The sequence below is a fragment of the Myodes glareolus genome, chromosome 22, assembly GCF_982192425.1.
Source record: "Myodes glareolus chromosome 22, mMyoGla1.1, whole genome shotgun sequence".
In the NCBI taxonomy this organism is placed as follows: Eukaryota; Metazoa; Chordata; class Mammalia; order Rodentia; family Cricetidae; genus Myodes; species Myodes glareolus.
Genome location: NC_142047.1, coordinates 14,059,952 through 14,132,040, shown reverse-complemented (window position 1 = coordinate 14,132,040; position 72,089 = coordinate 14,059,952). Strand labels below are relative to the sequence as shown.

The window sequence follows — 72,089 nt, the reverse complement described above, 5'->3', positions numbered from 1 at the left end:
TGGATTCTAACCATAATTAAAGGTCTTTGAGCCTATTATGCGTGATCCTAGAGAAGCTAAATAAGAAGATGAACCTGATGAAGATTATTTAGCTATCCACCAGGAGGTAGGAAATAGACAAGAGTCCCAGGTAACCTCGGGTGCATGGGGGGGTAGGAGGGTTGATGGAAGGGGAGAGGGTTAGAGAGAAGGGAGTAGGGGAGGAAAGGGGAAAGCTCGGTGGCCTGGGATGGGGGGGGGAGCAAGGAAGGATGAATATGGGATCAGGGAAGAATATATTTCAACTAAGGGTGTCATTTTAGGGTTTACAGGAGACTTAATTATATATGGGATCCCAGGTCCAAGGAGAGATCCCCCAGATTGTTCTCTGGACAGAGGAGAGGGTGCCTGAATCGGCCGTGGCCCATAACCATACTGATGTATATTTTGCTTATCACCATAGATCCTTCATCTGGCGAAGGACGGCGATACAGTCGGAGACCCACATTGGAGCACCGGACTGAGCCCCCCGAGGTCCAAATGAGGAGCAGAAGGAGGAAGAACATGAAAAACGAAATCAGTACTGCGAGGGATGCTATCACCCACTGATACAAGAGAACGGATCTAATGAGAGTTTACCAAGGCCAGTTGGACTGGGACTGAACGAGGAGGTGATCTAACCAGATTCTCGGAATTTGGCCGGATTCTCTGACTGTGGCTGGCCAGAAGTCTTTCTGAAAAGCCATTGACTAGGATACTGGGACCTGTTTCCTCTGCATATACTGGATTTTGGGGATCCAGTCTGTTTGGACACTCACCTTCCTGGACCTGGAGGGAGGGGGAAGGAACTGGAACTTCCCACAGGGCAGGAAACCCTGACTGCCCTAAGGGACGAAGAGGGAGAAGGAGAGGGAGTGGGGGGAGTGGGAGGGTGTTGGGAAGAGGGGCGGAAATGGAAACTTTTATAATTTAATAAAATTTACAAAAAAAATAAAAAATAAAAAAAAAAGAAACAAATCTTTACAGGGTAAAACCATTGTCCCAGAGCACCTCCCCTTCTTTTTTCAAAACAAGAACTCTGTAATTGAGTCTTGCTTGTTTAACTTTTTTCCTGAACATTATCCATACAACTTGTAACCAACTATCTAAACAAAGAAATACATCAATAATCTGTTTTTTGGGGAATGTGGGTGTAATTTTCCAAGCTACTTCCTGATGATTGGGAGTGCTGATAATCTTCCTCCATTTTTCTGTAAGAAGGCTTGCAGCCTTTGCCATAGTGTTGGGTTTTTTGCTGTAATGAACCCTGTTCCAGATGATGCAATATGTCATCATAATCAGGTTTTGAACAACCAAGTTCTATTTTACTGTGTTCCATTTTCTACCTCTTTGGAGGCTCAGCTAGCTCCTCAGACTTTTCCTCATTTCCTCCCTCCTTCTGGCCTTTTATCTTTCTACATGTCCCAGGATGTTTGGGAGACACGGTACCAAGCTGCCTGTGAGGGCGGTAGGTTGAAGAAGTGCTTGGTTTCCCTTTGGTCAGGAACAGGCTGTCTGCCCTGCTACATCCTTCTACTTTGCATGTTGAGTTAGTCTGGCTCTTGGTGGATCCTCTTGGGATATTGCTCTATTGGTATCTGATAAACCACTTAGTTGACCAAGAGACATTTTATCATCTCTATACATGCTGGCACAAACTTGGAGACTTTAGTGTAAAGGGCTAAGGGGTCCTCTTTAGCATTGGAGGTTCACTTTTGGTGTTGGAGTCAAGACGAGAGTGAAGACAGATGGATGTGACAGGACCAAAGTGTCCTTTCACCTCAAAGAATTGATCAGTTAATTTGCCTCTGTGAGGAGTCAGTTTGCCAATTCCCTTGTAGAAATTCTGTGAATCTTAGGTTTGTGCTGTGGGACAATGGTTTTACCCTTTAAAGATTTGTTTCCAGCTAGGAGTATTTGTAAAGTGTCACAGACATTTCAGAATACTTCATAGCCTCAAATAAGATCTGTTTACTCTTTGAATGCTAAGGAAGTCCTTATGATGCTAAATATGTATTTATAATTCAGGTCAATGTAACAAAAGTTATATTCATTTGTGAAGAGGGAACCACTTTCATTGAGGAATTTCCTTCCCCAGATGAGCCTGTGATCAAGTCTGTGGGTCAATTCCTTTATTGATGTGAGAAATAACAGCCCACTGTGCAAGACTAACCCATGGCAGGTTGGTCCTGGGGTGCATAAGAGGGCTAAATGAAAAGTAAGTACTGCTGATTAGGTAGAAACAGTTTTTCCTGGAAATGAACTTCTGGAATGGTTGTCCAATATCCAATGTGTATGGTTAATCTAAAAACAAATATATACAAGCGACAGTAAATAGACACAGTTGGTTTTGTTTACCTACTTTTTCATATATATATATATTTATAAGTTTCTAGATATGTATATTGGCAGCAATAATAAAAGAAGTTATGAATATTTGGGTGGATTGGAATGGTTGCTGGGAAGGTGGCATCAAAAATGTTAATATATTTTATTGAAAATAAAATTACTGTTAAAAAAGAGAGAACACACTACCTGAGTGAGCCATGTGGAGCAAGAGACCATTCAGCATATCCTCACAGTCTTTGCTTCAGCTCCTGCTTTCGTCTCCTTGCCTTGGTTTCCCTGGATGATGGACTGTCCCTGGTCTTTCAAATAAAAGCTCTCCTTTCCATGTTGCCTTTGGTCAGCATCTCATCACAGCAAGAGAAACAAAGTAATACAACTTTCTTTTCTATGAATCCTGTCGCTGACACACAGCAGTAAACACTACATCATGCGCAAAACGTGAGTTATTGCAACATCCAGGGAAGGCAGAATAGGCCAATTTTCCATCCTCTATGTATATGCACAGCATATCAGAATCATCAAGGTGAAAGCCAAGCCATATTTCCTTTGGGACAATCACTTCTCATATGCTTCCTTGTTCCTAGAACCCTGAGCACTATGCCAATATGAACCATTGCAATTAAGTCATAACAAAACTACACTCTGGCTTACCTGTAGTGATGCAGACATCTAATACCAGCAATCTAGAGTGGAGGCAAGAGTGTCACTATGAGGGGTCAGTCTGAGATGTTTATGAACACTTTGTCTTAAAACTAAGATGCTGCTTCTTCCAAACCCCAAACCATCTTTCCCTCTGTTGTGGGGACTCCACAGGAAGTCCATTCACAAAGGAATGAGTTCCCTTGGAATTGATTACACAGCATCTATGTATTTCCTGCAGAAATTGACCCCGTCAATCTGTTACGGCTCTACGTTCATATACTTGGCTTACTGACTCAACTATAAAGTTTAAAACATTTTTGTTCATTTTCAAGGAAACAAATATAGTGACTGACAGTTGATGATGCATGTAAAACTAGTTCTCATTGGACATTAAATACATTATTCACTGTTTATGGAGGACTTAGATACTGTTGATGGTACACCAAACTACACTAAGTATAGTATTATCTAGTATATTAAGTATATCTAGTGTACTTAGATATTGTGAACAGTATGGTTGATATGCATTGAAATTTTAGTCAATTTCCTATAACCCCTCTCAGGAAGAAGACCTTCTTCACCATTACTTATGGATTCTTGAATAATGAACTGATTTAGTATTTGCCTGAATTTCAGCAGTAGATATTTGTTATGGTCTGAAAAATGATTGCTAATTGTTTTAAAATCTGTCAAAGTAAAATATGAACTTAAAAGCAATAATATATCAATACGAATGAATGAACTTTAACCAAATCTAGAAAATTTTTTTAATTACCTAGTTTTGTTGTTAGGTAGAGTCAGAAATATTGGGTCAAAATTTATTTGTACTGTTTCTTATTTTTTTAATTGATTTTTATTGAGCTCTACATTTTTCTCTAATCCCTTCCCTGTATCTCTTCTTTCCACTTCAACCCTCCCACAAGGTCCCCATGCTCCCAATTTACTCAGGTGATCTTGTCTTTTTCTACTTCCCATGTAGATTAGATCTATATAAGTCTCTCTTAGTGTCCATATTGTTGTCTACGTTCTCTGGGATTCTGGTTTGTAGGCTGGTTTTCTTTGTTTTATGTTTAAAACCAGCTATGAGTGAGTACATGTGATAATTGTCTTTCTGTGTCTTAGTTACCTTACTTAGAATAATGTTTTCTAGCTCCATCCATTGTCCTGCAAAATTCAAGATGTCGTTATTTTTTTCTGCTGTGTAGTACTCCATTGTGTAAATGTACCACATTTTCCTTATCCATTCTTCAGTCAAGGGGCATTTAGGCTGTTTCCAGGTTCTGGCTTTGAAAACAAAGCTTCTGTGAACATAGTTTAGCATATGTTCTTGTGGCATGATTGAGCATCCTTTGGATATATAGCCAAAAGTGGTATTACTGGGTCTTGAGGAAGCTTGTTTCCTAATTTTCTGAGAAATCGCCACACTGACATCCAAAGGGGTTGTACCAGCTTGCATTCTCACCAGCAATGCAGGAGTGTTCCCTTTTCCCCACAACCTCTCCAGGATAAGTTGTCATCAGTGTTTTTTTATCTTGGCCTTTCTTACAGGTGTAAGATGGAATCTCAGAGTTGTTGTGATTTGCATTTCTCTGATGACTAAGAATGTTGAACATTTCCTTAAGTGTCTTTCAGCCATTTTAGATTCCTCTGTTGAGAGTTCTCTGTTTAGGTCTGTACTCCATTTTTTTTAATTGGATTATGTATTCTTTTAGTCACAAATTTCTAGAGTTCTTTGTATATTTTGGAGATCAAACCTTTGTCTGATGTTGGGTTAGTTAAGATCTTTTTCCATTCTGTAGGTTGTCATTTTATTGACAGTGTCCTATGCTTTAAAGATACTTTTTAGTTTTAGGGCGTCCCATTTATTAATTATTTCTCTCAGTGTCTGTGGTGCTGGGGTTATATTTAGGAAGTGGTCTCCAGTGCCAATGCATTCAAGTGTATTTCCCACTTTCTCTTCTATAAGGTTCAGTGTGGCTGGCTTTATGTTGAGGTCTTTGATCCATTTGGACTTGAATTTTATGCATGGTGACAGATATGGGTCTATTTTCATCCTACTACATGTTGATATCCAGTTATGTCAGCACCACTTGTTAAATATTCTTTCTTTTTTCCATTTAATATTTTTTGCTTCTTTGTCAAAAATCAGGTGTTCAAAGATGTGCGGATTAATATCCGGATCTTCTATTCGGTTCCATTGGTCTTCCTGTCTGTTCTTATGCCAATACCAGGCTGTTTTCAGTACTGTAGCTCTGTAGTAAAGTTTGAAGTCAGGGATTTTGATGCCTCCAGAAGTTCTTTTATTATACAGGATTGTTTTGGCTATCCTGATTTTTTGCTTTTCCATAGGAAGTTGAGAACCATTCTTTTGAGATCTGTGAAAAATTTTACTGGGATTTTGATGGACATTGCCTTGAATCTGTAGATTGCTTTTGGTGAGATTGCCATTTTTATTATGTTAATTTTGCCTACCCAGGAGCATGGGAGATCTTTCCACTTTCTGGTATCTTCTTCAGTTTCTTTCTTCAAAGATTTAAAAGTTCTTGTCATACAAGTCTTCCACTTGCTTGGTTAGAGTTACCCTGAGATATTTTATGCTATTTGTGGCTATTGTGAAAGCTGTTGATTCTATGATTTCTTCCTCAGACCTTTTATCATCTATGTACAGGAGGGCTACTGATTTTTTTGAGTTAATCTTGTATCCTGCCATATTACTGAAAGTGTTTATGAGCTGTAGAAGTTCCTTGGTAGAATTTTTGGGATCGCTTATGTAAACTATCATATCATCAGCAAACAGAGTTTGACTTCTTTTTCAATTTATATCCCCTTGATCTCCCTTCGGTGTATTATTGCTCTAGCTAGAACCTCAAGAACTATATTGAATAGATATGGAGAGAGTGAACAACCTTGTCTTGTTCCTGATTTCAGTGGAATCACTGGATGTTTCTCTCCATTTAGTTTGATGTTGGCTGTTGGCTTGCTGTATAATGTCTTTATTATGTTTAGGTATGTTCCTTGTATCCCTGCTCTCTCCAAAACCTTTATCATGAAGGGATATTGTATTTTATCAAAAACTTTTTTAGAATCTCATGAGATGATCATGTGGTTTTTATTTTTTAGCTTGTTTATATAGTGGATTACCTTGACAGATTTTCATATGTTGAACCATTCCTGCATCTCTGGGATGAAGGTGACTTGTTCATGGTGGATGATGGTTCTGATGTGTTATTGGATTCAATTTGCCAGTATTTTATTTAGTATTTTTGCATCAATGTTCATAAGTGAGATTGGTCTGTAATTTTCTTTCTTAGTTATGTCTTTCTGTGGCTTGGGTATCAGGGTAATTGTAGTCTCATAAAAAGAGTTTGGCAATGTTCCTTCTGTTTCTATTGTGTGGAATAATTTGAGGAGTATTGGTATTAGTTCTTCTTTGAAAGTCTTCTGAGCTGAAACCATCTGGTCCTGTTTTTTTGTTTGTTTGTTTGTTTTTTTTGGTTGGGAGAATTTTGTTGACTGTTTCTATTTCTTCAGCAGTTATATGTCTGTTTAATTTGCTTATCTGGTCTTGATTTAATCTTGGTAAGTGGTATTTACCCAGTAAGATGTCCATTTCCTTTAAGTTTTTCAATTTTGTGGAGTACAGGTTTTCTAAATATGACCTGATGATTCTCTGTATTTCCTCCGTGTCTGTTGTTATGTCCCCCTTTTCATTTCTGATTTTGTTAATTTGGATATTCTCTCTCTGCCTTTTGGTTAGTTTGGATAAAGGTTTGTCTATTTTGTTGATTTTCTTGAAGAATCAACTCTGTCTCATTTATCTTTGTATTATTTTCTTTGTTTCTATTTTGTTGATTTTAGCTCTCATTTTGATGATTTCCTGCTGTCTAGTTCTCTTAGGTCAGTTTGGTTTTTTTTCTTCTAAAGTTTTCAAATGGTCTGTTAATTCACTAGTGTGGGATTTTCCCAGCTTCTTTATGTGGGCATTTAGTGCTATGAACTTACCTCTTAACACTGCTTTCATTGTGTCCCATAAATTTGGGTATGTTGTGTGGTCATTTTTGTTGAATTTTAGGAAGTCTTTAATTTCTCCCTTTATTTCTTCTTTTACCCATTGATGATTCAGGTGAGCATTGTTTAATTTCCATGTTTGTGAGTTTTCTAGAATTAGTATTGCTGTTGACTTCTTGTTTTATACCATGGTGATCTGATAAGGTACATTGGGTTATTCCAATTTTTTTTTGTATTTGTTGAGGTTTGTTTTGTTACCGAGTATGTGGTCAGTTTTTGAGAAGGTTCCATGAGGTGCTGAGAAAACCATGAGGTGCTGAGAAGAAGGTATATTCTTTTCTGTTTGGATGGAATATTCTATAGATGTTTGTTAAGTCCATTTGAGTTATAACATCTGTTAGTTCTTTTATTTCTCTGTTCATTTTTTGTCTGACTGCCCTGTCCAGTGGTGAGAGGGGAGTGTTGAAGTCTCTCACTATTAGTGTGTGGAGTTTAATGTATGATTTAAGCTTTAGAAGTGTTTCTTTGACATATGAGGGTGCCCTTGTATCTGGGGCATAGATATTCAGTATTGAAATTTCCTCTTGATGTAACTAATATGAAATGACCTTCTTTGTCTCTTTTGACTGATTTTAGCTTGAAGTATATTTTGCTAGATATTAGGATAGCTACAGCTGCTTATTTCTTAGGTCCATTTGATTGGTATATTTGTTCCCAACCCTTTACTCTGATACAATGTCTGTCTTTGAGTTTGAGATGTGTTTCTTGTATGCAGAAGAAGGTTGGATTCTGTTTTCGTATCCAATCTGTTAGCCTGTGCCTTTTTATTGGTGGGTTGAGTACATTTTCTAATGACCAGTGATTGCTATCTTTTGTTAATATAGTTTCCATTGTTGGTGATTTTAATTTGTACATTTTCCCCTTCATTTGGGATTTGCTGCTATAAGACCATCAATTGTCTGTGTTTTTGTTGGTGTAGCCAACTTCCTTGGGTTGGAGTTTTCCTTCTAGTATTTTGTGTAGGGCTGGATTTGTGGCTAGATTGGAGAAATCTAGATTTGTCATGGAATATTTTGTTTTGTCCTTCTATGGTGATTGACAGTTTTGCTGGGTATAGTAGTCCGGGCTGGCATCCATGGTCTCTTAATGTCTGTATAACGCTTGACCCGCTTGACCACGACCTTCTGGCTTTCATTGTCTCCAATGAGAAGTCAGGTATAATTCTGATAGGTCTACCTTTATATGTTACTTGACCTTTTTCCTTTGCAGCTCTCAATATTCTTTCTTTACTCTATATGTTTAGTGTTTTAATTATTATGTAACAAGAGAACTTTTTATTTGGATCCAGACTATTTGGTGTTCTGTAAGCTTCTTGAATCTTCATAGACATATCTTTCCTTAGGTTGAGGAAGCTTTCTTCTATGATTTTGTTAAATGTTTTCTGTGCTTTCGAGTTGAACTTCTCCTTCTATACCTATTATTTTTACGTTTGACCTTGTCATGGTGTCCCATATTTCCTGGATTATTTTGTGTTAAACTCTTGTTAGATTTAATGTTTTCTTTAACTGATGAGTCTATTTCCTCCATTGTATCTTCAGCGCTTGAGATTCTCTCTTCCATCTCTTGTATTCTGTTGTTCAAGCTTGTGTTTGTGGTTTCTGATTGTTTTCTCATGATTTCTGCTTTTATAATTCTCTCAGAATATGTTTTCTTTATTGCCTCTATTACGTTTTCAAGTCCTGAATAGTTTCCTTCATAGGTTTGATTTCTCTTTATTGGTTTTCTTTAAGTGATTTGTTGATGTCTTTCAATTTTTTGTTTCTTTGTTCCTCCATTTCTTTAAGTGAATTTCTCATTTCCTCTTTTAGAGTTTCAAACATCTCTTGAAGTTATTTTTTAGGTTATTTTCTTCTGCTTCATCCATATTTGGTTGTTCAGGTCTTGCTGTTGTAGGGGCTTTAGGTTTTACTGGTGTTGTGTTGTAGTATGTGATCTTACCTTTTCTACTCATCTTTTCCTCTAAGAGGTGTTGTTGGGGCTGTCTCAGATTCTGTTGAATAATCTTCTAGGTGCCAGTGAATTCAAATCTCAGATGGTTGTTCCTCGTGGTACAGTCAGTGTCACAGTTCTAGTTACCCCGTTGGTTACTCCTGTTCCCAGAGATAGCTCAGTGCTCCTGTGCTTTGCTCTGCTCCCTTGTAGTTTGTTGCCTCAGGCCTACTTTGGCCTAGGTTGCCAGCTTTGCCCTGTTTCTCTAAATCCTGGTCTGGAACCCCTCCTGCAGAAGTCCCTGGGTTGGAGTTGGACCTGGAAAGGTTTCTAGCTCTGGTCCTACTGCCTCGGAGGTTCAGGCTTGGGTAGGCCAGGAATTGCAGAGGACCAGCTTACTCCCTCAGAGGTCCCAGGTTCCTCCCTATTCTCTTTGATGTCCCAGACCAATGCCTGCACCCACAGAGGTCCTGGCTCAGGCCTACTCCATCTGAGGACCCAGACTCATGCCTGGTCCTGCTGAAATTTCTGGTTCCTGCCTATTCCTTCGAAGATCCGAGATTCACTCACATCCAGACTGGCAGAAGTCCTGGCTCGGGCCTAGTCCCTGAGAGGTCCTAGACTCACGCCCAGACCCACCTGAGTCCCAGCTTAGGTCTACTCCCTTGAAGGTCCCAGATTCACATCTGGATCCTCTGCAGTCTCTGGCTCTGGCTTATTCGCTCAGCGGTTACTCTCCTGTACCTGTTGTGGAGATCGCTGATGCTGAATCTGGTTGTTGGCTCAATCCTGATCTGCCCATGTCCCAGGACTGGGTTGTCTTCTGGGGCTGGATTTGCTCCTGGCTTCTGCTCCTGGTGGAGCTTGTTTGCTCTCTGTCCTAGGTAGCTGATCCTGTCCCACTCCAGTTCCAGTGGAGATCACTGACTCTGAGTCAGAGGGCTGGTTCAATCCTGGTCTGCCAGTGTCCTGGGACTGAGTTGGCTGTTTCTTATTATTTTATCAAGTTTATTTTAGCACACAAAGTATCGCTTCATTTAGTCATTCTAACAATGGACCTAGACTCATATATAAGTTTAATTTGTGTATACTCATTTATTGTGTGCCCCCTCTCTTTCTCTGTGAGTGTGTGTGTGTGCATGCACATGTGTGTGTAAGGGTACATATAATAGCCCACAAATGGAGGTCAGATGAAGACTCACAAGGGTGGATTCTCTACTTTTACCTAGGTCTGTGGAGATCAAAGTCATGGCATCAAGCTTGACAGCAGCAATAGACATGAGTGAGGGAATGGGGAGGGAACTGGGAAAAGCAAAAGTGTGGCCTTAGAGCCTGGCCTGAGGGAAGGTGTCTGATTGCAGGGGCTTTTGAAGCTGTGCCTGGGTAAGACTGGAGTGGCAGGCTGAACCCTGAGTGATGCTCTGTGCCTGGAAGCTGGTCAGCAGTGGGGTTCAAAGCTGAGGCATGACTCGGTTCAGGTTCTTATGATGAAACGTTTTTCATCAGCCTCCTTGCCCAACTTTAAGCTCAGTTCCCTGGCCTTTTCTTACCATGTTGGGAAACCACAGGCTGCCCAATTTCAGAAAACTTGGGTGACGCTGCCAGTGGTAAGTTAGTGTAAGGAGGAAAAGCATGCAAGAGAAATGTAAAATGTACCAACTAGCATTTACATTCTCTCTTACATAGTTACAATTGTTTATTGAAGATATCGTAATACGTTTTTATCCTTTGTTAATATTTTATTTTTTATTTCCAATAGATAACCTCTGTACAAAATATCTTCTTGGGTTAATCATGTGATTCATTGGTAAATATCAGGTACACTGTGAAAGCCTCATATTATTCAAACACATGTGTCACCTGGCTTTTCTTCAGTCTGTGTAATCAACACTTGAAGCTCATAGGCAATATGTACCCGCTGTCCTTAATTTCCAAACATGTTTGGGAAATGCTGAACACAGAAGTGCTAAGCAAGTTTCTTCACTACAGGCCATTCTCAGAGATTTTACTATGCTAGTGTTCACTGTGAGTGTGCAACGAGTGGATACAGAAAACAGTTGATCAAATATGATCCCCAGGTGGGGTGTATTGTATGCCAGTGTGTGCAAAGCTCTGGGATAAATCCTGGGCACTAAAAAGATTGATTGTCCAAGGAAGCACGTTTGCTTTGTCATGAAGGTCCCTTTTTTCTAGAGATGCTCATTTTTCTCAAGTTCCAGTGAGGGCTAGAAATACACAGTGAATTAGAAGCATCTTCATTTAGCTTATGAAAACAAGAAGGATTGTACAATACAGAGTATGGACGATATCACATGGGAGAGGAGCAAACAGTGCAATGCTTGGCTGACATCTCATCAGCTCATTAATACTCACATGCAAGTGTCCATTCTTGGATTATCACTGTACTAAGATCAAGGGTCTAGACCTGGATTTGAATACATGCAGGGCTAGCAGAATTGGGGTATTTGGTGGTTATGTCTCCATGTTTCCACTCTTGTTCTCAATTTGATATATTTGTAGGTTTGAATGTTTTCATACTTTTCTTGGTCCAGTAAGACTCTTAGTGGCCAAAGAACTAACATTTTATACGTCTATACATCATACAATTATAACATACTAGTTACAAACATTACTATTAACAGGAGAAAATGGATGTAAAGAGCAGTCTTGGTCCAAGCACTTTGGAAGTTGAGGCAAATTACATGAGGCTTTCCTGCCTAGAGTAATCTGTGGCACAGCTTAACCCTCTGGTTCTTCAGCTCCATCTTCAAGGCCACCCTTCCATTATCACTGCATTATCAGACTGTTGCCTTCCCTCATTATTCTACCATCCTCCTTGTAAGTCTCCAAGTCACAGAAGACTCACAGCACTTTTGAAGACTGAAGATTGACTATATGGGTCCCATCATATTCCTAAGGAATTATTAAAATATTCAAGTTATAGTGTGAACTGGGATCAAGATGTAGCTGGCTGAACTCTTGCCTATTGTGTTAAAGACCCTGGGTTCCATTGGTAGCACAGCAAACTGGACAAAATAAAGAAAAAGAAAAAATAAAGTTGTGGAAAATATGTAGCTTTCCAGGTTCAGTGGAACATTGCTTTAATACCAACACTTGTGAGGCATGGGTAGATCTTGGTGATTTTGGGGCCAACTAGGCTGCACAGTAAGGCCTTGCTTTTAAAAAATCATATATATGCAAATGCACACTTCTTCGAGATGAGTCAGTCATAAAGTAAGAAAGTTAATTCACCAATAATTCAGTGTGAAGCTTCTGATGCTATGAAACAGTAGCAGTATTATCACAGCTGCCCAGTGTTACTTAATGAAAACCATTTACGATGTCATCCATGATCTCATCTGACAGGTATGCTGCCTTGTTACAGGAAAGTGATGGAGATTTGCAATAGGAGGAAGCCCACGAGCATCCCATCAGGAGGATGATGGTGGAAGGATGATAGTACAGATGGGTACCACTCAAAGACTAGAGTTCTGTTCTTTGTCCTGGGAGCTTGCACTGCAGTATCAGTCCAGTTTGCTTTAGCCCATGCTCATTTGTATCAAGACTTTCTGAATAAAGGACTCAATGTTATGACTTAAGTTCTCCTCCAGCAGACTGGGGACAAGCAGCCTGCTGACCAGTTTTGGTCTACTGACGATGTCTGAGTAGTGCTGGTGAAAGACCCCCGAGGGATGTCTTCCTTACGAGAGAGGCCCCGAACCCACGAATCAGACGAAACCACACTTACAGATGCAAACAGCAAGAGGTTTATTCGAATACACAGGTACCTGGGGCAACAAGGTCTCTCGGAAGACTTGCGCGCCCCCAGGTTGGAGTGAGGGGTTCTTATAGGAGAGCAAAAGTGCGGGTACAGAAGCGAAAAGCGTGGTTACAGGGATTCATTCCATTGGTCAATTCAAATAAGGCTAAGAATGCGCGCTGAGTGGCAAATTCTTGACCTTTCACCTAAATACCAAGGAGGGGGTTGTCCAGGGGCTTCCTGTTTTTCCTGCTTTCCTAGCTGGAGACCTGATGGCCGATGGCCAGCTGTAATTACCCTGACTCACATCCTGTCACAGGACAAAAGGCCTCCCCCCTTGACTCTAATGCCTTACATTCCAACATCCAGGGTGGTATTCTTTTCTTTTTTCCTTTTCACTGGGAGCCATGATATATTATTGAGAAGAAAAAATAATACAGGGAACATTGATATTCCATAACCTGAAAACGATCCCATCTAATCAATAAATATGTCATAATTACTGTTCTATTATTGTGATGAAAGGCCATGACTAAGGAAACTTTTAAAGTATGTGCTTACGGTTTCAGAGGATTTGTTTCACTATGGATTGGGAAATGGTGGGTCACAGGCAGGCAGGTGAGCATTACACTGGAATAGTAAATTAAAGCTCACATGGCATCTGCATGTGGCAGGATGTAGGGCCCCGTCTACCCTTGCTCCTTGGGGTGAATAATTGAGGATGGTTTCTGGCCAGCCGGCTAAGCATCCTGTTTGCTTCTGTGCTCCCTCTGCCCTAGCCTGGTGATTAGCTGTAGGGTATTGTTTCATCTTTGGTATGGTAATTTCCCACCTGCCCAGGAGGAAATCCTTGCAGGAACCAGATTCCCCCCTGCCTGGGAGATAATCCTTTTGCAGCAGCCAAAGTATATTAGTTTTGCAAAAAGCTGAATAAAGTGGCATTCGGCTGATCTCCTTTCGAATGACCCAGGTCTCTTGTGTGTTTCTTTCAATCTCCAGGCCTTGGTCCAACTCGTGATCAGTACAGAGGCGCGCAAACTGTACCGAAAGGGTAACACAGAATCGGGTGTTACAGCTGGGAGAGAGAGTAGGAGAGAGACTGGGCCTGGCATAAGTTTTTGGAATATCAAAGCCCACCTCCATTTGCACACTTCAATCAACAAGTCCACACAGTAAGAGAAAAGACACAAGGAAGTACTTTAGCTACAAAAACAGACCATCAGGGTGTCTAGCTATGAAAAATGACTACATTTCCCTTCCTCCCATAAATGAAGGTATGGCCTTGTAACTCATCAGTTCCACATGAGTTACTTCCATAGAATTTATATGTTCTGCGAACACTTGGATCTCAAAACCTTGTATCTGTTTTTCTCTTGCCAGAAGATGAACCTAATCAAGACTCGGTTTCAGACAGGTAGCCATGTCCACTCCTCTAGGCTCTGGTAGCACTGTTAATTGGAAAAAGCCTAAACCATTTACTGGAGCAAAGAGATCCTATTTGCCATGACTAAACACCTATGTTGCTGAACTTTCTTTGGACTGCAACTCTCTCCAAAAATGACATGGAGACTTTTTATTACTAATAAAAGCTTGGCCTTAGCCTAGGCTTGTTTCTAATTAGCTCTTAAGACTAAAATTAACCCATTTATATTAATCTACTTTCTGTCAGTTGGCTCTTTACCTCTCTTCCATACTGTGCATCTGACATCTTCTACCTCTTTCTGGCAAATCTCTGCCCCTCATATTCTTCTCTAGCATTCCTTTCCTTCCCCGAAAGCCACGCCTATCTTCTCCTATCTTAGCTATTTCCCATTTGTCTCTTTGTTAAACCAATTAGAAAGTACCTTAGGAGTGTGAGGTACAACCTAGACATCTTCACACAGTGTGATCAAATATCCCACAACACAGTTAGATGAGCAAGAACAAATTTCTGTTGAGGCATGTAATGGTACCTTTCTAATCTCAACACTGCAGAGGCTGAGGGAGGAAGAAAGCTGCAAGTCCAAGACCAGCATGGGCTACCACCATGTGAGTTCTAAGCCATCCCAAGCTACAATGAGAGTGTTCAAAACAGCAATGTAAATTACATTGAAAATGGTAGTAATAACATCAACATCTATATTTTAGGTCTCACTTTATTATTATTATTATTATTATTATTATTATTATTATTATTATTATTATTACTACTATCACTACTACTAATCTCATTTATGTTTTAGATTTTAGTTTTTGTTTTTGAGGAGGGTTTTCATTCATATTTTTGATACAGGGTCTCTCTATGTGGGTCCTTGATCTTAATATGTAGAATATCCTGGCCATAGAATTCTGTCTGCCTCTATCGCCTCAGTGATAATTTAAAGTTATGCACCAACATGTCCAGCTTTCTTTCTCCTCATTATAATAGTGTAGCCCGTGTGTAACTAATATATCGGTAAATTCCATATGTGTTCATAATTTGTGTAGTATTCTCAACTGGTAAGAACTTAAGCATCATATATTAACAGTCACTTCCAGCATTTGGCATGCTAGTGTTATTTAGTGCAGCAAAACTACAAACAGATCAAACTTAATATGAAAAGAATAAGTACCTTGCTCTATCTTAATGCACTGGAATACTATATACCAGAGAATAATTGATGTAGCAATGAAGCTATTATTACTGCTATTCATTAAGTATTAATAATACATTTTATATATTACATTGTATTTATTATATTTAATATAATATTGTACTTCTATTTTACCCTATTTTTATTATGTAAATATTATGTAGGATTATTAATCAGAAAACAAAGTCATGTGCAAACATGGCCACCCAGTATCAGAGAAAACACTTTCAGTGTTGTACCTTGGACTTGAATAAAAATTTATGACCCAGAATAAAGTCTAGCACATGAAGAGTCTATGAATATAGAGAAAAGAGTCAGTGGTTAAGAGTATTCATTATTCTCACAGAGGTCCTTGATTAGATTCCTAGAATCAACATTGCCCTACCTACAGCTCATATTCAAAAAGATCCAGTGCCGTCTTATGGCAGTCACTTCAAGCAAGGAACACACAGACAGGCAAAACAAACATCAGTACACATAAAAGAAAATAAAGATATCTATATTTTGTTTCTGAAAAGAGAGTGTTTATTGCACTTTTGATAAATTGTTCCTTCAGGTCCATTTTACAGAACCCACACTGGATGACCTGTGACTCCAGTTCCAGGTTATCTGACTCCCTCTTATGGCTTATGTTGGCACCATCATCCATGTGGTGCACATACACTCAATGCAAGCACACACATAGATAGATAGATAGATAGATAGATAGATAGATAGATAGATAGATAGATAGATAGATAGATGGATGGATGGATGGATGGATGGATGGATGGATGGATGGATGGATGGATGGATGGGTGGGTGGGTGGGTGGGTGGGTGGGTGGGTGGGTGGGTGGGTGGGTGGGTGGGTAGATAGATAGATAGATAGATAGATAGATAGATAGATAGATAATAAATATTTCTATAAAGAGTTTGGTATCTGACCTTTGTGTACATAGAATTTCTGTTTCTAACTCCTGGTGCAGGACAATTGTCTATATTTTGTCAATTATGTTTTAAGTAAATGCTGATTGGCCAGTAGCCAGGCAAGAAATAGAGGTGGGGCAATATGAACAGGAGAATTCTGGGAAGGAGGAAGCCCATCCCTCCCCAGTACTGTCTAAACACTGAAGAAGCAAGAAGTGACTACACCACTGAAAAAGGTATTGAGCCATGTGGCTAATGCAGATAAGAATAAAGGGCTAATATACATTATAAGAGTTAATAAGAAGCCTGAGCTAGTGGGCCAATTAGTTTATAGTTAATGTAGACCTATGTGTGATTTCTTTGGGACTTAATGACTGTGGGAATTGAGCAGGACAGAAACCACAGTCAACAAATGGCACCCATGTGGACAACGGCATCCACATAAAACCTGAGAGAGCTTGGGAAATTCTAGCTTGGGTAATTCTAGACAGAAAAGAATAGAGTCCTCCCACTGCTGCTGGCTCTTTGTCTCCTGGGTTCAGGAAAGACCAGCTAACCCTGATGCACTGCTGAGGAGCTCTTCCCAGAGAGATCCTTCATCTGGCAATGGATGGAGATAGAGACGGGGACCCACGTTGGAACACTGGACTTAACTCCCTAGGTCCAAGCGAGAAGCAGAAGGAAGAAGAACGTGAGCAGGGAGGGCAAGACCAGAGGGAACCTTCATCCGGCGATGGATGGCGATGGCAGACGGAGACCCACATTGGAGCACCGGACTGAGCCCCCCAAGGTCCAAAGAAGGAGCAGAAGGAGGAAGAACATGAAAAAGGAAATCAGAACCGCAAGGGGAGCGATCACCCACTGATACAAGGGAACTGATCTAATGAGAGTTCACCAAGGCCAGTTGACTGAGACTGAAGGAGCGCTTGTTCCAACCAGATTCTCTGGAGGAGGCTGGATTCCCTGAATGTGGCTGACCCGAAATCTTTCTAAAAAGCCATTGACAATGACTCTGGGACTTGTTTCCTCTGCATATTCTGGATTTTTGGGGATCCAGTCTGTTTGGATACTCACCTTCCTGGACCTGGAGGGAGCGGGGAGGAACTTGAACTACCCACAGGGCAGGAAACCCGGACTGCTCTTAGGGATGGAGAGGGAAGAGGAGAGGGAGTGGGGGGAGTGGGAGGGTGTTGGGAGGAGGGGCGAAAATGGAAACTTTTATATTTTAATAAACTTTAAAAAAAAAGAATAAAGAATAGAGTTAAGCCTGGCTTCTTGGTATCAGCAATTTCTCGAATCTGCTCTGCTTGCTAGAGGCAAGCGCTCTCATTTAAGAGCGGCTTCCTGACTCAGCTTTAGCTGCAAAATCCTGCAGCTCTTTAAGAGTTTCTGCCACAGAATACTTAAATGGTGCTGATAAAAGCTGACCACATGCTTTTTGGTTTTCAGCAATAGCAGGAGAAAAGCTGCACTGTTTCCCTGCACTGCTTCCCTTGCTGGCAAACTTTCAGAATAAGGGAGGCAACATCAGCGATGTCTAAGTGCAGAGAGCTGATGGAGTCTGTAACAAAAATCAAATCAAAACAAAACAAAAACATAGCAAAGAGTATAGGAGAATGAATACAACTGTATTTTTTTTCAACAAAGCACACAATTTTAATTAGCTATACAAATGGCCCAATCTAGATCCTGCTTGTGGTGCACGCCTTTATTTCCAGTACTCAGAAAGCAGAAAGAGGTGGATCTCTGTGAGCTGAAGACCAACCTGGTCTACAGAGTGAGTTCCAGGACAGCCAGGGCTATACAAGGAAATCCTGTCTCAAAAGAAAACAAAACAAATTTTGAAAAATCGATTTAAAAAAAAAAAGACCCACTCTGTAGTTTCTCATGAAATCTCAACACACATTGATAATTTCTGCTCATATTTCACCCAGAACACACACAAAGTAGCCTAGAAGAAAGGTAACATGGCAAGAGTTTATGGTGTGCTGGGGGCAATTAGGGTTGAGTTCAGAATTAGGGTTACAGATGTGGGTCAACAATAGGGGCTCAGATTGCAAAGTTGAGGTGCTGCCTGTACCCAGACATCCCTAGGAGCAGTGGAGTGGGAAATACCTCTCTCTGTCTGTGTCAAATAGTGCATGTGGGAGGAGGGAGGGGACCTAGGAGACTTTTGAGAAAGTCCTGGGTAAGGAGAAGACTCAGGCAAGGGGACCACAGGAGTGACTACACTTCATTAACAATGACATCACAATGCAGAACCTTGCAAGCAGGCAGCCAAAGGTTCAGAGACAGCCCAGCAGGCTCACTTGTCTTGAGACAGTAGAGAAAGCAGGATGCTGTCATGCTGTTTGGGGATTATTGGAGACTCAGTTCAAACATGTTTCAAACATGTTCGCACGAGCATGTTTGAAACACCTTCTGTGTGCAGGTGAACTAATAATCCAAGAGCAGACAGAACTTCCAGGCTCTGGACTTTGATTCTGCTCCAGGAATCAGCAGGCCCCCTAGAAGGCTTTTAGGTGGGGACCTGGGACTCTACAGGTGACATCCCTCCTGGTCTCCTCCAGGTATGGAAACTTCCGCCGTGACTGCGAAGAGGATGAGGAAGTGAGGAAGGAAGTGGGCTTGACAACAAGAGAGAGAGAGGTCCTGGCTCTGTAGAGCGGGCGAGTGGGCTCATTTGGGTTCTAAGGGTAAGGGGTGGCCGAGGCTTGGGTCTCACACTCCTGGTTTCTATACCATACCGAGGTCTAAGCATTGCCTGGGGGATAACAAGAACTGCATGGGCAGGGTCCTTAGAAGTGGGGATATGAGGAAAGTCCTGTGAAACTCTCCCCTCATCTCAGTCCTTGTCGGGAAGGCTTGGTCAGCTGTGCTCCATTAGAGTCAAGCAAGGGGTGTGTGGATCTCCCTGCTCCCATGGAACTCATAGCCCTGCCCATTGTACTCATATGTGTAAGGGCTGGATGTCTTCTACCTGCAGTCTCACATGAACGGAGTCTGTAAAGGGTGGCAAAGGAAAGTCCAGGCCAGAATCAGGCTTCCTGGTGAAAGATGGAGCCAGAGTGTGCCAATCCAAAACAGTAGGAGTGGTGGACTGGCTGTGACAAAATAGTACAGGAAATTCAAGATGGTGAAAGCATTTGTTGAAATTGGAGATTTACTTCTAGCCCTAGAAAGAGCTGGATTAGAGGGCAAGGTCTCAGATTTGAGGCTGTTTCCAACAACTATGGAAGACTGCAGGGCACCATGTCCCTGGGGAGAGCAGAGGCCCTGGACAGACATGCTTACCTCTTCCAGTGCACAAATCATGTCATGGATAGGCATGGCTCTGAGCCCTAGGGTCTAGAGACTGCTTTGGTTGGACGGGTCCTGGAGCAGATAGGACTAGCAGCCCTTCCCTCCTCCCCTCGGCTGCTGAGTGCCTCTGCACTCACCATTGCAGGTCTCAGGCAAAAGGACTTTGACTTTTCTCCCTCAAGGAATCTAAGCCCACACACTTATAAGTTCTTGTATAAAGTCACACACGTGCACCAGGTGACCACTCCTGGTCCCCCCGCCCGCAACTTTGTTTGACTAGGGGGCAAAGGTGGTGTGCGGGAACTTCTGCTTTTAAGGGGTTCTGCTGAGACTCTGCGGTCTTCCCGCAGCTGCTTCTTAATATGGGGACACAAAGATGGTCACCTTCCGGATGGTATGACATCTAGATCATCCCGAGTAGCTCATAGCATTTATGAGAGGACCTCAAGTCCTAGGGATGGAGGCTTGGTTTAATGCTATGCTCTTAGTTCTGGAATCTTGATTGTTTGCAGGCTCTGTTGGAGGTAACCCTGAGCTGGGCGTTGCGGTGCGTTGTGTCATCCTAGAACTTGGGAGGCTACAGCAGAAGGATCAGGAGCTCAAGGCCTTGTGATCAGTTCAAGGCCAGTTTAGGCTGCTTGAGACCCTTCATCCAAGTAAGTGTTTACCCACTGTGAAGCCACATCATCCCTGCAAACAAGTATCCCTGTTATGTATGATCAGGGCTTGCCTCCTAATTTCCCCATTCTCAACTATCCTGGTTTAGGAAAGTTATCCCCTGCTCTGCTCTGACATTAGAACTGGACAACCCCAGCCTGGGTGTAGGTTTCTTTCTGTTTGAGACAAGGGCTGGTTATATTGCCCAGGATGCCTCAAATTATCCTCTAAACATAATCTTCATCATCACATTCCTCTTGTCCTTGAAGGTACCAGGGAGGCACGTGGTCCACAGATATACATTCACACAAAAAACTCATAGACATAAAAAGCAAAAAATTAAATTAAAAAAGAAATTGGAGGACAAATGAATAAAGCTCGAAGAGTCAGGCATGGTGGCCCACATCTTTATTCCCAGCACTGGGGATGCCAAGGCAGACTGATGTCTGTGAGTTTGAGGTCAGTCTGGTCCACACAGTGCATTACAGGAGCTATGGTGAAAGATCCTATGTCAAACAAAACAAAACAAACAAACGAGTTAAAAGAACAAACATGTACCTTTATTTTTTATGAGCTGTAGTTTCCAGGAAGGCTGAGGAGATGGTTAGAGCAACATCTCTGTGTCCTCCTGCTTCAGCCTCTGAAATGCTGACTAGAGGTATGCCTCCAACCCCACCCCTGCTGTGGGTGTACAGCCAAGGGGATCAGATCCAGGACCTCTGGCATGCTAGGTCAGTCTCTGTGAACTGAGCAAATCCCTCAGCTCTATCATAGCTCTAAATTCTTTAATATACTCAATGATGTCAAATAACGATGTTTTGTGAGGAAGTTATTTTGATGCATGGGCATTGTTCATGACATACCCAAACTCCAGAATTTTAACTAATTTGCAAATAATTTGAATTTAAGTTTTGACACAGTAGTCTCCCATAAGTAGGTTATATTATTCTTATTGATTTAAAGCTGATTTTTTGTATTCACATTCTTAATAATTTTAAAATAGAAAATTCATGGTAAAGCAAATAGTCAAATAGTAGGTGTAATAGTTTAAGAGTTTCAATTCTTTTGGTTAAAGGATGAAACTAAAATATGGGAACTTTTTAATGCAACAAGAAAGTATAAACAAAATTATAAAGCATGCTAGGGTCCCACTCCTGGATGCCAGAGCAAAGGGCAGGTTATATGTGCATATGGTAAGCAATGCTAAAAGCATTCCAGGAGAAAGTACAAAAATGAGATCTCTATGACCTGACAGAATATAGAGACAAATACTGTTACTTCTGTTACTGGGAGCATTGCCCAGGAAGCAATGGGAAGGTGTTTATGTTTGTAGACAGGCTCCTCAGCAAATCTAGGGGTCCCATTCAATGTCTTGTCCTTGTAGTTTTTCCACCTTAGTATCTGGCCATTGCAAATGACTACTGCCCTATTGGCACAAGGAGATACCACAGCGCAGATAGCTCCTGTAGAAGGAAATGAGACGATGTAATGGAGCCCTGCCTTCCTCCTTTAGCTCCCTTGATCAGTCTTCTGATTCTGTTGATCATTCAGAAGATGAAAAGTTCTCTGCTAACCATCCATTTCTCTGCATCCCTACAGTTGGTGTTTCTGCACTAACCCTAGGACTCAGCTCAAAAGCAAGAGGATCTTGAGCCATACCTATCTGTGGCACTTTGAAGTACCAGTACATTTCTAACCCTTTAGGCTCAGAGTTGATGATAATTTTTCTAAGAGGGGAATATGGGGAGAATAGGAGACTATTCTGTATTAGGTACTTACTGATTTTAAACAAGCCATCTCCACGTACAGAGCTACATCTCCATGTATGATGGGATTGTTGAGAGGGATAGCTGAAATAGAGCAACTGATCCCCCATGACTTGTTTAAACCTGCTGAATTCCTTCATTTCAGGATTTGGTGACATGAAAAGGTGGGCTTTCAATCTGATCTCAGATATTATAGAAAAGCTGGCCTTTGACAATGTTAGCAGAGAATGTCAATAGACTCCACCCACAGTTCAAACAACTAAAGGCATTTGAGATTACATAGGAGCCTGCAGCAACATTGGTCTCCAAGCCTGCTTGCTCTGATACAGGACAGCCTTTGTGTTCTTGGGCCTCCTTGCTTTATGCCTATTGTCTGTCTTTGCTTCTGCCTTACCAAGCATGAACACCCTTGCTTTTGTTTCTACTTTTTAATTGTAAAGACACAGATGTCATCACTTTCTGGGTTCTTAGATGTTTCTTTTGAAAGCCCGTTGGGTACAGATAATATTTAAAAAGTATACAGGCACATGCCATTTTAGTTCTCTGAAAAGCTGACTCTCAGATGGGAGTAGCCCAACTACTTCAGACCCTAGCACGCTTGTCTCAGGTTTCTTTCCAAACGCCATGACTCAGGCTGTCCCTCTGACTCAGTGACAGGAACAGATGGAGAGATAGACAGACAGACAGACAGACAGACAGACAGAGAGGTGAGCATAAAAAGAGATAACGGGAAGAATTAATACATGGCTACCGTGTTAGGAGAAAATGAAGGAACTTTAAACAAAACACGAGCTGCTACTAATTATTTACTGGTAAAACACGGTGCTGATTTGGAGCGAGTAGATGTTATATACTGTGGTTGTTGAAATTTAATTTGCTCCCATAAGCTCAGAGGGAGAGGCATTATCAGGAGGTATGTCATTGTTGGAGTAGGTGTGGCCTTGTTGGAGGAAGTGCATCACAGTGTGGTAGGCTTTGAGGTCTCATATGTGCTCAAGCCTCATCCAGTGCATCAGTTCACTTCCTCTTCCCTGCCAATGAAGATGCAGGATTCTCAACTACAGCACCATGTCTACTTGCTCGCATCATGTCCCACCATGGTGATAATGGACTAAACCTCTAAAACTGTAAGCCACCCCATCAAATGTCTTCCTTTATAGGAGTTGCTCTGGTCATGGTTTCTCTTCACAGCAATAGAGACCCTAAGACATATACTGACATCTCTCTAGCAATGGATGTGATCAGTAGGGTGTTGACACCTTCTCCACACTGTGGGCAGATTCTGATGCAGTTCAGGTTCAGGTTCAGTGAGTTCATCTTCATATCTTCATCTGTTTTTGACTTTTCCTGGGAAGACACAAAACAAACATCCATTCACCCTGGGCAGTGCACCAACAACAGACCAAAGTCCAACGTGATGAATAAATGAGATTACATATTAGGATAACTTACAGAAGCCTGAGCAATGAGTGACTTGCATAAGCATGGACAACTCAAAGGCAGATGTGCCACTGGCAAGACCATACCAGTATAGGGGATAGCTTACAAAAGCTACAGCCCCAGATTTTTCTGAGTAACCCACAACCAGCTTATCAGATCAGTTTCCTCCAGACATCTCAACTGCTCAACCTCCTCTAATTAGTGTTTGATACTGCCTATATCACCTTGGGAGAAATGGACCTGGTGAATCTAATAAGTTTCAGGGACTTCTTGACACTTGTGAGTTTATTTTCTGAGTACTAAGGAGCCTCCCTCCAAGATGGAAATGTTTCAATTTAGAGGATATTGATAAAAAATACTCCAACCTTCCTACAGCTCTTACATTCTTTCAAGCCACCTCTTCCAGAACATTCCCTGAGGCTTAGATGGATGACATAGATGTCTGATTATTTTCCTCCATCTGAGATTGAGCATTGGATCAGAATGTCACAATAGTCACTTAGTCTCAGGAGTTCAGGTGGTTATGAGGCTTTGTGGTACACCACTGTAAAGAGGAAGTTTCCTCCCATGGCGGATTGGAGTTGACAGAAGCAGTGACCTATGGGCAAAGCACAAATACGCAGGAGACAGTTTGATAAGGTCACATCCACTCAACAAAACAATAGCAGCTGTCTGCCCACTGAGACCTGTGACTCCTTACCCATGGGCTTTACCCCTCCCTGGCTTACAGTAGCAGACACGAGTTCCTGCCTGCGGGGTAGCCCTAAAATCCAATCAGAAAGCTGTTGGTTGTATTCACAGTAGTCATGCCACCTGGGCACTAGCAGGCACCTTGCCCAGCACACAGCCGAGTAGCCAGCATGGAGCCTCCGGGCACTATCCAGATCCATCACACCTTTATCTTCCTGAGTCCTGCAACCAAACCATGTGCCATCTTCAGCAACTGGGTTTCACCACAAAGTTCTGGTGTACACGTTATGGCAGCGACAGCAGCCCTTGCTGTCTGGGGGACCTCTGGGACCTTCCTGATCATAGCTCTGACGGTGGACACTTTATCCAGCCACATTAAGTCTTAAAAGGTGTGCCTGCTAATTAAAGACTTTAACTTTTATCTTAATTGTGCTTCTGGGTCCTTTTCAATATCCGTTAGGACATGCGAATGTGTAGACAGAATCCCTGAAGGCTCACCATCATCCATTCCAAACAAATGCATTTGATCTCAGGCAACGTCAACAGTAATGGGAAGACCTCATTGCTTCCACCAGTTGTTCCATCATAAGAGCCACGGCAGGCACAGCAGCACAGACGTCAGCAACTACGTCTTTTAACTCATTAAGCCAGGGTGGTTCTCCAGGAGCTATTTGGCTGAACAGGTTGTTGAAGGACTTGAAGTTAGTCAAACAGTCTTTACATTTTCTAAGTGCTTGATGGTTTCTGTAAGTTCATCAGAGCCCCCAAGCAGTCTGCACTGTCGTTACCCCACTCTACTAGGAGTAGACAACTTTTCAGGTTCCTATTCCCTCAACCATACATGACTCCTCCATCCTTTGTGCGCTCAGGGAAAACAGTGCTATGCATGGTGTGCCCCAGCAATACAGCCACCTTCAGAATGTTCCCATGCCACATTAGGTATTAGCTGAATACCTTAATTTCCATACCCCATTGACAACTCCATTTGAAAGCAAACATTCAACTTACATAAACTGACACATTCTCTCATAAATTTCTCACATATGAAAAGCTGGATGTTTCACTCACAATGTTCACATATTAGTGGCTTACAGGCGTGTGACACATGTCCACAAGCTTAGCATTCAGCATGAATGATGAGGGTGTAGCCTACATATAACAGGCTTTCCAACACTATCCTGCTGTTGAAATTTCTCCCTATATAACTTTGGTTAGCCCCCTTGGGGCAATGCTTCTGCCTGCCCAAGGAATGCTGTAGGCAAGGTGTTCCGTGCCCTCCTTAGCAATGCACCTCAGTGCTTTAAGGGCAATATGCAAACAGTCTCCGTCTGGCCAGGGGATCCCTGGCTCCTGAGCACATCTGGTGACAGTGATGAGAAATACCATGTAAGCTTATCAGGGTTTTCCATCCCTGCTTTGACTCTGAGCTATCCATATTAAAACTGTCACAAATGCCCGTTAAGTCACTCTTAAGAAACATAGCCTTGAGGCCCCTTGGTTCTGCTGAATCTCAAGTTCAGCTATGGTTGTCTGGCTCGGGTCACTGATGGATACCAACATGTGGGCTTGAAACTGGGCTATGACTGGAATATGGAATTTATTGAGGAACATCACTGAGGTATGAGTTTTTTTTTTAATTTTACAAGGAGCCTACTCAAGTATGTCAGGGTAAACACGTGTCAATCCAAAAGCAAACGGGGAGAGCTCATTCACTTATTATTCACAATGATAAAAGCATCAGGGGTTAAAGCATCACACAAATAATATGCCTCTCCAGTGAGGAGAAATCACTATACATTCAAGAGATTTATTTAAGGAAAAGCTCTATAATATTGTTTGTTTAGCTAGGCTAATGCCTAAGGAGAGTTGGACATGAACAAAGGAATTTACTAGTGTGCAAATACTTCAGGATTATGTATTCCACAAACACTGTCATCCGTAAATCTGCTTTGGTTCCAAGCCATACTTCAATATAAAGAGAGACAAAGACTGCAAGTTTCAATACTTAGGTAGACAGGAGATTTACACAGCATGGATCTTATATATTTCCCAGAATTAAATTATTTTAAGCATGCCAGTGTTGTTCTTTAAGTCTCTCTCTCTCTCTCTCTCTCTCTCTCTCTCTCTCTCTCTTTCTTCCTTTTTTCTTTTTTTGATTTTTCAAGACACGGTTTCTCTGTAGCTTTGGAGCCTGTCCTGGATCTAACTCTTATAGACCAGGCTGGCCTCAAACTCACAGAGATCCACCTGCCCCTGCCTCCTAAGTGCTAGGATTAAAGGCATGCACCACCATGGCCTGGCTTAAGTTGTTACCAAGGGTCATCTTGTCTACCTGGAAGAATTATGCTTTTCTGATAAGAGAACAGGAGACTCAGTGGCACAGTTGTGACCCTATACTGTCTCCCAGAGCTGCCCTTCGGAAGTATATCTTTGGGAATGGTAATCAGGGTCTAATGGCTGAATTTAAGTCAGTGCTGTTTCTTTAGTCTTGGGAATAGAGTCTAATGGCTGCTCAGCCCTGCTAAACAAACATTTACACCCTAGCATCCTATAGTTCCCTTATTTCTAACAGGCCTAGTTGGCAAACTAATCTTCAGAGTATTTGGGGGGCAGTTTTCCCCTAGCTAAATTCTACCTGTATGACTTACTGTCTCCTAAGCACATCTATTAACATGTCATTTCTAGCATCAATTTTACTACTTTTCTTTCTTCCTCTTTGACTTTTTTCTCTTTCTTTCTTTTTTCTTTTTGTTTTGTTTTGTTTTTCAAGACAGAGTTTCTCTGTATAGCCCTGGCTGGCTATCCTAGAAATTACTCTGTAGACCAGGCTGAACTTGAAGAACTCAGAACTCAGAGATCTGCCTGCCTCCGTCTCCTGAGTGCTGGAACTAAAGGTGTACACCATCACTAGGCAAGTTTCTTTTTCATCAAAAGTACAGAAACAAGATTTCTGTGACCTTCATTGTATAGACAAATACTGTTATTGGTTTCCAGCACAGGGAACATTGTCTAGAAAGCACTAGGAAGATATTTATGCTATTTAAAACAGGCTAATCGGCAAGGAGTGGTGAGCCCCTTAAATGTCTGGTCTCCTTCTAATCTTTGGACGGAAGTATTCATCCATTACAAATGATCCTTGTACAAGGAGACAACATGGGACAGCGAACCTCTTCAGATAGAGAGAGAAAAAATGTACATGAGCCCCATCCTAATCCCTTGGCTCTTCCTACTTTCTGGTCTTCTGACTCTTTTAATGATTCAGAAACGAAAATCTGAATAGCTGTTCCTCTGCGTCCCTGTGCTCCTTCATCAACCCAAGGAATTGGCGAACTCAAAGGTAAGGGGTGTTTGGAGGCACACCTAACCTCCTCTCTTCTGGCCCTGGTGACTTCTAGTCCTTTTATACCGAGAGTTGATAATTTTCTTCAGGAGGAATACATGCAGAATAGGAGCCTAAACCCTATAAAATACTTAGGAATTCTAAACAAGCCACATCCTATTACAGACTTACATATTCAAGTATGATAGGATTGTTGAGAGGGATAGCTGAAACAGAGCAATGGATCTCCCATGACTGGGGCAAGCTGGCCAGGTATAGTAGTTTGAATGTAACTGGCACCCCAAATGTCATAGGGAGTGGCACTATTAGAAAGTGTGGCTTTGTTGGAGTGTGTATGTTTGTATGACCTTGTAGAAGGAAGTGTGTCACTGTGGGGACAGGCTTTGAGGTTTTCTATGCTCAGGACACCTCCTACTGTCTCAGTTCATTTCCTGTTGCCTTTGGATCAATATGCAGCCAGCACCACATCTGCCTGCAAGCGGCCATGCTCACTGCCATGATGATAATGGACTGAAACACAGAACTGTAAGCCACCCCCTCAATTAAAGTTTTAAATGTTTTCCTTTATAAGAGCTGCCATAATCATGGTGCTTCTTCAGAGCAATAGAACTAACTACGACAGCAGGACTTGTTTGAACGTGCTGAATCCCTTCATTTCAGGACTTGGCAGCATGAAGAGACTGTTTCTCAATCTGATCTTAGAAAGATGTTATTAGAAATGCTGGCCTTTGACAATGCTAGCAGAGAATGTCAACAGACTCTACCCACAGTTCCAACAGCCAAAGGCAATTGAGAAAATTACATAGGAACCTGTGATGACATTTGGTCTTCAAGCCTGCTTCCACTAAGATCAGATATTTGTGTTCTTGGGACTTTTTGCACTATGCCTATGGTTTGCCTTTGTGCTGTGGGATATTTTTACTCTGTGTGAAGATGTGTTGTTGTGATTGGTTTAATAAAAAGCTGAACAGTCAATAGCTAGGCAGAGGGGTTAGAACCACATGGCAATCAGTAGATCAATAGAATCAGGTTAATTTAAGTTAGAAGAGCTAGTTCTGAGCAAGTCAAGGCTGAGGCCAAGCATTCATAACCAAGTCTAAGTCTCGGTATCATTATTTTGGAGAAGGTGGACCAAATAAAGGGTGATGAGAAAGTTAACCACACCTTAGTTTATGCCTTACCAAGTCTGGATACATCTGCTTCTGTTCCTTCTTTCATTCATAAAGACACTGGTGGTACTACTTCCTAAGTTCTTTAGGTGTCTGGTGTTACCAGCTCATTGAATAGCTGCATCTGAGACAGGATCTGGCCTGCACACTCAAGACCCAAGCATAATTATCTCAAAGTGGACTTCCTAGTCCCTGTCCTGGGTCAGGCTGACCCCCTGATTCTGTGACAGGGAGAAAAACAAACAAACAAACAAATACCTAAGGAAGATACTGTGTGCTTAAAAACAGCTAATGATATATGTTCATAGTCAAGGAAAAAAAAATCCTGCCTAAAATTCTCTCATTAATAACTTCAGCTGTAGCCTAGCAGTGGTGGTGCATTCCTTTATTCCCAGCTCTCAGAAGGCAGAATCAGGTGAATCTCTGTGAGTTCAAGGCCAGTTTGGTCTACAGAGCAAGTTCTAGGACAGTCAGGGCTACACAGAGGAAAGAAATGAAAACAAACAAAATCCAGCTATGCCTGCTTAAAATAGCCACAGTTGTGTACACAAAAAGTTAATAGTTGTGTTGGTTTGAATAAGAATGGCCCCAAAAGGCTCCTATGTTTGAATATGTGGTCTCTACTCAATTGAACTATTTGGGAAGGATTAAGAGGTGGGACCTTGTTGGAGAAGCTATGTCACTGGGGATGGACTTTGAAGTTTCAAAAGCTCACATTATTCCCAGTTAGTGCTCTCTCTGTGCCTCTTACTTGCAGATAAGAATGTAAGCTCTCAGCTTCCGGCTTCAGCACCATGTCTGCCTGCTATCCAGAATAAAAGTGTCACACAATGTCAGTGAAGGCACTCCTGAGCAGTTCAGCTTTGAGCTCCCTGGTTCTGTTTCATCTTGAATTGCATGGGCACTGGTTGCTGGCAGGTCTCACCAGCAGAAACATGAATACTACAATAGATCTGACTACAATGTAAGTACCAAACAATGGGGCTTTAGATAGATACTGTACTTAAAAATAAATCACTAGCAATGGCGTGGGGGAGGCATCAAGACAGTGTTTTTCTGTGTAGCCCTGGTTGTCCTGAAACTCCCTTTGTAGACCAGGCTGGCCTTGAATTGAGAGATCACCTGCCTCTGTCTCCCAAGTGCTGGGACTAAAGGCAAACACAACCATCACTGGTTGACTGGGAAGGGGGGCAAGCTAAAATTGCCTAATGACATATTCTAAATTTGGTGCAATTTCTTGCATGATTGCTCTACAAATAATAGAATATCATGCATAAATATTCAACATAAACAAAAAATACACGTAGGAAACCTAAACTATTAAAAAATTTATGTAGTATATGTGTTTACCAATGTGTGTTAAATGCATGGATGCCCATGCTATGACGTACGTGTGAAGTAGTTTTCTCCTTACACATGGGTCCTGAGGGTTGAACTCAGGTGGTCGGTCAGCCTTAGTAGCAAATGCCTTAACCCCGTTGGTCATCACTGGTATGGAAATTTTAATATAAAAGAGACAAGCAACACAATCTTGGTAAGTAAACTTTAACTGAATAGATGTCCAGAAAAATAAACACTGTCACTTCAAATGCATTTTCTTTATGTTTTTCTTCATTTTGATTTATGTAGTATATGCACAGGTATGTGAGCGTGCATGTACTACAGTATGCATGTAGAGGCTAAAAGGCAGCTTACATGTGCTGCTTATCTTCTGACACAGAGGCCCAGGAGATTAATTTATGTTGTCAATCTTGACAGCTATACTGATATTTTGTTTGGGATAACAGATAAAGCTTGCCTGAATATCAGAATGTGGAGCTAAGCCACTCACTAGTCATAGATGCCAGGCAATGGTGTCACATACTTTTAATCCCAGCACTTGGGAGACAGAGGCAGACAGATCTCTGTGAGTTCAAGGCCACCTTGTGCTACGTGAGATTGAGTCTGTCTAAAAGAGAAACAGAGCTTATAATGGTATGTTATCTGTAGTTTCATAAACAAATCTTGCCTGAAGATCAGAGGCAAAGGTAAAGCCACCTAGGTAAGGTAATGGTGACACACCTTTAATCCCAGGATTTGGGAGAGGCAGAGAGATGTCTGTGAGTTCAAGGCTACCCTGGGCTACACAAGATCAATGCAGAAACAAACCCAGGTGGTGGTGATCTACACCTTTAATCCTAGTACTAGGGAGTCATGCCTTTAATCCCAGCACTAGAAGGAATATAAAATGGGAGGAGAGAAGGGCATAGCTGGTTAGTTTGCACCCAGTCTTGGTAGAAGTAAGACTTCTCCAGTGGGTTGGCTGCCTTGCTTTTCTGGTTTTCAGGCTGAGGCCTAATTTCTGTCTCTGGGTTTTTATTATTTGTGCCACATTTGGCACCCAACATTTGGGGTATGAATTTATGAAAAAGCCATTTGCCTGAGGCTTTTTAGCCACCACCAACAGACTGGGGCTGCACGTGGGGTTCCAGCACCACCTCTCCACTGTGGGTTGCAGGCGCTCCCGGAACTCCCTTTTTGGACTGCTGACAAACTAGACAGCTGCCTTGAAATCCAGTCAGGCTTCTACGGTTCTATGCAGCAATAATCAGCCTCACAACTTCATCAACATTGTCGGTAAATTGGGAATTCTTAAAGGGAGGAATTAGTTAAAACAGAGAGTTTTTCCCCCCACATTAAAAAGTGAGAAAAACTATTAGAGGAATTTGGGGCTCTGTATGATAATATGTTACACAGTTTAAAAATGGATCAGTTAAATGAGAGGATATCTAATTTGGATGGGATTTATGTAACATCAATTGTAAATATTGTCAGCATTACAGTTTTTTTGTCTTATCAGTAAAAAGTTGATTAATCTGAGTGCTAAGATGCAGGACTTGGAAAAATCTAATAAAACAAATCCCAGAGAGATTCAAACCCAGACCAAAGAAGTTAATGGAGAGCCATTTTCAGCATTGCGTTATAGTAGAGAGGAACGGTATAGGATTTTCAGACAACCAACCTTGATATATTCAGTAACCTTACAGAAATTGCCAATTGGCAGAGGCTCTGAAATAGCTTAACTGGACTCCTGTGCCACTGTTAGATTTAAAGAGATTGAAGGAAATAAACAGTCTCATATGACATGCATCCACCTTTTGTAAAGCACATGTGAAATTCATGGTCAGTTTGTAATGACTGGAAAGATTTGGTTAATGGAGTCTTAGAGACTGGAACACAATTACAATAGAGTACCTGGTTCAGAAAAGAGGCTAAGATTATTGAACAACGGACTAAAGCTAGAGAAAGGTAAATCTCCCAAGATAAAATTCTTGGAGGAGGAGATTATGCTACTATAGAAAAGCAGGCTGTATACGATGACTACACCCTGGATTTATGCCATGCAACAAATTTGAATGCTTGAGACAGAATTGAGAAATATCAAAGAAAATTGAGTCATTTACTAAAGTTTTGCAGGGCACAAAGGAAGCCTGTACAGATTTCTTACAAAGACTGACTACAGCAGCAAGTAGATGTTACCAGATTCAGAGCTATACAAATAATAATTGAATCTCTGGCTTTTGAGAATGCCAGTTCTCCATGCAAAAGGATAATTAAACAATTAAAAGCAAGGCCAAGACCTTTGGAGGAATGAATCTGAGATATAATTAATATAGAATCTCATAAACATGATGATGCATGGATAGGAGAAGTGATTTCCAGAAGTTTGATGAAAAATCAAAATGTCAGTTGTTATAATTGTGACAAACAAGGTCACATTAAAAGGGATTTTAGACAGGGTGTTCCTAGAAACAATTTTTTTCTTAGAATAATTCAATTAGAATGCTCCTCCCTTCTGGGAGACATGATTTGTTTGAGCGATCGAATACTCAGATTAACATTCCTCCAATCATAGAAACAAACCATAAATTAATGTATATTTCAGGGAAAAATATTAGAAGATTTTATAAAGAACAGTCACCAAACATTCAGGTTGTACAAGAACAGCGTACAACAGCTATTGATATTTCAAAGACACCAACCGCCCTACCTTTAAAATGTTTGACAGACAAACCTGTGTGGGTTAAGCAATGGCTTTAACAATAGAGAAACTGCAGGCTTTAGAACAGCTTGTACTGGAGCAACTAGATGCCCAGCATATTGAAGAATCAATCGGCCTTGGAATTCTCCTGTATTTGTTGTTAAAAAGAAGCCTAAAAAATGGAGAATGGTAACAGATTTAAAAGCTATTAATAGGTGATTCAGGCAATGGGCTCTTGACAGTCTGGCATTCCTTAGCCTTCTCTATTGCCTAAAGGATGGCCACTTTATAGTTATTGATTTAAAAGACTGTTTCTTCACTACATTTTTACAAGAAAAAGACAGAGAAAAATTTGTTTTCACAGTGTCTATATATAATTCTCAGCCTGCTTAAAGATATCAATGAATGATTCTCCAACAGGGAATGTTAAATAGCCTCACCCTGTGTCAATATTTTATCAATCTGCCACTGGAAATGATATGTAATCAATTTCATGAATCTATAGTTTACCATTACATGGATGATATTTTGATATATGATTCAAATATAGATACTTTAGAAAGAATGTTTGAAGAAGTAAAGAAGACTTTGTCTTGTTGTATTACAAATTGCTCCTGAAAAAATACAAAGAGGAAATTCTATTAATTATTTAGGCTATAAAATTGGGTTACAGAAAATTAGACCCAAAAGGTACAAATTAGGAGACTGGCTGCAGACTCTTGATGACTTCCAAAGATTGCTAGAAGACATTTCCCAGCTATGGCTCACTATTGGGGTAAAACCTGATGAACTAATTTATTTAAACAAAACCTTAGATGGTGACAAGGACCTAAAAGTCCCAGGGAATTATCAGCTGAGGCTGAAAGGAAACCGACTTTGATTGAAGAGAAATTACAGAAGACACATGTGGATTGTGTGGATCCAAATCTTAACTGCATTCTGGTCATATTACACCCCAAATATTCCCCTACAGGAATTTTTTGTTTTGTTTTATTTTTTTTGAGATAGGATCTGTAATGATTTAAGCCACATAAGGCTGATAATTTCAGGTTCTAGGGTCCATACATGTGCAGACAAGCCGTCAGGCAGAAGTGCCTAATGGACTCCAGGGATGTTAGAGGGCCCCGCATGACTGATGTGCTGCATGGATTACATCATTCATGTATGACTCAGCTAAGTCCTTGCATGCATGCATGAGCCATCATCTGCATATGACATAGCCACATATGCATGTGCTGGGAAGCTTTTAAAAGCTGAACGCATCATCTTCTTCTCTCTCTCTGGACACTGACTTCCCCAGGCCTATATACACCCCCTCTAATAAACTCCTAAGAGGGTTTGTTGTGTATTCCATGTTTCCTTCTCACACACACCAGGTAATTTCAGGATCTCTCTGCGTAAAAGCTCTGGTTGCCCTGGAACTCACTTCATAGGACAGGCTGGGCTCGAACTCACAGAGATCCACCTGCCTCTGCCTTCCAAGGATTAAAGGCATGTGCCACCACCACCTGGCCCCTAGAGGAATTTTAATGGAGAGAGAAGATATTATCTTAGAATGTATCTTTTTACCACAAACTGAGAAAAAAAATTTAAAAATTATGTGGAAAAAGTCTCTGAGTTAATTCGAAAAGAAAAATTGAGACTTCATTAATTAGCAGGAATAGACCCAGCAGAAATTAGAGTACCATTTAATAATGATGAAATTAACTAATTATGGGAAGAAAGTGAACCCTGGCAAAGAGCTTGTAGCAAGCCTTCTTTTGGGGGTAGAGATTAACAAAAACTATTCCAAAAACAAGAGAATTTGATTTATAAAGAAAATGAATTGGATCCTTCCTCACATTGTACAGGACACACCAATAACTGGAGCCCCTATATTCTATACTAATGCAAGGAAATCAGGAAAGGCAGATTAAAAATCAGTAAATTTAAGTAAAGTGGAACTTTACTTAATGATTCTGTCCAAGTCAGAATTATACGCTATTCTCATGGTACTAAGGGATTTTCAAGAACCTCTCAACATAGTTACTGATTTGCAATATGCAGAAAGAATTGTTTTGCATACTGAAACTGCCAAATTTATACCAGAATATACAGACTTGACTTCATTATTTATTCAGATACAAGATATAATCAGGACTAGGCATCATCCCATTATATAACACACATCTGATCCCATGCAGGTCTGTTGGTCCTCTAGCACAATATAATGCAGAAATCGATTAATTATTGATTGGAAATGTGCTGAAGGCCTCAGAATTTCATAAAAAAAATCATGTCAATATCAAAGGTTTAAAAAAGGACTTTTCTATTACATGGAAACAAGCCAAGGAGACTGTAAGAAAATGTCCTACTTGTTCTTTATACAACTAAACACCACTACCTGTAGGAGGTAACCGAAAGGGTACTCAAAGGAATGAAATCTGGCAGATGGATGTTTTCGGTTTTGTAGAATTTGGAAAACTAAAATATGTACATCACACCACTGATACGTATTCAGGTTTTCAATGAGCAACTGCTTTGATTTCGGAAAAGGCTGATTTGGTAATCACACATTCACTAGAAGTTATGGCCATCATGGTCATACCTACACAAATAAAGACAGACAGTGCTTCAGCATATGACTTTAAGAAAATGAAACAATATTTTACTTATTAAAATATAAAGCATATTACAGGTATACCACACAATTATATAGGCCAAGCAATTATAGAAAGATCAAATCATACTCTAAAGGATATGTAAAATAAACAGAAGGGTATGATACAGACCACCAGAAATAGATTGCATCATTCTTTAATGATGTGGGAGTCCCCTCTGTGTGCTGTGATTACCATTAATGAATAAAGAAACTGCCATGGCCTGTTGATAGGGCATAACTGAGGTAGGTGGGGAAAACTGGACTGAATATTGGGAGGAAGACAGCTGAGTTTCTTGCCCAAATGGCTAACCAACTCCATAAGGAGCCTCTTCAGTGCCCATCATCCTTTTGAAGTAGCTTGGTGCTGCCAGGAGCAGATGTGTCTCACTGTCATGAGAAGTCTTAAGTTCTTAAACATTTTAAATGCCATATTCTGAAGGTTTCTGAAAGATTTGAAGAATACCTATCTAACTGAAATATATCTCTATACATCTAGAAAAATCTAACTACCATGACTACAAGCTTGACTATTATAGATAATTATCTATTACCTATATTTCTTAATTATATATTACATTTTTAAGAGTCAGACATGCCAAATCTTTTCCAGTAAGCCACTGCCACATGATGATATACAGATTACTAGAAATTAATTAAATTAATGTAAGAGTTAGCCGATAAGAAGCTAGAGTTAATGGGCCAAGCAGTGCTTTAACTAATGCAGTTTCTGTGTGGTTATTTTGGTTCTGGGTGGCCAGAATGAACAAGCAGGCTCCTTCTCCTACAAATTGGTGCCCATGTGGCCAACTAAATCTATGCAAAACCTGAGAGGGCTTAAAAAGAAATTCTAGACCAAAATAAATAAATAAATAAATAAAAAGAAAAAGTTACAGAGCTTAACATAGCTTCTTGCTGTTTGCTGGCAACATGCCATAGCTCCTTTAAGAGTGATTTTCCTGACTCAGCACCAGCAGCAGGGGAAAAAAAGTTGTGCCATTTTAAAATGCAGGCTTTCTGGGATGTGCTGCCAGTGAGACCTCTGGCTCTTTCAGGACGCCAAGTATTTGGATGGGGTTTGTGAGAAGAGTGCTGAGGCTTACCTGAAGACAACTTGGACTGGTTGTGTACCTGGAAGTGGGGTGGTGTGCATGGCTCAGAGGTGCAAGCAGCTCTGTCATGCTGTACTGGGTGGGGCAAACATGCAGTACCGTATTTGACCTAGTAATGCAACAGCCTAAGTTTTAAAAAGGGCTTAGCATTTTAAAAAGTGCTTCTGGTCAGAAAATAATTAAAGATAAGCAATAAAGACAAATCCAGATTTAAAAAAAAAAGACCTCTAAGTGGGTCACAGTGTTGGATAAATGTACATAGGCTTGGGAGAGAGAAGAAAAAGAGTATAGAGAGTTGGGAAAGTAAATTATTTAGAAAAAGTCTTTAAAGAGACAGAGTACAGATAGTCATAGATTAAAAGGTATAAAGAAAAATAAGTCACATAAAGATGGACTATACACAGAGTCTGGATTATATATACTATTGTGTTATCTTTAAATCTTTTGACTATAAATGAGCTAAGTACAGGGAGATATTTTATTACATGTACTGCTAAGCTAAACCAGCATGTATATCTTAAAGGTATCTTGATTTCAAAATATGTATCTAAGAATATGTTACTTTGGAAAAGAGGGTCTTCTTTTGTTTTCACAGAAGGTGAGAATCTGTAGACTGCTTCCAGACCAATATGATTTGGTAGACCAAGACCTCCTGAAGGTTGTCTTGAATATCCCTCAAAAATACATCCCTCATAAAATTGCTTTGCCCAATAAACAGCTGGAAGAAGTTTGGAAAGAATTGTTCTCATATTCACAAATATTGCTTGCAAATGTTTCTTTACATCTAAAGGGGGATATGATCTAGATATGAATAATTTGCATTAGTATGGATCTTGGTTTATTGGTACAAATTTAAGGTCAAATTTCTTATGTATTTCTGGCCTTGATTAAGGTACTGCATTTGTGTACTTCACTTAAAAATGTAATATATAATTAAGAAATATAGGTTAATAGATAATCATCTATAATAGTCAAGCTTGTAGTCATGGTAGTTAGATTTTCTAGATGTATAGAGATATATTTCAGTTAGATAGGTATTCTTCAAATCTTTCAGAAACCTTCAGAATATGGCGTTTAAAACGTTTAAGAACTTAAGACTTCTCATGACAGTGAGACACATCTGCTGCTCGCAGCACCAAACTACTTCAAAAGGATGATGGGCACTGAAGAAGCTCCTTATGGAGTTGGTTAGCCATGAATAAAGAAACTGCTCTTGCCTGAACTGCTTAAGTTGACATGCATGATCCACAGAGAAATGACTGCTGAACTTGCCTAAAGATGAGACAATCCTTTGAGGTTCCTGCTTCATGAGAGAGTCTGTGAGACATTCAGCAGGATACAGAAGAAAGTGACTGGCAAACTGCCAACATAGGCAGATCTGTCTCTGAAATTTCCTGCTTCATGGAAAAGTCTGCTGAATACTAAGGGCCTGTAGGCTGAAGATGGATGCCCCAATGGTATAAAAGATCTTTAGGTGACTGTCCAGGTAGTAAAATGTCTCTGTCAATTCTAGAGTTTTGGAAGTTGCTTACAATGTACTTTCTGTTTACTTATGTAATATTATATCCTTCTGGAGTCTTTGATGGAATTGAAGAATTTATAGTTATCATTATAGTTTTCCTTAGTTATGATAAAAGATAAATATTGTAACTTAATTCTTGTTTGATACCTACTTTGTTATATGTAATTTTATTATGTTAAAGTTCAAACCTTCCTTTTTTATTTCAACAGAAAAGGGGAGGTGATGTGGGAGTCCCCTCTGTGTGCTGTGATTACCATTAATGAATAAAGAAACTGCCTTGGCCTGTTGATAGGGCAGAACTTAGGTAGGCAGGGAAAACTGGACTGAATGCTGAGAGAAAGAAGGCAGAGTTGAGAGATGCCATGGAGCCACCAGAATAAGACATGCCGAATTTTTCCTGATAAGCCACTGACACATGGCGATATACAGATTAATAGAAATGATTTAAATTAATGTAAGAGTTAGCTAATAAGAATCTAGAGCTAATGGGCCAAGCAGTGCTTTAATTAACACAGTTTTTGTGTGATTATTTTGGTTCTAGGTGGCCAGGACGAACAAGCAGGCTCCTTCTCCTATACTTCATTAACTTTAAATTTTCTAATGCTAACAAGAAAAGAACAACAGCTGCAGATTAAACAGTAGATAGAAGAAAAAACTATAGAATTAAATCAGCCAATATACTTTAAAGATGTACTGACCGCAGAATGGAAACCAGGACATGTGTTATATTGGGGAAGTGGTTTTGCTTTTGTTTCCACAGAGGAAGAAAAGCTATGGATACCATCAAAATTCATAAAGATTCAAACTTAACAAGAGACTTCTTAATTAGAAGAGAGGATAGTTCATTAATCATGGCCCTTAAATCTGAACTAACCTATAAAACTAACAAATGCTTTTTATTTGATCAGATATAACTTGCCAAAAGAGACTCTCCCCAAAATTAGGGCTGGGGAGGGTTAAGTTTCTGTCTTTTCAGGAGAATAAAGGCATCCAGCCAAGGAATCTGAAGACAGCTGGACAGATGAGACATCTGAAGAAAAGGGACAAATCATCAAGAAAAAAAATGTTTCAAGAAAAAGAATAAATTGGCCTATTGGTATACCACACTTCCAGCAAGATAACATTTCATAAATCTTCCCAAATGTTTGTTTCTGCTGTGCTCTACAGAATATAATGTAAATGGTCTTTTTGTAGTCCCAGTCCAATTAAAGATTAAATCTGGCTTTGCAGTTGGAGTGTAGCTCTCTCCTTCTCCAAACCCAAGCATGCTTGTTAAATTGAAATTAAAAATATATCTCATGTCAGAAGAACTATGATATAGGACAGAAGAAAAACAAAAATTTAAGGACTATATTATTGCTATTAATCTCATAATCCTTTGGTTTTATTTTATTTTGACCCTTTGACAACTTTCTTAAGGTATAAGATATATACCTTATTACTAATATACCTTATAACTAACTAATTTTGGAAGAAGGTTTCATCTACCTTCCTGTACATGATTTTGGGTTGGAGTTTCTATAAGTTTTCTGCAGTAAACCATGAACAATGGGCTAACAGTGACCTTTGAAGTCTCCATAAGGAGGATAGGCCTCATAATGACAACTCTTTTAGGACTATAATAACACAACTAAGTTAAAAAAAATACCACCTATGGATCAGTTTTAGACTACATATTGCTCAAAATAATTTCGAGGTGACTATCTGAGATGATCAGCCTAACAGACTACTCTAGCCAGGACTCGAGGCAAGCCATGTAGTTTCCCATTACACCTAGACTGGATAAAAAGTGATACAGCTACTTCTGTCAGGACTTGACAATTAACCAAAATTTTCTTTTTAGGACCCCTTAAAGATACCATCACCCCCAGACAGCAGAAGGTAAATTTAAGAATAAGATGTCCACATTCCCAAGAGGTGGGGTGAATGGTTTTTGGTTGTTCAATGGAGTATGGATATTTGTCATTGTTTAGGAGGTTAGTTACAAGTTATTGGTAATGGTCATGAAAAATGCTAAACAAAGGAAATTAGATTCAAGGTTCTTGTTATGAAAAAAGGTATATGTGTGTGTGTGTGTGTGTGTGTGTGTGTGTGATAGAATAAAAGGATAGATTATTGAATCTACTCTGAAAACAAAAAAGGAAGGATATATAAAAGGTCTCCTTTTTAAAAGCAGCTACTAGTTTTAAATGTTTTACATTGGATTGGACTCAATTTTATTGTATACAAATTTTGTATTTGAGATTACTTTTGTTAGAACATACTGTACATACATTTCTACTCTTGTTCAAGGTATTGTAACTATATAACTCAAACTTGGTGTATCTATTGGAAAACTTGGTGTATTATTTAGAAAGGATCAGGAGGTTTGACCTTGTAGGAGGAGGTGTGTCACTCTGAGGATGGGTTTCGAGGTTTCAGTAGACTTGCATTATTCCCAGTGTGATTGTCTCTGCCTGCTTTCTACTTGCAGATCAAGATGTAAGCTCTCAGCTCTTCCAAGCCTTTGCTTGGCTATCATGGACCATAGCCTTCTGAAAGAATAAGCGCAAATTAAACACGTTCTTTTATGTTACCTTGGTCATGGTATCTTATCACAGCAATAGAAATTAAATAAAACACTCCAAATATTTATAAATTCTAGATAATCCAACTGTTTACAGAACAAGGAAAATGTTGCAAAAATGGTAAATCCAGATTGTCTTTATATAAAATAGGTTTGTGTCTTAATAACTATGGAGTATTCTGAAAGTAACATTATTAATGATGAATGATTTTGTGATTAGTAAACATTTGCTGTTTCTAACTTCTAGCACAAGTAATTAGGTGAAAAGAATGTTTTATATAATTGTTATATATAAATATTAAGTAATATATTATATAAACCATATATTTGTGTTATATATACTAAATGTATTTAATATTTCATATATAATAATGCATATATATGTTTTCTTATATATACTTATGCATAAATACAAAAAAAACAATGTAATGCAAATTTCTAGTCCTTGAAAGTTATTATTGTCAACTGTTTAGGATAACAAAGAAATAGAGGTTAGTAATTAGTCACCTTTATAATCGAACATTAGGTATGTTTTCAAAATCAAACAAAGATATATTTTAGACAGGTGATCTTCAAACACTTCAGAGATCTAAAAAATATGGCATTTAAGATGTTTTAATTACCTACATTGTTTATGACAATGAGACAGGCAGACAGAGCTCTGTGAGTTTAAAGCTACCCTGGGCTACACAAGATCAATGCAGAAACAAACCCAGGTGGTGGTGACATATACCTTTAATTCTAGTACTATGGAGTTGTGCCTTTAATCCTAGCACTAAAGGGAATATAAAATGGAAGGAGAGAGAGGTTTAGCTTGTTAGCTTGCAGTCACCCAGTCTTGGTGGAGGTAAGACTTCTCTAGTGGCTTGGTTGCCTTGTTTTTCAGGTTGAGCCCCAATTTTGTCTCTGGGTTTTTATTATTCATGCTACAAGAGCTCACACAAAGGTTATCCCAACACTTCGGATCATATGCCTTTAATCCCAGTACTAGGGAGGTGGAGACATGAGTGATATAGGGTGGGGCAGAGAGAGGAATATAAAGTGGAAGGAGACAGGAGCTCAGTGCATTCAGTCTGAGCATTCAGTTTGAGATTTTGTAGAGCCAGCATTCAGTCTGAGAATTCTTAGGGACAGGATTACCCCACTTTGATCTGAGGATTCAGTAGAGGTAAGAACTAGTGACTGGCTGCTCTGCTTCTCTGATCTTCCAGCTTTCATCCCTGATAGCTGACTCTGGGTTTTTATTATTAAGACCAATTAGAATTTGCATAACAGACAGCAAGCACTTTTACCTGAGCCAACTCGATAGCCATGATTCTTTGCTTTAATAAGTGATTTGATGCTTGATAATATATGAGTGACTGAATGCCTACTCTAAAATCCTTATATTTATAGAATAATATGAATTCTGATGCAGTGAGGTAACTATGAAGCATAGTTTTCTACATCATAAATATTTTATTATTTTTGTGGTTTTTATGTTGACAGATGAGTAACTGATTATACACATTTGTTAGAATCTAGACAGACACCAAACAGGTCATTCCCACTTGCAGCTGTATTTTTCTCCATCCTCATAGCTGATTCTACAAGCAGTGATATAGGAGGGTCTTCTGTCTATGTGCTACTTTCATTAGTTAATAAAGAAACTGCCTTGGCTTTTTGATAGGGCAGAATTTAGATAGGTGGAGTAGACTGAACAGAATGCTGGGAGAAAGAAAGCAGAGGCAGGCAGACGCCATGAAACTCTGACCCGAGATGGACGTAGGCTAGAATCTTCCCGGTAAGCCACGACTCTGTGGTAAACACAGATTAATAGAAATGGGTTAATCAAGATGTGAGAGTTAGCCAGTAAGAGGCTGGAGATAATTGGCCAGGCAGTGTTTAAATGAATACAGTTTCCGTGTAATTATTTCAGGTAAAACTAGCCAGGAGCCAGGCGGCAGGAAGCGGCCTGCTGCTTCTGTTTACTACAGAGTGGCGCCCACTGGTGCCTCAATGTGGTGAACTGGATCCATGTAAAATCTGAGAGAGCTAATTTTAAACACAGAAAAAAAAAACAGAGTTTAACGCAGCTTTTTGCTGTTTGTTGGTGGCATGCCGCAGAGAAATGTCCCTGACTCAGCAGCCGTAGCAGAAAAAAAGCTGCGGTTTTAAAACGCAGCTTCCTGGGCTGTGCCGCCAATGCGAACTCTGGCTATACAGCATTTCAATGGCTTTTATGGGACTGGGTGTTTGTGTTCCTACGCAGGATAGGGAAGAAAGTACTCTGAGACCATGCCTGTGCTCCCCACCTGGGCAGACTGTGGGATCAGGCTTAGGCAAGCCGGAGAGCATGGCGGATTCCGGCTGCCATACACAGAGATGTTTCCAGGCTGTGCAGTGGTCTGCCTGACTGATTGGGCTGTAACTGAGATAAAAAGCTCATTCTGAGAGTTAAAGAGCTAAGTGCGACTCCTACCTGGAGGTGGAAAAAAAAAAAGCCACACAGTTTTAAAACACCGGCTTTCTGGGCTATCCTCCTAGCATGACCTCTGGCTCCTGTGGGAGCCAGAGCATTTGAATGGGGTTTTGTGAGTAAAGTGCTAAGGCTTGCTTGATGGCAATGTGGACTGCTGTGTGCCTGGAAATGTGCTTGGCTCAGGGGCACCAAATGGCTCTGAGGCAGGAGCAGCTACTCCACGCTGAACTGTGCTGATCTTAGGCAGGGACTGTTGTAATTATCATAATAACAGTGCAGTTAAAGTTTAGACTGTACAGGAAATAGGCAGTACCATATTACCTCTACATGGCGCAACTTAAGTTTTTAAGAAGTGCTTAGCATTTTAAGAAGTGCTCCTGGACAATCAAAAAGTTACAGGCAATGCAATAGGACAGATTCAGACATAAAAGACCTCTAAATGGGTCATAGTTTTAGACATACATAGGCTTGGGAGAGAGAAGAAAAAGAATATAGAGAATAAAGTTAATGCCTTAAAGAGATAAAGCCTTTAAAGAGACAGTATAGATAGTTATAGATTAAAAGAAATAAAGAAAAATAAGCCATGTAAAAATGGAAAATTCACAGAGAGTTTGTATTCTGTATATTGTATTTTCTTTGAATTTTTTGACTGTAAAGGGGCTAAGTACAGAGAGACGTTTCATTGTATGGGCTGTTAGGCTAGACTACCATGTATATTATTATAAAAGTATTATGATGTTAGAATTTGGGTCTAAGGACATGATGCTTTGGAAAAGAGGTTCTTCTTTTGTTTTCACAGAGGATGAGACCCTGTGGACTGCTTCTATCACAATATGGTATTATAGACCACACCCTCCTGAGAAGTTGCTGTGAACACCCTCAAAAAAATTATCTCACTCAACTGCCGACTGAGATGAACCTGGCACACAAGATACACCATAAAAGACCTGATTAACAGCGCCCCCATACAGCAGGAACAAGTTTGGAGAGAAATTACTACGTCCATACTCCCAGATATTGTTTATAAATGTTCTTTTACATTTAAAGGGGGATATGATATAGATATGAATAATTTGCATTGGTATGGATTTTAAGGTCAATTTTGTTATATGTACATGTATTTCTGCTATTGATTAAGCTTTTATGATTGTGTAGTTCATTTAAAAATGTAATGTATAATTAGGAAATAAAGGTTGTTAATGGATAATCATCGATAATAGTCAAGCTTGTAGTCATGTCAGTTAGATTTTTTAGATATATAGAGATATATTTCAGTTAGATAGGCATTCTTCATATCTTTCAAAGATGAAAGAATATGGCATTTTAAATGTTTTAATGATTTAGGGCTTTTCGTGACAATGAGACATGTCTGCTCCTGGCAGCACCAATCTACTTCAAGAGGAAGATGGGTATTGAAGAGGCTCCTTATGGAGTTTGATAGCCATTCGGGCAAGAAACTGCTCTTGCCTGGGCTGTTGCATAAACTGGACACAAAGAACCCGCAGAGAGAGGACTGCTGAACTTGCCAAAAGGTGAGATGATCCTTTGGGGTTCCTGTCTCATAAAAGAATTTGCGAGATATTCTGCAGGACACAGAAAAACGTGACTGAACTGTCTTTGAATTTTCCTGCTTCATGGAAATGTCTGCTGGATACTATGGGCCTATAGGCTGAAGATGGATGCCCCAATAGTACAAAAGAACTTTGGGTGACTGTACAGGCAGCGAGATGTCTCTGTCATTTCTAGAGTTTGGAAGTTGCTTATTACTTGTTTGTTTAGGTAATATTATATCCTTCTGGAGTCTTTGATGGAGTTGAAGAAAGGATAGTTAGTTATAGTTTTCCTTAGTTATGATAAAAGATAAAGTAGATATAAATATTATAACTGTAATTCTTGCTTGATAACTGTTTTGTTATATATAATTTTATTATGTTAAACTTAAAGATTTTCTTTTTTGTTTAAACAGAAAAAGGGGAAATGATGTAGGAGGGTCATCTGTCTATGTGTTACTTTCATTGGTTAATAAAGAAACTGCCTTGGCTTTTTGATAGGGCAGAATTTAGATAGGTGGAGTAGACCAAACAGAATGATGGGAGAAAGAAAGCAGAGGCAGGCAGACGCCATGAAGCTCCAACCTGAGATGGACGTAGGCTAGAATCTTCCCAGTAAGCCACGACTTCGTGGTAAACACAGATGAATAGAAATGGGTTAATCAAGATATGAGAGTTAGCCAGTAAGAGGCTGGAGATAATTGGCCAGGCAGTGTTTAAATGAATATAGTTTCCGTGTAATTATTTCGGGTAAAACTAGCCAGGAGTCAGGCGGCGGGAAGTGGCCTGCTGCTCCTATTTACTGCAAAACAGGACGAAGGCGATCATCTCCAAGGTATTGGAAACTAACAGTAACACTAGTATGGTGCATAAATGTTAACCAACAGGGCCTCTCTTCCCCACCTCACACACGTTCTAAAGCTCACACAGCCATTTCCTGGAATGCAAGGCCCCTCCACCACCACCTGGGACTTGGAGGCCCCCTCATCAACCACTTTTTATAGAATTCTCACAGCCCTGTGTTCTAATGCTCTGACAAGTACATTGCAGTGAACTTGTGCACCAGCACCCAAAATGGGCAAGGTGAAAAGCAAGTAACCAAGTATAAACCGGGTAAATGATCTGCTGTACAATTATTCTCACGTCTGTATATAGTCTATGTACACTCACATAGTTTGAGGTCTGAATTCTTCTGGGTGTTTTCTGGTTTTTATTTAGAGAATCCCCCATCTGTATGAGCTTTTAATAACTGTGATAATGTTTCATATTAGAAAACCTTGTAATCATTAAATTCATAGGGTTACTAACCTCCTTGTATATCTTGAAGTCAAATCAACTGAGGCTCCATTAATTATACAACCATTCTTACAGTCCTTAAATTTAAATGGTACCTCACATGTATGCATTGAAAATGCAAAATAAGCCATTTGGGTAGAAATCCCTCCAATATTTGTACAGTTCCAGGATGTTGCACCAGTATGTGTTCCCTAGAGTTAAGACCTGGCTCGTGGAAGAGCATTTTCAAACATTCTTTACATTCATCAGTCTCACCAGCATGCAATCTCTGATTTCAAGTGAGGACCAACAGTACACAGCAGGCTTTATGCAATACCTAGGGTTTCTCATATAAGTCACTCAGGAAGAGAGATCAGAGATAGAGTAGAAACATTTAATGCATTCCTTATGTACCCAGAGCTTACCTACTTGAGTTCAGTGAGGTGCAAAGAGGGCAGATTTAAACTACAAACTTCCCCTTAAACTCTTACTGCTTCTCACTTGAATGCAATCTGATTTTGAGAGAGAAATGACTTCCATGGAGAAGCTTTTCTGCACTGTGTACATTAATAAGGATCCTTACCTGTATGAGTTGCCTGATGGCGGCTGAGTTTTGATTTGCTGTAGAAAGCTTTCCAGCATTCTTTACACTGATAGGGCTTCTCACCCGTGTGAGTTCGCTGATGTAAAGTGAGGTTTGATTTGTTGTAGAAGGCGTTCTTGCACACTTTACATTCATAGGGCTTCTCACCGGTATGGATTCTCTGGTGCGCAGTCAGGTTTGATTTCTGCCAGAAAGCTTTCTTGCACTCATCGCATTCGTAGGGCTTCTCCCCTGTGTGGGTTCTCTGATGTCGGGTGAGGTGGGACTTGTAGAAGAAGGCTTTCCTGCAGTCTTTACATCCATAAGGCTTCTCTCCTGTGTGAGTTCTCTGATGGAGAGTCAGAAGCCACTTGCGGCGGAAGGCTTTCTTACACTCTTTACACTCATAGGGCCTCTCCCCGGTATGAATTCTCTGGTGCTGAATGAGATGGCACTTGTGGTAGAAGGCTTTTTGGCATTCGTCACATTCAAAGGGCTTCTTGCCTGTATGAGTTTTCTGATGTCGAAAGAGATGTGACTTGTGGCAGAACCCTTTCTGGCATTCTTTGCACTCATAGGTCTTCTCTTTACTCTGAGTTCTCTGGTGCTCTGTGGGTGGTGACTTACCAGGGACAACTTCACAACAGTCCCCACAGTCAGAGTGTTTCCCACACGTGTGAGTCTTCTTGTGCTCTGGCCTTTGGCAGGATGTTTCCAGACAAGAATCTGGGTTTTTCCCTTGGTGTATTTTCCGTCGAACCTTTAGTTGTAGCTTAAGACAAAAGAACTTGTTTTATTCATTGCACACATTGTCCTAACATGGCTCCCTAATGCTTTGTGAGGTACGATTATTTTTAACATGAAACCTCATGATTAGTATATATATTTATTGAACTTGTCATTTGTGTACTTTTATTATTTGCCAATTTTTCATCTGATATGTTCCATCCTAAACAAACTGTCTTGAACAATAAGTGCTACTTAACCAAAGATTTGAAAAATTCCCTGAAAAAGCCAGAGGTCTCTTGAATATGAAGTTCCTTCATTTAATATTTTCTTTGTGTAGAAAGATATTCCTAGTCAAATATGGCAGGATGCTCTTTTCCCCTTGTTATGGAGACTAAGATATATAAAATATGGGAGGAGCTTCTCAGTTACCATCATTGGGCCTACATGGTATAGGGCTTAGTATAAAGAAATAGTGCATTTTGACAGGAGAAAGATTTCAAGGAAACCTCCCCAAACATTTCCACTCTTATTGTTCATATTACAAGTAGTCTGTGACCACAAAAAATTTTACTTACTTCAGCCCCTTCTTTGTTAGATATATTGCTACTGGTGGTTTTCTCTTCACACAAATCTCTCTCTTCATTTTCCTGGATGGTCTCAACTGGAACACGTGCTTTACGCACATCTAAAATAACATAAAAATGTCATTATTCATGAATAACCATATTATTTACTAACTGAAACACATAGTCCCTCAGTTTTCTCATGTAAATTTTATGGCAATATTGGATATGATAATTTATTCTTTCGTTTGTTTGTTTGTTTTGAGAAAGGGTCTTTTTATGTATCCCTGGCTGTCCTGAAACTCCCGGAACTCAGAGAGATCTGCCTGCTTCTGCCTTCCAAGTGCTGGGCTTAAAGATGTGCGCTACCACCATCCATCTGACAATTTAATTCTTAAATAAATTAGTATAACTCTGGCTGGAGAGATGGCTCAGTGGCTTAATTAAATGCTGGTCATGCATGCATGAGAACTGGAGTTCAGATTTCCGTAATTCAGGCAGACCAGATTAAACATTGGATTTATAGGATCAGAAAGCAGACACAAAAGAACCTTAGGGGGAGCTGGCAAGAGACTTTAATGAATGAAGAAGGAGGATTAAGGATGATTTGGGGTATCAGACTCGGGCCTCCACAGTCAGACATATCAAATCTTACACACTTCAGGCACTGTGAACATTTCTCTCAGTGCGTCTGCACTTCAGTTCCCATGGCTGCTCTTGAACAAAGGAAACACAAACAAACAACAAACCCTCTACACAGGAACCTTCAGTGTCCACAGCCTCTCTGACTGGTGATGATTTCTTTTCAGGTTCTTAGAGTGCAGGATGTCTGGTTTTAGAATTCCAAGAGATGTGGTTTAAATGTAACCAGTTTCTTCTCCAAGGCCAGGCTGCTGCTATAGAGAAAGCCACGATGCTTGATTCTGCAATTTCTAGGTCTATCTATAGTTGAGACTTTGGTTCTCCTACCCAAGAGGAGAACTTACCAACGTAGCTAGCCTCTCAAGTTTTTCAGGATTTTGTTGTTGTTATTGTTGTTATTGAATCTTATTTTTAAGTTATTCTCTCTCTCTCTTTCTCTCTCTCTCTCTCTCTCTCTCTCTCTCTCTGTGTGTGTGTGTGTGTGTGTGTGTGTGTGTGTGTGTGTGTGTGCGCGCGCGCACGCACGCATGGAGGAGCCAAAAGAGGCAAGAAGACATCTAACTGATGTGGGTGCTGTGAATATATCTCATGTTCTCTTAGAACAACAGTACATGCCCTTAACCACCAGGCCATTTTCCAGCCCCTGTTTATCCACTTTTCCCTGTCCTGCTACCTGTTTTTATGATCCCTCATGCTCTTCCTCTCCTGTGAATCCATTCTCTTCTCCTTTACTCGGACTCTTATCATTAACATTGGAGCATGGTTAATCTTTTAATTTTCCTTGTTATTCTTGAGCCTCTGTCTCTTTCTTTCCTCATTTTCTTATAACTATGTTCAGTAGTCTTTTAAACCTAAAATTTCCACCTTGGTTCCACAAGTCTTATCACAATCACTAGCAACTGTTTATAACTTACTGTTATTTTTTTAATCATTTGATTTATTTATCTTAGGAGTACATGGGCACACACATGCCATAGCATATGGTTTGGGGTCAGAGGACAGCTATGGCATTCAGTTCTTTCCTTCCACCTTGTGGGTTCTATGGAACAAACTCAGGTCACGGGGCTTGGTGGAGAGCAACTGAACCATTTTCCATACCATTTTTAATTTGATATCCACTTATATATTAGATATCAAATTTTGAAAATAATAAAGGTATGAAATGCACTCAGGCATAGTAATTTTCTGATTTGTATCTTAATTCCAATCATTATTACCAAGTCTTTAGTTTATATCCATATGTATGATTTGATAATGGTCACTTCAAAGTTAAAATAAATGATTGAGCACTTAGTAAGTTCACTTTGTGCCTTTCAAAACTGAAACCCAGTAATTTTTTTTAAATCTCTTCCTGGTAAACATCCTTGACAGCACTTATTTCATCACTGATGAGCTCATTGATATAGTCAGATCACAACAGACACTAACTGGGCTTCACGTCTCTTCTGAGTCAGAGACCTGTAAAGACGCACTTGTGACTACTGTTGGTGTCATCGCAATTACACAGACAACTGCTTATCAGGTGAACAAAATCCAAGTGTCTAATGAGTATGCAAACAAACAATAATAAAGATCTACTTTGTTAAGAGTTAAAGAAAATCTATTGTATAAACAAGGAGGAAGCACAACTGAGAATTTCTCAAAGTAACCAAATTTGCCTAAGAAGTGTGTGTGCGTGTGTGTGTGTGTGTGTGTGTGTGTGTGTGTGTGTGTGTGTGCGCGCACGTGCACGTATTTTCTGTCAGACAGTGGTGGTGAATGTCTTTATTCCCAGCACTCAAGGGGCAGAGGCAGGAAGATCTCCGTGAGTTCAAAATCAGCCTGGCCTACAGAGTGAGATCCAGGACAGGTAGTGTTGTTAAATAGTGAAACCCAGTCATGAAAAAGCAATCAACCAATCAATTAAAGAAAAACAAACAAAAAACCCATATACATACATACATACATATATATTGATTGAAAATATAAATACATAAATATAAATTTTCCCTTCAACAAAACCAGTGAAGTGGCTTGATAGGGAGAACTCTCTAAGAACTACAAAAGTCACGTGTCTGGTTCACATGCCCAGCTGTCCTCAGGAATGGTGCAAACAGCACACTAAGACTAACATCCAGCTGTCTCTCTCCTGGCTCATCTCCTTTATCCAATATTCACTCACAGACCTGGAAAGTTCCAGACTGAGGCTTCTGCTTTACTCCAAGGCCCAAATCCATGCTCCAACTTAATGATCAACTCAGGTTTGGCTGTGCAGTGCCCTGCAAACGGGAATCATACAGAAATGGTGTCAGAGTGCCGTCAAGTCCACTGAAGAAAGACAACAACCCCATTTTGATTTGTGTTATGATGGGTGCATTCAAATTTGCTAGTTTTACATTCAGGGTCTTTAGTCTTTGGAATATTATTCTCAAATAACACAATGCACAATAAGCTATGCAACATAATTTTTAAAATTTCAATAAGCAGGTGACAAGAAGAAACAAAAAGATGAAGCTGGAGAGACAGCTTTGTTGTGGAATATTATTTAAACTGTGCTATATTCATTTGTGCTGTGGAACATTTGTTTAATGATGCAAAGATGAGTTGCATTCATTTATGCTGCATTCATTCAACTCTGTGAAGCTGTGTTAGTTTGCCTGCCTAAAACACCGGATTGGTCTAATGAAGAGCTGTCTGGCGAATAGCTAGGCAGGAGAAAGGATACGTGTGACTGGTCTGTAGAGAGAATAAAAAGGAGGAGAAATTTAGGGTGAGGAAGACAGTTGAGAAAGAAACAAGAGAGGAGAAGAAGAGGAAGATTCCAGGGGGCCAGACGCCCAGCCACACAATCAGCCATGAAGTGAGAAGGAAAGAATGGAATATAGAAAGGAGAAAGGTAAAAGCCCAGAGAGAAAAGGTAAGTGAGATAATATAAGAAAAGCTAACTGCAAGTAAGTCTGGACATTCACAACTAGAATAAGTTTTTGTGTGATTATTTGGGAGCTGGGTGGCTGGTCTCTAAAAGAGTTTAAAAAAATACAACTTAAATGCTACTTAGGACATCCTAGACAGAGATAGTGGCTTTAAAAAGAACCAGCCATAAATTTTCCTAGAGTTATTAACTGTGACCTTGCACTTGGCCATTAGAAAAACTGCAAAATTGAATATAAACAGTGATCATGCAGAGCTGCAGAGCCCCCAGCGAACAATGGTTTCAAGTTCCCAACAAAACACAAAATCAACTGGAAGTTTCAGAATCTGATGCCAGGAATATAAATTAGTATTGATAATAAGAAATGCATGAAAGGCAGAGGCAGGTGGATGCCTGTGAGTTCAAGTCCAGCCCGGTGTACAAAGCGAGTGCCAGGACAACCAGAACTACACAGAGAAAACCTGCCTTGAACTCCCACCACCCCCCAAAAAAAAAGAAGAAACAAACACATTTTTATGTTTTCTTAAAATGTAAATACATGGGGGCTGGAGAGATGGCTCAGAGGTTAAGAGCATTGCCTGCTCTTCCAAAGGTCCTGAGTTCAATTCCCAGCAACCACATGGTGGCTCACAACCATCTGTAATGGGGTCTGGTGCCCTCTTCTGGCCTTCAGGCATACACACAGACAGAATATTGTATACATAATAAATAAATAAATAAATAAATAAATAAATAAATAAATAAATAAATAGTAAACACATGGACTGGAGAAGCAGCTCCTCATCAGGGCACGTGCCCAGTTAGTCAAGAAGTCCTGGTTTCAGTCTAAGCACCAAATAAACCAGTGCTGGTCTCACACACTTGATTCCTAGATCAGAAATTCGAACTCTGCTATATAAGTACAAATCCATTGTGACATACACGAGATCTGTGTCAAACAAACAAAATATAGAAATACTACATGGCAATAGTCTCCCACTGTTAAGTATGTGTGAATAAGCACATACACTTATAATAAAGTTTTTGCAGAGAAACTTGCACCATCCTCATTGCTGTAGCACTGTTCATATAACCCATGATACATGATCAAGTCGGTAATACTCAACAAAAGAACTGGTAAAGAGAAGGTGGCGTATACACACCTGCATGGGCACAGTGGCATGGATACAGCTGGACGGGATTTTTGTAAATGACAGAATAGCTTGAGATGAGCTGCAACTGTGCTGCTGAGCTGCAGGAGGCTTAGCCACAGTGGTGGCTATGAGGTAAGGAGAACCAGAGAGCAGATACCCAGGTCTCCCATGAAGGAGAGGGACTGGTAACACTCCCTCACAGGACTCACACAATCACGCAACAGATTCCAGTGAGGGAATGTGTCTGCTCGTCCTCGGGGTTCAGAGTTTTCGGTAGGAGCTGCTTGAGATAAAACTTTACTGTCTGCTGGATGAAACTCATTTATTCATCTTAATAGATAAAAATGCATGGAACTTTTAATCTGTCTCCCCAGCAATGGCAAAGGACATAAGTAAAATGCAACAGGCACAGAAACAAATCCTGGCATGTTCCCATCATGCTTACAAGCTAAAATTTATCTCAAAACTATAAAGTACTGGTTGCTAGAGTGTGGAAAAGATGCAGGAGAAAGCCACAGATGAAAAGATGTGTATAGCCACGGGGAGCATTTGGAAGGAACGAGGAACCTGGAATGCTCAGTAGCACATCAGTGAATGTATAACTCCCAAATTACCTGAGTATTTCATAATAGCTGTCAGAGAAGTTTTAAATGATCCTCATACAAAGGATATCTGAGCCGACAGACTCACCAGCTACCATCATCTGATCATTACACACCAGCGAGTGTATCACAAAGACACACTCTACATGAATATGCATGGGAGTGTGTCTCCTAACATGCCTATCAAGTTACTACCAACAGTGAGCCATATTCTCTCACATATCAACCAAGCAGAAAGCAGTTGCTAGTAGGTTTACAGGGGGGTTAGCCTCACCCACGAACACCAGGCTGCTGTAGATGTCCAGCATCACATCCCTGTAGAGGGTCCTCTGAGCAGCATCCAGGTTCTTCCACTCCTGCCGGGTGAAGTCCACAGCTACATCCTCAAATGACACAGATCCCTGTAATGACAGATTTCTCTTCAACCCCAGCACCATTAAGCCTTGGGAACAGAAAATGACACTTCTGTCTGCACTGTGACGTGCACTTAAACAACATCTTACAGAAGGTGAAGCTCGATTTGCATTCTGGCTTAGTTAACCCTCTACTCCTGTGGGAAAACAACAACAAACTGGGCAAAAACAACCTAGGGAGGAATGGTTTGTTTGATTTACAAGTGACAGTTCACCATTAAGGGAAGCCAAGACTGGAACTTGTGGAAGGAACTGAAGTACAGAGCTCTGATTATTAGCCTCCCTATACTTTGCTCAATTTGGTCTTTATGTGCAACCCAAGACCACCTGCCCAGGAGTGACCCCCACCCACAGTGGGTTGGACCTTTTTATGTCAATCATCAGTCAAGACCCCACAGTCTTGCCCACAGGAAAACCTGATGGAAACATTTTTCCAGACAAGTTTCTCTTTCCCAGATGACTATAGCTTATGTCATGTTGCCCACAAAAAACTGAAAACACAGTCTGTATTTGATGGAAAGAAAAATCAATACAAATATCTTCTCTCTTAGTATAGTGATTCAAGAAAATAGGATTGCAGGCTTTTCCATGTACTTAAAATGGAAAAAAATCCAAGAAATAATATGTGTATGTAATGTTTGTGTTATCAAGAGCAAGGGAGAGACACATATAAGCCAAGCCTTATAAAAACAGTATCAAATCTGTAAAAGCGAAAACTTCAATGACAATAAAAATGGCCAAGCTTTGTTGATTGCTATGGGAGGCCTGCCCCTTTCTGAGAAGACAGAGGAGGAGTGGGTGGGGAAGGGGAAGTAGAGGGGAGATGGGAGGACAGAAAGAGAGGAGAAAGGGAAGTTGTGGTCAATATGTAAGATAAATGAAAAAATTAATTTAAAAAAATGCAAGATCTTTACAGGTGCAATTCTCTTTACCTCTTGAGCAGGGCCAGCAAATCATCTGGCCCTGACCTTACTCTTTCACCCACTGCCCTCTGCTTGCAGAAGTAATCCTCACGGTTTGTTAAAATCTAATGCCATTTGACAAAAAGATATTACTTAGAACCCAGAATTGGACACTTCAAATATGTTCATGCAAAAATTGATACTTCTTTTTAGTACGACTGTTGGTTCTGCTCAAAGAGGTGAAGCAACATCAGATAACATCCAACATTTATTATACACCCTTCCTTTCTAGGATTCTCACAACAAATGAAAACTGATAATGGCCCTGTTTATACCAACAAACATTTCTGAGAATTTTGTAGTTTATGGAATATTAATCATGATCCTAGAATACCTTATAATCTACAGGGCTGTGCTATAGTAGAATGACACCATCAAATACTTAAGCATACAAAGCCACATTTAGCATATATACCCACCTAAATCCCTACATACAAAGCCACATTTAGCTTATACACCCACCTAAATCCCTACATACTATGCTGCATTTAACATATACATCTACCCAAATCCCTACATACAAAGCCATACTTAGCTTAGACACCCACCTAAATCCCTACACACAAAGCCACATTTAGCTAGGTTAAGTTTAAAATTTTTCACTTTAAAGGATAATGCTCTTCTGATGCCCCAATGCATTTTATCCTAATGGAAACACAGCCTAATGTATGTGTTAAATGGAAAGATCTAGAAACTAACCAATGGAAAGGGACTGATGTTTTTCTAACAGAATTATGCTTGTGTCTTTCCAGAAAATGAACCAAGTCCCAGATGGCTCCTGCTTTGGTGAATTCAACCAGGATCCTGGAGACCACCACACAAATGAAGCATGTGCAGACAGATGGCAAACCCATCAAGGGGAGAGGTCCCAAGAGGAAGCTGATGACTTGCGGGGACATCAAAACTCATTAAGCTGAGACATTATGGAAACAGCAATGATACAATACTACTACCCAAAGATGTTACTGTTATGTTTACGGATGGAATTACATGTTCATTCTCAGCTCGTCAACGCAGAATCCAAGTGCCTTTTGGGGGGGGGGGGGCGGATAAAATGCATACTTGTAATAGGAGACAGTATGATATTGTTTTGCCATACTAAGGATTATTTTTATCTTTTAGGATCAGTAGTTTGGATAAAAGATGATATAAAAATATTTAGTTCCATGATGGGGGGGGATATTTTGGTTGAACTAATCTAACGGGATCAATCCAAATGCAACAATACAGATTTAAGCATAAAATTAGCACTCTTCAGAAAGCTCTGGCAGTGGAAACTATAGTTGTATCAAGATGAAAAAGGGAATACTTTGGTGTATTGCTTACAAAGTTGGTGCCACATTCATGTCTGACTTGAGCCAAACTGCCATATAGGCTGTGGAGGCTTGGCCGTCCTGTACCTAATCTTTCAGGGCCTCAGTTGCCTTCAATTGTCTGCATAGGAACAGTATTAAAACAGGACAGCTGGGAATTTATGTTGGCATGTCAGCCTCTGTGGCAGTCACCTGGGACAGCATTAGCCTCCACACAGCTCTCCGTCCTCCTGGGTAAAGATCCAGGGCTCAGGCACTTGCTTTGTTGGCTCTGGCAAGGTAGCCTGTTCCATACAGTTTCTAGAGGGCGAGTCCTTCATGGCGGGGAGCATGGTGGCAGGCAGGCAGGCAGGCTTGCCTCTCTCAAGTGGCAGCTGGGAGCTTACATCTGCCCCAGAGTTGGAGGCAGAGAGAAACAGATGGGGCCTGATGTGGGCTTTTGGAAGGCCACACAGAATGACATGTCTTCTCCAAGGCCACGCCTCCTCCAAGATCACAGCTCTTGATCTTAGCTGAACAGTCCACCAAGTGGGAACCACGCAATCAAACATCATGAACCTATGTGAGTGGCTCTCATTCAAACCACCACACATGCCCAGTTTAATACACGTTGAATGTGTCCTACTTATGTATGACAATCCTGAAGACCCGCATTACATGATGGGCCTGTCTTCCTGGCACCTCTTGGGTCACTCTTCATCCCACAAGTCCTCCCCCTCAGCCCCTTTTGTTCCTCACCTACCTTCAGAGACAGGCTGATCCAAACAATCAGAGCCCTATGGAACTTCCCTGGGCCTACAGCAGGGCCACCTTCTCCAGGCCTGGGAGGGCCCAGCTACTGTCAGTGTGCACACGCTGCAGGAGCTACCCCTTCATCTCTGTCCCAGGTTTGGCTTTCCATTGTGCAGTGGACCGATCTCCCAGTCCCACACCACCTCTTCACTTCAGGACCCACAACAGAGGTGTGATGAGCTATGATGCACCCCTCACTGCTCAGAAGCAGTTTTATTCTTGCCTGGCTGTGGGGCCAGTACAATGGCAGGTAGCGATGATGGTGCCCCACTGTCCCGAGGAACATTCTGATTCTCCAGAAGGCCACTGGCCTCTCTGAGGTTCTACAGACAGCAGGCCATTGGGAACAGAAGGCTGAGTCCTGCACACAGCAGGCAAGTATCCACCGCTGACCTGCAGACACTGACACTCCCACAGACTTTTGTTTCTGACAATGCCTGAGCAGTCCAGGTTAGCCTTCACCTTGAAATAGGCCATGCTGGCCTCAAACTTCCGCTAATTCCTCCTGCTTCACCTTCCCAGATATCGAGAATGGAACCCTGCACAACCACTCTGGCTTGGAAGCAGGTTTGAAGCCCCACACATAGATCCCTCCTTGACTTTCACTTCAAGACTACACCGAGAAGGGACAGCTAGACAAAGGAGGAGGATCAGGGCTCTGCACAGAGCTCCTTCCGTGCTGCGTCCACTGTGGGTAACCACTTGGTCCACGCGCAGTCCCTGATCAAGTTTCCTCACTCACTTGGAGATAAACCATCCAAAGAGACAGACACACCCAGAGATGAGAGAGGGAACGGAGAGGACCCATGGGCTGATGGAGCATGTGTGTGAATCCCTGTGCTTGGCAGATGGAGGATTGCTTTTAGCTTGAGGCTAGCCTGGGCTACATAAAGAGTTCCAGACTCTCTCGGCTTGTCTACAGAGTGAGAGCCTGTTTGAAGAATACTGATGCGGAATGCTCCTCTGTATGCTATGAATGTGTTTTATTACCACTGGTTAAGAAAGAAGCTGATTTGGCCTATGGCAGAACAGAATATAGCTAAGCAGGAAATCCAAGTAGAGACAGAGAAAAAGATAAGGTGGAGTCTCGGAGACACCAGCAGCCACCGGGGAAGCAAGATGTTAGGTAACAAGACACGAGCCTCGTGGTAAAATGCAGAATAATAGAAATAGGTCAATTTAACTTGTAAGAACTAGTTAATAATAAGCCTGAGCTCATAGGCCAAAGAGTATGTAGTTAATATTAAGCTTCAGAGTGGTTATTCAGGAACTCGCAGGTGGGAGAGAAACCTCCAGTTACAAATGTACCAACGTGAGGCTCTTGAATTTCCACAGGATCTGAGAAAGCTTTTAAAAAGTTCTAAAAGCACACAAACAGAGCTGCATTGGCCTTCCCTGTCTCACAGTCCGATGGCAGGAGCAGCGCAGAGAATGTCTCCCAACCGTTGCTTGCAAGATGGAACCTGCCACCAGCCACTATGAGCTAAGGTGTGTCAGGTCTCTGCAGTCTCACACAGGCCTTGGTACAGAGAGGCTAACCAGCCACGTGCACTGCTGTGGAATTAGCTTTTACTCATACAGATAGTAAAGGTTTGTGGGTGACTGTGTGTTACCTGATATCAGCACTAGGGGTGGGGGTAAGTATGGTGTTCTTTTTCCACCTCTGCCACGTTGTTAAGTGAAGCAGGCAGAGGAACCAACAGCCAAAGCTGCACAATCTAAAACATTGATTAAAAACGACTGCAAATACTCATTAAAGACAGATTCAGAAAGAAAAAAAAAAAGCTCTAAATGGGCCATAGCGTGTTTTCAAAAGAAATGTATCTAGGTTTGGGGGAGAGGAAAAAAGAGTATCGTTATAAGAAGAAATAAATAGTTTTAAGAAATAAAACAAAGTCTCTAAAGAACAGTAAAAATAATATAAAAGAAAAAGTCACATAAAGATGAAAAATACACAGGGAGTCTGGATCCTGTATAGTTCTGTGTTGATTTTTAACTTTTTGATGACTGATGGACAACAACAGTTGCTGAGAGACATAGGACTGAAAGAGAGGCTGATACAATGTAACAACTTAAATATTTTTAAAAGCTTTAGCTTTAAAACAGAAGTCAAAAGTATATTTGTAAAATGGAACTTAAAAAGATGCATTGCTTTAGAGAAGAGGTTTTGCTTTTGTTTCCACAGAAGATGAGAAGCTGTGAGTCCCTTCCAGGCTATGATGGTTTGATCAAGTAAGAACCCTGAGAGGTCTCCAATGGGAATCATAGCCCAGGTGACTCAACATCCAGAACAGCTTCAAGGCAACTGTCTGAAATAATACAGCCTCACAGACTACTACAGCTAAGATTTAACCATAATCCTAAATTTTCTCAGGATCCCCATAAGATTACCAATGCCCCCAATAAGGAGGAACTAACATAGAAAACTACTACCAAATTCCCAAAATACTATTTATAAATTTTTGTTTTTACTTAAAGGAGATTTATTATAAATGATTAATGGTCATATTTAATCTCTTTCTTAAAAATGGGGCTATGATATAACAATAATTAGAAAGGTAGATTATTAAATCTACTTTAATCAAGAAAAACAACTGTTAATCTCAAAATACTTTACATTGGTACGGATTTTGGTTTATTTATACAAATTTAAAGTCAATTTTGCTATACTTTATGTCTATTTCTACTCTTGGTTAAGGTATTATATTTACACAGCTCATTTAAAATGTAATATATGGCTAAGAAATACAAATTAGTAGACACATGGGAGTCATGGGAAGGAGAGGAGGGGAGGAGGAGGAAAGGACAGGAGCAGAGAAAAAAGTATAGCTCAAAAAAAAAACAATTACAAAAGACAAAAGAAAGATGGGAGGAGCATGTGTTGGGGAATGAGAAGAGGGATTGGAAGTGTCTATGACCAAGATACATTGTATCTATGTATGAAATTGCCAAAGAATAAATAAACATACGTTAAGTAAAACAAAAAAAAGAAAAAAAAACAAATTACTAGTCATTTATAATAGTCAAACTTATAGTCATAATAATTAGGTTTTTCTAGATATACAGAGATATATTTCAGATGGATAGGTAATCTTCAAACACCTACAGAATATGGCATATAAAATGTTCTAAGAATTTAGACTTTTCTTGACAGTGAGACACATCTGTTCCTGACAGCATCAATTACTTCAAGAGGATGATGGGCGTCAAAGAAGTTCCCTATGGAGTTTTTTTTTTTTTTCACTGAGGCAAGGTAGCCATTTGGGCAAGAAAGTGTTCTCAACTGGACTGTTTGACAGCCTGCTGTATAACTGGACATGTGGGACCCACAGAAAAGTGACTGCTGAAACTGGCAAAACAAGACGGGATAGTTCTTCAGGGTTTCTGTTTCATGGGAGAGTCTGTCAGATATTCTGAAGGACACAAAAGAAAATGATTGACAAATTACCAATATAGAAAGGACAATTTCAAATGTCTTGCTTCACTGAGAAGTCTGCCAGACACTCTAGGCCTATAGGCTGAACATGGATGACCCAATGTTACAGAAGAACTTTGGGTGACTGTCCAGGAAGCCAGATATATCTATCACTTCTAGAATTTTGGAAATTACTTACAATGCACTTCAGTTTACTAAGGTATTATTATATCCTTCTGGGGTCTTTAAAGGAGTTCAAGACTAGTTAGTTACAATTCTCCTTAGTTATGACAAAAGATAAATTAGATATAAAATGTTAGGCTCACAGATGGATAGATAATAAAATATTTCCTTTAATTTTGCCAAAAACAAATAAGCTAAATATTGCACTGTAATTCTTGTATGATAATTGTTTTGTTATATGTAATTTTACTATGTTAAAGTTAAAATCTTCCTGTGAGTATGTTTTATGACCAATGGTTAAAAAAGAAGGTTATTTGGCCAATAGCCAGGCAGAATAGAGCCAGGCAGGAAACCCAAGCAAAGATACAAGGGAAAAGAAGGCAGAGTCTGAGAGATGCTGCCTGTAGACAGGCTGCTTGTTCATTTCCCAGTTTCCCAGATCTGAAATAATCACACTGAAACTATATTAATTAAAATACTGCTTGGCCTATTAGCTTAGAATTCTTATCAACTAACTCTTATATCTTAAATTAACCCATTCCTATTATTTTATATCTTACCACAAGGCTCATGGTTTACTGGTAAGGTTCCAGAGCATCCTTCTCCTTTGGCAGCTACATGGTATCTCTTCAATTCTGCCTCCTTTTCTTTTCTATCTCTGCTTGCAATTCCTGTCTTGCTCTATTCTATCCTGCCATAGGCCCAAGAAACTTCTTTATTCATTAACCAATAAAAGCAACACAGATACAGAAGGACTTCCCACACCAGCCACCAGAAAAGCAAGATATGAGATAACACAAGTCTCATGGTAAAATATAGAATAATAGAAATGGGTTAATTTAAATTGTAAGAGCTAGTTACTAATAAGCCTGCGCTAATAGACTGAACAGTTTATAAATAATATTAAGCCTCAGAGTGGTTATTTGGGAATTGGCAGGTAGAAAAGAAATAATACACTCAGAGTAACAATACAATTAAAAAGAGAAGGGAAAGGTTTGTAGAAATGCATTTGTAGACATACAGGTCCAGACAGAGAAGTCGAGTGGACCCTGGCCAGATTTTGAGTGCAGTCCCTATTTCTCTTAGAGAGCCTCTTTTATCTTTTCCCCTGCCTCCTGTGGCTGACACACCAGGACTCAAGACCTCAGCAGTGACCTTTTTCAGAGTGGAGGAATGTGCCTGTTCTAGACTCGACAACTCCAGTGCTTCTGAGTCATATTCCTACCAACAGTGTCTGCTCACCACCGCCATGACCTCCCAGGTGTGAGAAGGAGAACTGAAGAACCCCACTCTCATTCCCCAGAGGTTGGTCCTGGGGCTCTAATGGTAGCCAACAGATTTATCAGTGCTTTTTGTATTGGGAGCGGAGGGAGCAGTCAGGGTCATCATCTATGTACCTGTCTTCTACACATCTTTTGCTACTTCTTCGTGGATTCCTTAGGCATCCTCTTATATGCAGAGGACTCTTGGCAAAGTCTAGGGATCATGAAGGGCAGACCCGTTCATGGATTCTGTGCATCTCCAGCTGGCTGCATATCTGCCTCTAGTCATATGTACAGGAGGCCAGTGTGCAACTGGGGGAAGGGGAGGAGAAAGGTAGTTAGTACCTGGAGGCCTGAAAAATGCCAATTCCTGACCTGGGCTCTGTTGGTTGCTTCCATAAAAGAAGGACAGACTCCTGAGGGCCCAAGCCTTTGCTCTCAACTACTCTGGAGACCAATGCAGGAAGGTCCAAGTTCAAGCCACCCTGCGCTCTCTATAAGATCCTCTCTCAAAAACCAAACAAACAAAAAACCCAAAACAAACCAAAACAAACCAAAACCAAACCAAACCCCAACAACAATAACAACAAAGCAACACTGGGCAGGTGACTCTTGACAAAATGTGTGCCTAACAATCCCTAGGTTAAGCTTCAGTAAAACGAGCACACAAGCAAACACACACACACATACACACACACACAGAGAGAGAGAGAGAGAGAGAGAGAGAGAGAGAGAGAGAGAGAGAGAGAGAGAGAAGTTGACAAAATTGACAGAGGGGGTGATCTGCATCAAGCAGTAAAAACGTGGTTCCCGTGGTCCTCTGGATTCCAAACTTGTCCTAGTGACCCAGTTTTTCAAGGAAATGAATCTTGCAGAAAAGGTGGTGAGAGACCCAGGGAAAGATGAACTAGACAATCGAGCCAACGGGATACGTGACATACAGGACGAGATTCAAACAGTCAGAGAGGCGGTCACAGCAGCTCAGAGATGAGAGATCCTGGAGATTCAGAGGAACAGTCAGAAACACAAACCCAGGCAAGAGGCAGAGCTACAGCAGCAGGTGGCACCCGGCGGTAGGAGGGGTCTGGGAAAGGCTGGAACACTGGGGCAGTTCTAGGAGGCGGCGAGCGGAGTGACTGTCAGCGTTGCAGATGATAACAGTCCCTTAGGTTCCCAGAGTTGCAGAGGAAGGAATCCACAGCCCTATGCCACAAAGGTTGTTTAAGGACTAGGGGCCCTGACCTGAGTACCTAACTGAGACACAAGCAGGCCTGGTTTCGCGGCAAGGAACTCCCTCTGAGTCCCCCTGTGTGACGGCCCCAACTCCCGCGCGGCGTTTCACTGGCCGCTCATTCCACTGCGGTCCTGTCGGGAACAGTGGCGCTTTCCGACCAGTTACAGCTGCCTTCCAGGCAAGACCGCTGCACTCCAAGGCAGTGCTCGAAGAGAGGGTTGCAACAGGACCCAAGTCCGGGAGCAGAGAGCCAACGGGGCGTCCGGCTGTCCGGAGCCGGTCCAGCCCCGACCACACAGCGCAGACCAATGAACAGCTGCCCTCCAGCTCAGCACGCGCTTCACTCACCATCTCCAGCTTCCGGAGCATCCCGAGTCCTCACTCTGTCTCTCCCAGCACCACCCAGGCACCAGGCCACAGAGGTCAGCCAAAGCGTCCAGGAAGGACCTCCTGATAGGAGGCAGTACCTGGCGACAGGTCCCAAGATGGCTGGTCTTAGACAATAACGGGCCCATCAGAGTGGGTCTTTGCTCCTGATTGGACAAGCCTCACACTACTATCTCTGATTGGACAGAACCTCACGCCTAGAGCTAGAGTGACAGTGACTGGATCCAAGCGGTTACTGAGTGAACAATAACAGGTTGTCTTGGATTTTTTCTAACTGTTTCTTTTGTAGAATCTAGCCCCAGTGGAAGAGTTACATTTAACTTTATACATATTAGTTTATGATATATAAATGAGAGATGATAGATAGATGAGAGAGAGACAGCGAGAGAGAATCTTCTCCAACAATGGTCTGAACAATTTAAGAGTATTTCTGTAAAATTCCACTCTTTCGAGGAGACACCTTGAACCTTGATGGAAGCAATTTCCTAAAGCACCAAGTTATAATAAACCGTGAGAATGATAAGGTTTTTAAATTAAATTTTAGAGTAGTATACAAAATGATGTGTTTCACATAACACTCCCATGCACTTGTTTCTTTATTTTTTGCCCTCACTCAGTCTCTCTTCTTATGCTCTCTGCCTGTGCCTCCTACATCTCTCTGGTTGGTTGCATTTCTTCCTGTTGGCAAGCCCTTGGCATTCATATCCCAACAAGTGTTCATAGGGACAGGCAACATGGCAAGGCAGTTAGGGGTGCTGTGAGATATCCAGCTGAGACTACTCAGACAGTGGTTCAAGCCAATAGGAAGTCTTTATTGGATGGTGACTACACCGTGTATCTGAGAGCCCAGTGCAGCCTCGAACCTTTCTTGGGCTGGGCTTTTAGACACAAAAGGCATACCCTGGGTTGACACAGCAGTTAGCAAGAACAATTAGCCAGAAACAGAACTACAAAAGCAAAAGGTGAAGGTTAGTGCATCTAGGGGCTTTCCCAGAAAGGTTTGATGGACTGGGTCTTTGCTATCATTTTGGCAGGAGCTGCTGCCTATGTGCTGGCTTTCAAGACCTGAATGGTTCTTCCATCACAGCATCAGCTGAGCCAAGGTTTGGAAGCCTGTTACAGGGCACTAGCCTCTAAGCCTGCTAAGCTTGATTTTAATTTTATTTAAATATGTTTTAATGAGCTATAACATTCCTACCAAAATGCACCAAAACATTTTTTTTATTTCTCACAGTAAGAGAAATTCAGAACATGTAACATGCACCTCACCTCATGAATGTTTCAACCCTTTTAGCATTTGGAGGCTAATATTACTTCCTATATGAAGATAAATCTTTCGGGCAACCTGGTCCAGGTATGTCGTCCACTGTAAACTCCCTCTGGGTCTGTCCATTTAAAAGCAAAGGTGGGTTGACTCACCTCTGCTGATAAGAGGCTGAAGAAGACATCTTTCTGATCTAAGACAGTGTACACTTGTTTCTCTGGAAGACTCAGACTCATGAGAATCAGAGATCCCAGGTTTCTTCATAAGCAGGAGAGGTATATTCCAGTGTAACTAACAGGCCTGTTTCAGTGTTAGAACACATATCTGACCAGCAAAAATCAAAGAAAAATGTTCAAGCTTCTGTCTTTGTTCGGCTACACTGCTGCAAGACAAAATATACTGAGTGGACATCTGTATGAACGTCACTTTCTTTCACGGAAAGATGTTTCACACACAGTTATCTTCATATAGAAAGTAGCTATTAGCCTGCAAAAGCTCTAGTTAGGGACTGACACCCTCAGCAGCTTGCTCTTCCCCTGATCCACCAAGCTGTAGAACAGAGTTGCTCTCTTTTCCGCAGAGGAGAACCCAGAGTCTGTGCATCTGTGTGTGCACAGTTCCTCTTCTCTTCCAGGACTCCGAGTGTGAGCTTTGGTGTGTAATATTGCGTTGTGGCATTGACTATGCAAGGGGAAATCAGAGAGGTCAGGAGGTCTCAGAGCTGCTTTCCCCAGAAGCACCTAAATGTGTTTTCTTCCTGGCTATCGGATCGTCCTGCAGTATTCCAGAGACAAGTGAAAACCAAGGGAGGATTAACTGGGTCACAGGTTGTCTGAAGTTAGGCATTAAATTTGTGTCAATAAACCAAAATCCATACCAATATAAAGTATTTCAAGATTAATGGTTATTTTGTTATTAAAGTACATTTAATAATCTCCCCTTGTTTTCATCACTTTCATATCATAACTCCTTTTTTCTTTAGAAATAGCTTAACTATGCTCATTAACTATAACCAGTCTCATTTAAATGAAAACAAGCATATTTATAAGCAATATTTTGGAAATTATGGGCATAGTTTTCTATACTATTTCCTGCTGATTAGGGGCACTGGTAATCTTATGGGGAGCCTAAGAAAATTTAGAATTATGGTTAAGTCTAAATACCTGACTGGGGTATTTTGTGTGGTTGGTCCATCTCAGCCAGTAGCCTTAAAGCTGTTTTGGATGCTGGATCACCTGGACCATGGTTCACATTAGAGACCTTTCAGGGGGTCTCTGAATGTTGCTAATATGGTTGCTCAATCAAACCATATTAACCCGAAAGCAATCATAACTTCTCATCTTCTGTGGAGATAAAAGCAGCACCTGGTGGACCAGGTCCTCCGGTCCCAGGGGAGGTTGCTCCTCTCCCTCTGCCTTTCTCTCTGCCAGACACGATTGATTTTTGACTCAGGATAAGTTGCCTGTTTTTCATCCACAGCCTAAAGAGGTACTAGTTACTTCTTTCAGGTTCAGGACCCCCGGGGTCCCCTGCTGAGCTGCCTCTGCACCAGGACAAGCCTGTTTGGTTCTGGAGCAGAGACACCCTCTGTCTGGGGAACCTTTGGCTCCTTCCCATGGCTGCCCCACCCCCACTGCTTGACCCCAGGCCATCACATGGAAAGCCTTGCCATGGTCTGCAGTCTCTGGCACAGGCTTGGAAATGGACAGCACTAAGTCTAAACTCAGTCTTCAGTCACCTCTGGGCTGTTTGTTGTGAAATTTGGGGTTGTCTCATACCATACACCCATTGTTCTGTGGCCTGGCCTCAGTAATTTCATAGTGTATTGACAAATGGCCTGAGCTCCCTTTTGTTCCAGGTTTTTGAGTTCTTCTCTCCTGCTCCTCACTCTGTGGCCAGGGTTACAGCTCCTCCAGCTGCCCTTTTATCTGATGATTTGGATCCTGAGCTCTAGCCCCAACACTGCTGGCTGAGTCAGTGGCGCTCCCACCCACCCCAAACCATACCTACGCCTATCCCTTCTTCGCAGTCACACACTCCACCTAGTGGCCAGCCTTCTTCCGTTTACCCACGGTTCCTCCTCCTTCCCTTCCTCCCTTCTCCTTACCCGTCTCTCTTCCTTTTCCTTCCCTTCTCTCTCTTGTCTCTTCCCTGTTCTCTCTGTCTGTCTGCCTACTCTTCTCTCATGAACTTGTTTTGTGCAGGGTGAAAGATATGGATGCATTTGCACTCTTCTACATGCAGACTCTGTTATGCCAGCACCATTTATTGAAGATACCCTTTCCCTATTGTATATTTTTGTTTCTTTATTAAAAAATCAGGTTGTCATAGATGTGTAGATTTACATCTGGGTCTTTGATTTGATTCCACTGATACATCTGTCTGGTTTTATGACAACACCATGGGGTTTTTATTACTATAGCTCTGTAGTACAGCTTGAAATTAGGGATAGTGATGTTTCCTAATGGTCTTTCATTGTAGAGGATTGTTTTAGCTATCCTAGGTTTTTGTTTTTCCATATGAATTTGAGTATTGTCTTCCCTTCTATCCTTCCTTTCTTTCTTGCTTCCTTCCTTCCTTTATTTATTTTTTTATTTTTCTATTTAAAAATTTTATTTTTCATTTTATATACCAACCCCAGTTCCCCCATTCCTCCACTTTTTCCATCCCCTGCCTCTCCCGCTTCACATTCCCCATTTACTCCTTATAGAGGCTAAGGCCTTCCTTGGGGAGTCAACAAAGTCTGGCATACTAATAGAGGCAGGACCAAGGTCTCCCTCCCATATCAAGGCTGAGCAGTGTATTCCACTAGAGGGGAATGGGTTCCAAAAATATCATTTTATGTCCCTGGAATAGGTCATGGTGCCACTGCTAGTCCCCTCTCCACTGAAGCAGATCAAATCACATAGCCATCACCCACATTCAGAGGATCTAGTTTGGGCCCACGCAGGTTCCCTAGCTGTCAGTCTATAGTCTCTGAGTTCCCACTAGTTCCTCAAAGCACAGCTGTGTCTGTACCTTTCCCCATAATGTTCTTGACTCCTCCTCCGTTCATGTGATTCCCTCCCTCTCTTCAACTGAACTTCAAGAGGTCAGCCCAGTGTTTGGTTGTGGGTCACTGCATTGCTTCCATTGGTTACTGGATGCAGGTGCTATGGTGGCCATTAGGGTTGTCACTAATCTGATTAAAGGGGAAAGGCCATTCAACCTCTTAACTATCGTAAGAAGTCTTAGCTGGGATCATCCTTGTGGATTCCTGAGAATTTCTCTATCACCGGGTTTCTCCCTAACTCCATAATGGCTCCCTCTGTCAAGCTATCTCTTTCGCTGCTCTCACACACCAACCATACTCCCCACTTGAAGTTTTTGATCCCTCATGATCCCATACTACATTTCCTCATTTGAATCCCCTTCCCAGTTTACTCAGGAGATCTTAACTATTTTCTCTTGCTGGGGTCCTCCATGTATGTCTCTCTTAGGGTCCCCCTTTCTACCTAGCTTCTCTGAGGCTATGGATTGTGGCCTGGCTATCCTTTGCTTTACATCTGATATCCACTTATGAGTAAATATCGTGTTTATCTTTCTGGGTCTGTGTTACCTCACTCTAGATGATTTTTTTTTCTAGTTCCATCCACTTGCCTGCAAGTTTCAAGATGTCATTTTTTTTACTGCTGAGTGTAAATATACCCCATTTTCTTTATCCATTCTTTGGCTAATGGGCATCTAGGTTGTTTCCAGGTTCTGGCTATTATTACAAATGCTCCCATGGACATAGTTGAGCAAATGTCCTTGTGGTATGATTGAACATTCTTTGGGTATATCCACAAGAGTGCTATTTCTGGGTCATGAGAGAAAAGTTTCTACACCCCCAAAAAAACCTCTCCACTGACACAATAATCCAAATTGGACCAAATCAAACTCAATTAGAAAAAGCACAGGTTTAATGAATAAAAAGCTCCCAGATTATTTTTGAGCACCCCAGAGAGGAGACAGGAAAGGAAGAACAGAAAACCACATGTCTGTTTGCTAGAAGGTGGTTTAAATACCCTGTGGGTGTGGTCTTGAGCATCTCTGAAAGAGGGGTCATTATTTGACAAGCTTTTTTGAGATGCAGCAGGGTGTGGAGAGAGATGGAGAAGAGGACTTGGAGCGGAGCTCCTACTTGAGCACTGAGGTAGATTGAGTTCAAATTTTCTAAGAAACCATCATACTGATATCCAAAGTGGCTGTTTAAGTTTGCACTCCCACCAGCAATGGAGGAGTGTTCCTCTTACTCCACATCCTCTCCATTATAAGCTGTCATTAATGTTTTAGATCTTCGCCCTTCTGACAGGTGTCATTTTGAGTGACATTTTTTTGATGACTAAGGTTGTTGAACATTTCCTTAAGTATCTTTCAACCATGTGAGTTTCTTTTGTTGAGAATTATCTGTTTAGATCTGTACCCCACTTTTAAATTGGATTATTTGTTGTTTTGATGTATAGAGTCTTGTATTCTTTATATATTTTGGAGATCAATCCTCTCTCTGATGTGGGGTTGCTGACGATCTTCTCCCATTCTGTAGGCTGCTGTTTTGTCTGGTTTACGATAGTCTTTGCCTTATAGAAGCTTCTCAGTTTCAGGAGATCCCATTTATTGATTGTTGCTCTCAGAGACTGTGTTACTGGTGTTATATTTAGGAAGTGGTCTCTTGTGCCTATGTGTTGAAGGCTACTATCCACTTTCTCTTCTGTGAGGTTCCTTGTGGCTGGATTTATGGTGAGGTCTTTGATCCATTTGGACTTGAGTTTTGTACTTGGGTATAGATATGGATATATTTTCATTCTTCTACATGAAGACATCAAGTTATGCCAACATCTTTTGTTGAATATGCTTTCTTTTTTTCATTTTCAATTTTTGGTTTCTTTGTCAAAAATCAGGTGTTCGTATGTATGTGAATTAGTATTAGGATCTTCTGTTTGATTCTAGTGATCCACATGGCTATTTTTATGCCAATAACAAGCTGTTTTTATTAATGTAGCTCTGTAGTAGAGCTTGATGTCAGGGATGGTGATGCCTCCAGAAGTTCTTTTATTATACAGAATTGTTTTGGCTATCCTGGGTTTTTTGTTTTTTCATATGAAGTTAGGCACTGTCCTTTCGAGGTCTGTGAAGAATTTTGCTGGGATTTTGATGGGCATTGCATTGAATATGTAGATTGTTTTTGCTAAAAGTGTCATTTTTATTATATTGACTCTACCTATCCAAGAGCATGAGAGATCGTTCCATTTTCTGATATCTTCTTCAATTTCTTTCTTCAAAAACTTAAAATTCTCTGAATATACTGGATTTCTGGGATCCAGTCTGTTTGGATGCTCACCTTCCTGGACCTGGAGGGAGGGGGGAGGAGCTTGAACTACCCACAGGGCGGGAGACCCTGACTGCTCTTGGGGATGGAGAGGGAGGAGGGGAGAGAGTGGGGGGAGTGGGAGGGGGTTGGGAGGAGGGGCGGAAATGGAGACTTTTGTATTTTAATAAACTTTGAGAAAAAAAAGAAAAGAGCCAGAGGTTCAAAGCTGGCTTTGATGCTGGTCTGCAGACATCTAGTTTAGAACCATACCATAAGCAAGGGTGCAACTGAAGGAAAACAAATAGAAACAAATCATATGTTTGAAAGAAATAAATAGATGAACGAATTCTGCTCATAGTGATGGTTTAGGATAGGGAGAAATATACACACATGTGTATATGACTTTATAAGAGATATAATTGTTAGAGAGTAGTGATAATTTGATATAAATAATTAAAATTAGATTATCATTAAGATAACCCCATTAAGAATATACTATATATACTTTTAGTTACTGTTCTCTGCTTATTCTATGTAGTTTCATGATTGTATAAGATTTAAACTATAATGGAATAAAAGTCAACTTTCATACACTATTTTAATTTAATGGAAGGTTCATTCTAAGGTGGCAAGCATAGTTCACAATATCTGATGGTAAGCTTAATTATCATATTTGTGTTAAGATGCATTGAGGCAGTAAGCGTTAATTAACTTAACAGGTCTTCTATCATAGGGCATTTAGGTTGTTTCTAGTTTTATAATTATTTATAAATTTTCAGCAATGTCTTCCGGGACTATAGTTTTAAGTAAACTCTATTAGTACTTTTTAAATATTCTCAAAAAATAAGATTAATATATTAAAATCAATACTACAAGTTACATCATGACTGGCATTATTATCCTTCTATCGTAAATATTTTATATGCATGTATTGATACCCTTGTTAATTTCATAATGAAAAATAGTGCCTTATTTTTACTCTACTTGTACAGTGTTTATGTGAACATTCCTTATTTGCATTCCCACACCATCCCATTTATTTCTTTTGATATTTATTATATATAATACTGTTTCATAGGAACTATCATTCAATTATGTAATATATTTTGATCATATCTCCAAGAGTTTTCCTCCCACCCTACTCCCATTAGCCCTCTTTGTTTCTTTAGACAATTTGTTTTCTTCTTTAAAGGTGTCTATGCATATATAATTTTCTGTATCTATATAAAATCTAGGACCTACGAATAAAAAAAAGACATAACCATCTTTCTTATATTAGCAATTCCTTTGATACAATAACTTTCTGTTTCATCCATTTCCAAATGAGACTATTTCTTTGTTCTTTATGGCTGAATAAAATCCCATTGTGTATACATAAAAAAAAACTTAAAATTCTTGTCATACATGTCTTTCACTTGTTTGTTTAGCGTTACCTTAAGATATTTTATGTTATTTGTGGCTATTGTAAAGTGTGTTGTTTCTCTGATTTCTTTCTCAGCCCATTTATCATTCATATATATATATATATATGGGCTACTAAGTTTTGAGTTAATTTTATATCCTCTCATATTACTGAAGGTGATTATCAACTGTAGAAGTTCCCTGGTACTATTTTTGTGGTCACTTGCATATGCTATCATATTATCTGTAGATAGTGAAAGTTTAACTTCTTCCCTTCCAATTTATATCCCCCTTGATCTCCTTTTGTCATTGCTTTAGCTAGAACTTTGAGTGCTACATTGAATAGATATGGAGAGAGTGGACAAACTTGTCTTGTTCCTGATTTCAGTGGGATCACTTTGAGTTTCTCTACATTTAGTTTGATGTTGGTTCTTGGCTTGCTGCATATTGCTTTTATTTTATTTAGGTATGTCTCTTTTATCTTTAATCTCTCTAAGACTTTTATCATGAAGGGTGCTACATTTCGTTAAAGGTTTTTTCCACATCTAATGAGATGATCATGTGGTTTTTATACTTTCAGTTTGTTTATATGGTGGATTCCATTGAGAAATTTTCTTTTGTTGAAGTATCCCTACTTGATCATTCATGGTGAATGATTTTCTGATGTGCTCTTGGATCCCGTTTTCCAGTATTTTATTAAATTTGCATCCATCTTCATGAGGAAGATTGGTCCATAATTCTCTTTTTTAATTGCATCTTTGTGTGGTTAGAGTAACTGTAGCCTCGTAAAACGAGTTCAGTAATGTTCCTTCTGTTTCTATTGTGTGAAACAACTTGAGAAGTATTGGTATGTAAGAGGAGGAGCTGCTTGTTTGTTCTTGCTGCCCGGCTAGCTTATCCCCAGAATAACCACACAGAAACTGTATTAATTAAATCACTATTTGGCCCATTAACTCTAGCTTCTTATTGGCTAACTCATATTAATTTAACGCATTTCTATTAATCTGTGTATCGCCACATGACAGTGGCTTACTGGGTAAAATTCCCAGTGTCTGTTTCTGGCGGCTCCATGGCATCTTTCTCTGACTCTTTCCTTCTCTCAGCATTCAGTTCTGTCTTCCTTGCCTACCTAAATTCTACCCTATCAACAGGCTAAGGCAGTTTCTCTGTTACTAA

The 72,089-nt window shown here is 40.5% G+C and overlaps 1 protein-coding gene and 1 long non-coding RNA gene across 3 annotated transcripts; one reads left to right on the top strand and one right to left on the bottom strand.

Annotated features, from left to right (window-relative positions):
* Positions 1 to 1,373: 1,373 nt before the first annotated feature.
* On the top strand, positions 1,374 to 12,675 carry LOC125400613 (uncharacterized). The gene is made up of 3 exons (XR_007232012.3): positions 1,374 to 1,486; positions 2,117 to 2,236; positions 12,373 to 12,675. It is a non-coding gene; the product is annotated as an uncharacterized LOC125400613 (long non-coding RNA).
* Positions 12,676 to 20,783: 8,108 nt separating this feature from the next.
* On the bottom strand, positions 20,784 to 63,033 carry LOC125400577 (uncharacterized). 2 transcript variants are annotated; one of them, XM_087900213.1, is made up of 7 exons: positions 62,881 to 63,033; positions 53,233 to 53,359; positions 50,478 to 50,570; positions 47,683 to 47,792; positions 46,379 to 47,150; positions 23,834 to 24,049; positions 20,784 to 23,358 (listed from the first exon to the last, which is right to left on the bottom strand). In XM_087900213.1, exons 1-6 carry the CDS (start codon positions 62,899 to 62,901, stop codon positions 23,973 to 23,975), a joined length of 1,200 nt encoding a protein of 399 aa, XP_087756339.1. In that variant the 5' UTR covers positions 62,902 to 63,033; the 3' UTR covers positions 20,784 to 23,358; positions 23,834 to 23,972. The 2 variants fall into 2 exon arrangements, with proteins under 2 accessions (XP_087756339.1, XP_087756340.1); XM_087900214.1 differs by lacking the exon at positions 23,834 to 24,049.
* Positions 63,034 to 72,089: the final 9,056 nt, after the last annotated feature.

What these genes read in the sequence shown, in the direction of transcription:
- LOC125400577 (XM_087900213.1), bottom strand. Translation starts at nt 62,901, where the DNA reads ATGCTCCGGAAGCTGGAGATG. An exon ending in CAGCAGCCTGGTGTTCGTGG is followed by an intron (nt 50,571 to 53,232) that starts GTGAGGCTAACC and finishes TCCCGTTTGCAG; the next exon opens with GGCACTGCACAGCCAAACCT. An exon ending in CCATCAGGCAACTCATACAG is followed by an intron (nt 24,050 to 46,378) that starts GTAAGGATCCTT and finishes CTTTGCCCATAG; the next exon opens with GTCACTGCTTCTGTCAACTC.